The sequence below is a fragment of the Pteronotus mesoamericanus genome, unplaced genomic scaffold (genome assembly GCF_021234165.1).
Source record: "Pteronotus mesoamericanus isolate MK-2021 breed Mesoamerican mustached bat unplaced genomic scaffold, CSHL_Meso_final contig_41, whole genome shotgun sequence".
Classification (NCBI taxonomy): domain Eukaryota; kingdom Metazoa; phylum Chordata; class Mammalia; order Chiroptera; family Mormoopidae; genus Pteronotus; species Pteronotus mesoamericanus.
The window spans coordinates 4,636,182-4,708,270 of NW_026555152.1; the positions used below are offsets into that span (position 1 = coordinate 4,636,182).

Below are 72,089 nucleotides of genomic sequence, written 5' to 3' on the forward strand. Positions count from 1 at the left end.
TGGAATCCACACAGTGCTGCCTCCTCCTAGCTGGTCAGTAATTGCATGTTCATTGGCAGGAATCCCTAAATTTCCCTATTTCTCCAGAGTTGTAAATCCACGTCAGTATTTCCAGGCAAAATCTGTTTACATAAGTAAGCCTTGTAGTTGACACTGTTCTTCTAATTTAAGTAGAGAATGCCAGTAAGAAATGGCAGAAAATACTTCACAAATTTAACTCATTAATCCTCAGCTGAACATAAGCATGCTCAAAGGAAATAATGCTTTACAATATATAAAGTAAGAAACATCATTTTCTTAATAGGGGTGCTTTCCCACTTTATAAGGTATTTGGCTCTGCTGCCTGCTCTGCTCCAATCAGCCCCCTCCACTGATTTTGTCAGCACTCTCAGATTTGGATGCCCCTTAGTTCACCTTCCGCTCCACAGAGCTCCGCCCTCAAGGCGGGGCCCCCAGGGCTCCCACTGGACTGAGCTCCTAGACTGGAAATGCTGTCTTGATCACAACATTAAGCACAAGGCTTTGCATAAAGCAGGTTCTCAATAAATGTGACTTGAAATCATGAAAATCACTATTGTGGACACCTGCTTTGTTCAAGCAGCCCCTGCTTTCAAGAATGGGGAAAGGGCTATCTCTGACCATTTGACAGCAAAACCCAGAATATAGATACACACCACTGCACTCATAAGCGATATGAAAGTAACGTAATGAACTTCTTAACTTCTCTAATCGTTCATCTTAGCAAATAGCTTTGAGGATCCTGTTTTGTACCAGACACTCTAACAGGTTCTATGGAGTTAAGAATGAGATCCCACCCTAATGATGCTCATTTTCTACTGGGCAGAGTACATTTTTTTCTAATATAAGCAAATTATTACTCTGGACGCTGAAAACTGTTCTGTTATTGCAAACTCATCATTGCAAAAATTAGTGCCCTACCTAACTTAATGGGGTTTGGAAAATAATCATCTTGGGTTGCTGTTTTTGCTATATCACATCTTTCTTATTGAGAGTCAAAGCAGTTTAAGACTAGGTAAGTCTTTCAAAATGTTTCACCTTTTGGAGACAGATGAAATGGTAAGAGTAAATTGTTAATCATACAAATATCTTTGCATCATAAATTTGAATTGGCAAATTTGCCTAACGAGAAATTGAAATTACAACACATACAATGGGGGAAAAGCTATCGGAGCCTCCAATTCATGACTTAGCCATTATCTTGTCTTCCCTATTTGCTGTTTTGTTTACTGCCACTTTCCGCAGCTATTTATTTTAATCCATTTCCCCAAACAGATATTAGAACTTCCGTGGAGCCCTGCACCTCAACACAAGGAAAACAAATTTATTTTCTTCTGTTAGAATTGATGTATTTTTCCATTATTCAATTCTGCTTTTCATGAGTCTCATGTGAAGCACAGAATGTTTGCAGGATGTACAATTGAGCCTTTGGATCCCGTCCATTTCTCCAGGACCACACTGATAGGCATGTTAATTAGATCGTTCTGCAGTTCTAGAGCACAATTACACTGAGCCTTGACCTGAGGAGGAGGAGTGACCAATGGGGATCTGGGGATTTCAAAACCAGAGGCTCTGATGCGGGCTGGGGAGAAGAGGGAGCAGGGCTGCCGTAGCTCCAACTCCCTCATGAGGATGGCGGTGATGGACACACTCAGAGGTAAGGCAAAACTTCCAGGTGAAAATGTACACACATTGGCCTCTCCACACCCACCAAGTTTTCAGTGCTTCAGGAGTTCTGCCCCTATCAGTAATGTTATGACACCCAGGGCTTCCACAGTCCCATCCTCCCCACTTCTGAGAGGAAGAAAGATAGGCTCCAGGCTCAGCTTCCTAAGGGCCTCCTTGGCGCCCAGTCAAGCCCAGATCCTCAGACCCTCTGCTGTACACAAAAATCTGACGACTTCCTGCCCTAACCACCTCCAGATAACTCCCAGCTCCCTCCTCTATTTCCGGGGCTAGGATCCCAGGACCTTTCTGGGTATTCCCCAAGCACTTGATCCTCGAAGTGACCCCACTGCCATAACGGAAAGCCAGGGAAAGAGTCAACAGACCCTGAGGTCCCTCTGAGACCAGGGAGCCAGGTCCTGTGCTAGACCAGTTCTGGGGCCAGAGAATAAAGGATGTTATTTGTGATGCTGAGGACAGGAAAAATACCATGTGGCGTGTTTGGGACCCCTGCAGGCTGTCTGTCCCTTTGGTACTGCCCTGTGACTCATCTTTGACCCCTCTGGTCCACAGTGTGCTCAGCTGGAACTCGATCATAGGCTGCCCTGGGACATCTCTTGTATTGTTCTTTTGCTCTCGCATTATGATTTATCTTTTTCCCAGGGGATGTTTGATCTCAGCTCCTTGAATGCAGAGTGCCCCTGGCACTGGGCGGCAATCTGGACATGCTGTGGGCGTAACCATAAGTAGGAGGATCAGTTGTTCTCATGTCCACAGTTAATGTATGGTAGGAAGCAGGAATGGACAATGATAGAACTCCTTTTATTCTGAGGGTACGCAAATGAGCAAAGAGAATCGGGCACTTTTAAAAAGAAATGGAATCTAAAATAACATTTTTTCTTAAATATTTGCACACTCCTTTAGACACAAATTATCTAATTTTCTAAATGCGTCATGCCATTGTGCATAGGTAGATGATCCCCAACTATGAGGAAGAGTGGTGTTGCCATTACAGGTCTGGACAGAGGTGTCCTGGGAAGGAAGGACAATGGTCTGCAATGGCTATAAGCTGCAATGTGTCACTTTCTGTCACTTCTAATAAAGAACTTTTGTCAGAATGTCTTTGTCCTTGTTCTGCAGAAGTGATAAGTTGTGATAATCTCCTATTATTGACCCTTGGCACCAATAAATAATACATTCGTGATTTATTCATCAAATATTTACTGAAAACCTATCACTCCATGTGCAAGCACTGGACTAGAAGCTTGCGATACAAAGTTATAAAAAAGCAGTTACTGCCCTTGGTCAGTGCTCCTTCCAAAGGAAGTGACAAATTGCTACATGACATGGTTGGGCTACAACACAAATGCAGTGAAAACAGAGGAACTCAGAGAAGGCATCTCAGAAGCTGAATGCAGCATGTGACTTGGGTCTTGGAAGATGTTAGCCACTCCTAAGCTGGAGAAGAGGGAAAAATATTCAAGGCAGAGGGAATAGTTCATGCCAAGGCAGGGAGCTATGAAAAAGAGCATTGTGTATACTGAGAAAGGCAGACCGTTCTACTGGAATGGAGTGGTGTGTGTGTGAGGGAGTGCATTTGGCAGAAGGTGATGATGAGGCTGGAGAGGTGGCAAATAATCTTGATGCCATCCCTCCTTTATAGTTTATCCACTAAACAAGGGGAACTCAGCTGAGGTTTTTCAATCATAGAAATAATATGATTAGGGTTGGTTTTAGTAAGGTTGTTCTGGTGTGAAGAATTAGACAGCTGTCATTCCCGAAGGCAAGAAACCAGAGTCTTGCTTATACTGGTAGAGGCCTGATTTAAGGCACAGTGATGCTTTAGAGAAAAATAGAGAAAACTGACAGATTGGATACCCTATTGAATATGAGGGTCAGGGAGACAGAGAGGGAAGGAGAATTTTTAGGCAATTCCTGGATGGTAGAGTGCACTTACTAACATAAATACTGGGAAAAGGTTTTTTTGTTTGTTTGTTTTTTCAATAAGAGTAGGGGGATGAACTTCCATTTGTACCAATAATAATGCTATTCATGTTTGTAATTTTTAGCATCAGTGCACAGTGAAAATCACATGATGTCAATGTTTTGCCTGAGGCAAAGTGCCCTAATTAAAGACATCCTAAAGTTATTCAAATTTCTTTCCTCCTCCACATATTTTTCTTTCTCCCACAACAGAGTCCCTCCACTTAAACCCCTCCCGACAGAGAGACACCAATCAGAGTTCAGGCTGAGGGCAAGCATGGAGCGGTTCTGGGCTCTGGTGCAAGTATGATTTCTATAAAAAGATATTTAAGAAACAAGGCGAAATGTTGCCATTTTGCCTTTAATGGAAAAGTGGCAAGGAGTTACAATAAAAAAAAAGTTTAATTGAAAAAGAAAAACAATTCTAACTTCTAGGCAATTGCTGAATTTTCAGAAATACACATACCCTTGCAAACCAATAGTTTGTATAAAAATAAACTCTGAAGGTGTGATTAAAAAGGGAGACCCCCAGTCTTCTCCGCTGCACCAATGCACAATAAAAAGAAGGCAGTCTGTCTAAGGTGGGTTTACCCAAGCATGGGCGGGGCTTTGACTTTGGAAGACAGAGCCTGCTTGAAGCGCCTCTTCAGGTCTTGCATATTGGGAGAACGTGGCCGAGGAATGATGGAGGCCCTTCTCCTCTCCCCGCTGAGGCTGTGCAGCTTGCTCACTTCTTTGCAGAGATGCTGAAACACATCACAGACGTCTTCATAGTTTTCGCTGGTGGAAATTTCAAGGAACAGGCTGCCCAGCTCGTTGGCTAGTTGAACCCCATCATCAGTCTGCACCTGCCGGGCGTGCAGCAGGTCCCGCTTGTTGCCCACGATGATGATAGGGGCCTTTGAGTCAGGGTGGACCTTCCGGATGTGCTGGAAAAGGGGGCGAATAGACTGGTAGCTGTCGTAGTCTGTGATGGAATAGACCAGCAGAAAGCCCTCTGCCCACTGCACCCATTTGTACAGGGAGTCAACCACCGGCACGATGTTGTCTTGGACCTGAGGAGATCAAAGGGCGACTGATCAAGGAAGCCCTCGGTGGGAGGCGACTCAAAATAACATCAAAGTAACCCTTGAACAATGGTTGAAAAAGAAATCACTAGATACAGTTTTCAGATTCTGCCCAGCTCCTGCAGAGGAGGTTTTGGATGCAGAAAGAGCAGATTCTCAGGCAAGTTTCCTCTCTGGGTCATTTTATTAGCTGTTACCAATGCATTGTTTTTAACCCTCCGCCCCGCCCCCGCGCGTCGCCCCTACCCCCGCCGCTTGGCAGGTAGTCAGTCTGTGGTGAATCCAGGCTGACTGAAGAATGACATCAATGAGAACTTTCAAATCAGAATGTCGCAATTTTTAGGGAACTAACTCAGAAAAAAACATTGAAAATAAGCCAAGATAAATATCTATTCCCAAAACCCATAAAAATATTTTTAGCATGTCCTTCCTGAGAGTGTTCCAGAATTAAATTCTTTCTTTCTGTTCTTCCACAAGACCTCTCCTCCCTGGAAGGGAGAGCAATTAGTAACTTGTTAATCAAGTTACATTCCTGACAGGGTGCCAAGGCGCTCTGACTGCAGTTACTGACTTGAGGAAACAGCTAGAAATGGAAGCTCTTTGGTAGTCCTTGCTAGGGGAGAAGATCCTCTCCGGAATCCCACCCAGACTGTTTTGTTAACGGTTCCATGGTCGAGCTCTGAAAGTGAGGCCGATCCCAGTAGCGATGCCCTAACATCTTTGCAAAGAGAAGTTAAGCGACTCTCCCCACTCTCCGAGGTAGCTCAAGAGAGGAAGCTGCCCCAAACCGTCCAGTCCACCTCCCCTTGCAGGGTTTCTGACACCCCACTGACCAGCCCCTCCTGAGTCTGCCCAGTGCTCCATCTAAGTGCACAACAGGCCTGGTGAGACATCTTGCTCACGCTCCGGAGCGACCTCGGTGTGGGAAGGGATGTCCGCCGTCCTTACCTGGATTCCTCCGGGGGTGTCCTGGATCTGCAGAGACAACTGGTCTCCCTCGACACAGACAAGCCGTGAGTACAACTTGCCTGGAGAATGAAGGAGAGTCTGCTTTAAATTCTTACACTCTCATCAGGACAAAGAAAGTCGGAGCATGCAGCCACAAAGGCAGGGGCGCGTAATTATTCTAACCTGTGTTTGGTTCATAATCGCCAATGAATCTCTTGGTCAAGAAGCGCACAATCATTGCTGAAAATGAAACAGTAAAATCAGCTGGAGGACTTGGACAAGACCGTCAAACCCCGACACACTCGGGGAGAAGGAGGGACGGATGAGCTGCGGACTCCGCAAAACCCTGCGGCGGCCGCCGTGGTCTTTGGTGGCGGGAGGACGGCAGAGCAGGTGCTCGACCTGCTGAGCCAGCCCACGTTCTCCAACAGGTGCCAAACCGGTGAGAGCCTTTGAGTGGATGCTCCGGGAAGCCGCGCGGAAACCAGGCGGGGGAGGGGGGTGGGGCGGAGACGTCGGCTTCCTCCCCGGGTCCTGTCCACCCCGCCGCGAGTCCCTGCTCTTCCCCAGCCCCCGGTGGTCCGGCCCGGCCCAGGGTGGCGGCCGTGCGGCCGCCTAGGCACTCACCGCTCTTGCCCACGCGGCCGGCGCCCAACACGGCCAGTTTGATGTCCCTGGGAAGGAGGTAGTCGGAGGACGACTCTGGGATGGGCGCGAGCAGAAAGTGCCCGGACATGCTGGGCGGGCGCATGGACAGAGTCCCACCACCGAGAGCCGCCGAGAGCACAAGCCTATCCAGCGGGGCCGCGGCCACAGCCCGAGCGGCTGTCGAGCGGGGAGCCGGAGCGGGAGGACTGGGGCTGGGGAACCAGGCAGACCACGGAGCTGTCAACGCTATAGGCTCTTAAAGGGCTCCGCGGTGGAGGGCGGGGGAGGGCGAGGGGCGGAGGTGCCGCGGCCACAGCCTCTAGCTCCTCCTCTTTCCCCCACCCTCCCCCGCAGGAGGAGCAGGAAAAACGGGACTGTCACCGCGGACCAGACCTGCACTCCGCCTCTGCGCCTGACGCGCTTTGCTCGTGGCCGCCGGACCCTGGAAATATAGCCACTATCCCAAGAGCGCAGGCGAGGCCTCTCCCCGGCTGCCCCGCAGAGCCCCAGGAGCCCCTCTACTAGTCACCACTCTACACTAGTGGGTGAACTGAGGAGCTGGGGGCGAATGAAGGGGGAAAAGTGCAATCAGTCTAATGTCCCGCAACAGTGGGAAGGAAAAATCCTGTTGAACGATGCCTTTTATTTACAAAAGGTGATAAGGGGTGGCGTTAATAGGGAGAGGGGGAGGGAGGGGGCAAGAGCCCCCTCAGTAGTGCTAAAAAGGAGTTGTAGTCACTGTGGCCCGGCTCCAGATCTGTGAAGGCCCCTGGGGGCACTAACTTCTTTGCACCTCAGCTGGCGCTGGTTGCATTGACTCATTAGAGAAAGCTCAGTAAGCATTCCCTTCCCTGGGAGCTTTGGCTCAGGACACATGCACTTGAGTCATGCATGTGCTTTGCTATTCAAGTACTGACTTCCAGGTGTAAAGTGGAGTGTGGGGGTGGGGGTGGGGAAGGAGTGGGAGGAAGAGGACACCGAAGAGGCCTGGTTCTGTGTTTCAAGGCCCATGCTGGCAACGCAGAGCCTGGGGGTTTATTCTTGCAGGTTAGAATGCTTCTGGCCTCCTGCGCTCCAGCCTCCTGTGTCCAATTCCTTTTAGACAGCCCCACCTTTCCTCACCCCTCCCTCTACCCTGGTTGCATTAGTTAGCTTTTGCTGCATGAAAAACTGCACAAAACCAATTGGCTTAAAACAGTAATCCTTCATAGTTGCTCACAAGTGTGAAGGGCAGTGGGGTGGTGATCCTGCCCTAGGCCAGGCTAAGCTGATCTTGGTTGGCTTATTCACACATCTGCAGAGAGCTGGCAGGGGCTGAGGAACTAGCATCATCCTGCAGCTGGCTGTCAGTTATGATGAAAGAGGGACAGTGACTGAGCCACATGGCTCTCCTCATCCAGCAGGCTGGCCAGGGCTTGTTCTCATGGTACCTGAGAAGGGTTCCAAGAGAGTCGCTTGGGCTCACAGATGGAACGCATCACCTGTGCTGCTTTCTGTAGGCCAAAGCAAGTCACAATGCCAGCTCAAATAGAAAGGGTAGGGAAATACACTTTACTCCTTGATGGAGGGAGCTGCCGAGGTACATTGGGATGCAGAGAGGGGTTAAAAAGTGGGACCCATTTTTGCAATTGACCATACTGATTAATGTGCCTCCAATCACCCGGTAGTAGCCCAGTGACCTGTGTCATCCCTGACTCCCAGCATTCTTGCTTCCACACCCATTAGCTGCCAAATTCCATCATTTCTACTGCCTCCATTTCTTGTCTCCTCCTCTTCACCCCTACTGCTGTCTTCATTTCTCATTTGAAGAATCCTTAATAATCCTGAAGGAATAGATGGTGACTAGTTTACTTGTTCCTCCCTTGGGGAAGCTTCCTCTGAACACTGCCGCCATCCATACCCCTACTTCCCAGTTACTCTCAAGGCATCCCTGGCAGTACTCAAGTGTCACTGCTTTCTGGTGATATATTTGTTTCATGTCTTTCTCCAGGAGAGTAAGGACTCTTTGTGTCTTCAGTACCCAGCACAGAGCAGTACCTGGGACCTAAAAGGTCCTGAATATTCATTCAAGGACTGACCTCTAAATGAATAAAGGTTGTCTTCACTGTGTGAACTGGAAAAGGCAGAAATCATGTGTGTAACCATGACCCCAATACCTTAGTTTTGAAAGCAACATGCTCTCATGAACAAGTGTTCCAGGGAATATCCTGAGATGAATTGCTGTATTTCATTAACTTTTGGCTGTTCACAAGGCAATCCCCTTCTGTTAAACTTCAGTTCCACTGGGAAGACCTGAGCAGGGCACCCCCTTTCCTGAAAGGGGAAAAGGCACCATAAGACAGCTACTATTTACAGAACAATCTTGTAACTATTAGGTTCCTGTGGTCCTTAAGCAGCTCAGTGAGAAGGTTCTGGGTTGTTGTCTCAGGTTCTCTTGGCCTCTCCTTCTTGGACACAAAATGGCTCCTGCTTCACCAAACATCAAGTCCTCATTCAAGCAGGCAGGGAGGACCCCTCTTCCTTTGCCTTTTATTGTGAACTAATTTTCAGAAGAACCCAGACGACTTTCTTATGTCTCAATGGCCAGAACTGAGGAGCTGGGAAAGTTTATCCAAATATCTGGCAAAAAAGACTGGGATTGCTATGGCTAACTTGAACAAGCCTAGTTCCTCCCCAGGGGATAGACACAGTTGCTACCTCTTAAAAATCAAGGAATATAGGAGAGAATCTGTTGCGCAACTGTCAATGGGATCTGCCACAAACTTCACTTTCTTGGAGTCTAAATGCAGAACTTTCAAGGGAAAAACCCTTTCTGGGCTGAACCTTAGGCTTCTCCACCTCAGTCTTACACTCCCAGTCAGGAATAAGGCCATTTAAGGTTACGGTCGCCCAGTAAGGAAGATACCTAAGACTGCTCCCAGCCCTGGTAATAATTACATTCATTTTACATTCACATCACACCTTTGTTCAATGAGCTCAAAACGTTATTCCATTCTACTTGGAAAATTCTTTGCATTTGTAAACACACAAGATAATAAATGACCTTTTAATGCAGACAATACATTAATGAACTGCAGAATTATAAATGGCCTTGAATAAATTGTTGCTGCTTGTGTTCTACTTCATTTGGATTTGTGTCCAGTTACATAAAATTGTGGTGTAGCTAACATTAACAGGCATGCTTAGGTCGTTTTAGAAAAATAGAAACGCGTAGGCAGATATGGATACACAAATCCGTGGGTGTTTAGAATGAGTGTGAAGGGCAGAATTTGGAATATGCAAACATCACCAGGCTTAGGAAGTTGATCCTAACTCTTTACCAGCTAAATAAGCTTGATTTCTAGCCCCAAGGCAAAACCTCACCAAAGGTTTGTCCCCAACTAGTTTGTCTCTCCCACCACCATCCAACACTAACATCCATGACCTTTCCTGTACAGCCTAAATCCTTATTACTACCTACTGAAGACTTCAGAGGCTGCCTTTTGATACTTTCCCCAGAATAGGATCTATGCTTTTGTCGTCTTACCAACTCATGATTTCGTCAAAATAATTGAAAATCTACTCTGAAAGTCTCAGTGCTGGTACAGAACACACAGAACAGCTAGGTTTCTATTATGAAACATTTACTGAGAGGACAACAAAGTGTAAGATACTCCTGCCTGCCTTCACAGGCATCCTCATAATGTTAAATAAAGGAATTATCATTCATAAATTACTGAATCAAAAAATTCTGTATCTTAATTCCTTAATCTTTGAAACTGGTAAAAGATCTTCTAAATTGAGGTTCAGACAAGCTTAGGAATTTATCCAAAGTCAGAGCCATTCAGAAGTTGCGATCAGCCAACCCCTCTGATCTCAAATCTTGGTGCTGTCCACCAATGAGGAAAGTGGGATGGAGAGTACTCTGGTCATGTAAATGGAATGACAAAACAGGTCAAACCTACTCTGAATCTCTCAAGAGCAAAAAATCCAAGCACATCCTCACTTTACCCAAGCCATCATTTCATTTTGTAGACAATAGGGTACTCCACTGTCATTTCTTTTCCAAGCCAAATGACTTCCATAAATTTCATCCTTGCAAGGCCAAGTGTGTAAGAAAGATTTTTTCCTGTCCCTTATCCCTTTGGGACTTTGTGAAAAGGCCTATTGCTCCTTGTCCCACACTTTCGCTGTTTGAAAAGTATCACAACAGAGAACACTGGCTAGCTGCTTATCCATTCCTTGACACATTTTCTGCCTCAGCAGAACAGCTGCAGGTGCTGCCTCATTGTTGTTATTCATAACCAAGCAATTTGTCTAACAGGTAAGGAGTTTTGAACAAAATTTGTTTCTCCTTTAAGTGGAGCTGGGATGAAAAACACTAGACACATACACACACTCATGTTTCAAACAAATCAAATTGTCTTGAATCTCGTGCTCAACATAAAAAAGATAAACCTATCGTATTTATATTTTAGCAATTTACTGCTAATTTCTATTATTTTTTGTTTTTTAGCACTTTTTCCATCCCAGTAGAGAAAATACTAACATACTAGTGGGAATGTAGGAGATACAAAAGGAGGGGGTTTTTTTGCCACAACTTTCAGACTTCAAAAAGAGTATGTTTCGTTTATTCAATCCTTGGGGTTGGGTTCAACTGAACAAAACAGAGGCCTTAAAAGACACCTGGCTAGATCAGAATCCAGAAAGTCCAAGCAGTCACACAACCCCTCTACAATCTTGACTCTAAGTAAGAACACAGTAAAAATTTCTGTTAGAATACTTTTCATTCTCAACAAGGGAATTGTAAAGAATTTATAAATATACAATCTGTGATGGTTACTCATTATTTAAAAGGACCTGCATTTCAAGAAAGGCACGTTTTTTCAGCGCATTACCCAAAGCTCAGGGATTTCAATATAATTCATGTAGTAAAACCTTCCAAACTGGTATATTTTACAGGACATCCAGATGGAGCTGCCCAAGAGGGAGCCATAAATATAGATCTAGATTTTCAGACAGTGAGCTCTGAAATCTAATTCTCAAGTGTATGAGAGAAAGGAAAGACAGAACAGTGGTTCTCCAGCTTTAAACACGTATCTTAATCACCCAGGGCTTAAGAGTGCTGCACCCCACTCCTACAATTTGACTCAAATTGTCCTTGGATAGGTCTGCCTTTTCATCAAGTTTCTAGCTGATGCAGCCAGCTGGAGAACTGGGAAAAAGTACCATAGCAGAAGCCTCTGGAAGAGAGAAAAAAGTCAAATATATTTAAGGAGACAGTCAAATTGAAAAGCCTCTAAATGTGTTGGTAAACTTTGAGTAGTTTCATTGGAGTGGTGAAGACAGAAGCCATATTTGCTGTGGGACTGGGAAATTTAAGCTACCAGAGGAAGGCACAGGAAAAGCTGCTCCTTTTATTTGTTGGTTTTTATAAGTCTGTAGGTTGAAGTCAAGGAAGCAGCAAGTGGAAAAGGGTCAAAGGCACAAAAGACCAGGAATAATCAATGAAGAGGACAGAAACGAGAGCACTTTTAGCACCAACTCTTGATACCTTATTTTGCCTTTATAATGGCTACAAAAAAATTCAGGAAACAGAATTTTGAAATATGCAAAGTGGGAGTTGAGTTTAAAATGACTCCAACTGGACACAGTGGCGCCATCAACTAAAACTGGAAAACACAGAACAGGAATGCCAGCTGAAGCAACTTAACATTTTTTTCTGGTTGCTTTCTGTGAAGAATTCTGTTAACCAATATAAGTATGACTAAACACATTTTTCTACCACTAGGTATGAACCTTTAGTGGCAGTTAACACGCACCATTTGTTATGTTATGCATTCACCAAGTTTCGAAAACAGGTTTGCTGGATTCCAAAGCAGACCCATTATTACGCTTCACTGGAGAAAACTGAAGGCCACTAACATTGGATTTACCCATTCACAACACCGACTGAAGTTATAAAAATGAATAGGTTCTTGCCCACTGGTGGGGAAGAGAATTATTCTAAGTGTCAAGTTTTCCATTTCAAATGAACTCATGTTACTGCTACAGGTGTCTCAGAATACTGAAGGCAGCTAGGATAGGATGTTATCAATTCTCTTCTGGATATGCTTGAGATGTTTTTGCTACATCCAAGTAGATCTCCAGGAAGCAACAGAATTAACACAAGTGTGCTCCAACTATACAAAGTAGCTTTAAAATGTTCCCATTAATATGAAGCAATATAAATAATACTAGCGATTAAGACCTGATGATGGAGCCAAACTGCCTGGATTTGAATCTGCCTAATGCTCTGCACCTGTAACCTAAGGCAAGTTAACTGTGTCTCAGCTTTCTTTTATGTAAAATGGGCTAAACATGTGAAGTGTTTAGAAGGCAACACATTAACTGTGACACAGATGTTTATCCTTGGTTGGGAGGGAAAAAAAAAATTCTTGTTCAAAATTATCAAACTTATTATTTTCCAAGCCATGTCCCATGAGAGGTTGAAGCAACACAGAACTATTAGGCAGCTCACAAAAAACAGGGTACTTGAAAACAATCTATTTTTTAAGTAGCAGGCCTCAAAGGTAAGGTTCTGATGTACAGCTACTTATTATCTAATTGTAAGTAATCAACTTTCCTTGAGCTTAACTATAATGCAAAAAGAGTGCTGTTTCCTAATCAATGGAGTACATTCTTTGTTGCAAATAAGTCACCCCTATCTTTTGGCCAGAAAAAAACACTAAGTTCGTAAAGGCATCACCCAATGAATTCAATGTTTTTATCAGTATAGAAGGTCTTTTATTTTTTTCACACTTATCATGCCATGAATTCATAGGGAATGGGTTCCAGCAGCTCAGGCTCCTTTCCATTAGTTCTCACAAAGTGTGCTTCTCTGGGCGGAGCAGGCTATAATTAAAAGAGAAAAAAGCGGGGATCAGGGGGAGGGAATGATTATGTGAAGTACTGTAACTCAATTTCAAAGTGTTCTCAGAAACAATGAAAACAAAGTACATACTCAATTCTTTTTTACTTTCACGTAAAGTATTACTGAGCAACAGTTTTACATTCCCATGATCAACCAAAAAACCCTTTGTCAAGTACTCACCTGACGCTTCAGTTGAACCCAGGTTCCCTTCTCTTTAGCTTCTTTCTTTTTCTGATCATTTTCCTTCACACGTTTCAGGAAGCTATCTCGACTCTTAGAGTGCTTAATATGCTCAATACGTACATTAATTCTCTTGGCAAGAATCTTGCCCCTGGAAAAAGCAAAATTCTTATAAATGTGTCATAAAAAAATAAAACCAAAAATCAAATAAACCATGAACCTTTTTACCCACAGATAGGATAACAGACCCTGAAACACTAAATAGTTTAACCAAAACCAGATCATTATCAAACTTTTTATACTCTGAAAACTAGAACTGCTTAATAACAAAGCCTATTAAGACTTTCCAGCATGTCTGTTTTGATTTGTTTCCTCTGACAGGATACAAGACAAACACCCAGTTTACTTGAGTTTTAAAAGGATAGTTCCTTTGCCCCATTTGAATGACCAATAAAGACATAAGTCCAATTGGCAAAGTGAAAAGGGGGTATGAGGGAATATGAATTAGCCACTAATAACTATGACGTTACTTACTTAACTTGTTTGTTTACAACAATGCCCACCGCATGCTGGGTGACATTATAGACTCTTCCAGTTTTGCCATGGTAACATTTGTGGGGCATTCCTTTTTGAACAGTGCCCATTCCCTGTTAAGAAAGGAGATAAATGTCATCCCAGCAAGTCCCCTCCTTCCTTTTAAACCGTGACTTTTATTGAAGTAACTAAGAGACTTCTTTTAAATGACAACTCAAGAGCTTTCAGAGCCGGTGAAATGCATTTTTCACATTGCTTTAAGCAATCAAAAAGACAATCATCATTAAGCTCTAGAATGCCAGGATACACTCAAATATTGGTCACAAAAGAACACAGCTTTTATTGGTTTTATTAATCACCATCAATAAATTTCATACTAAGGCATTCCTTGTCACCTCAACAAACTCTGATTATTCTCCTATATTTTCCCACTAGCTGTTAACAAGTAATGAGAAATTCCTTAGACTCAAGAACAGCACTTTAAAAACTGGATTTAAAAGTAAAATTAAATTAGCTATTCAGGGGCAATGCATTCCCCCCCCCCCCCATTAAGGATAAAAAGGAGCCAACAGGTGCAATAAACACTAATACTTGAATTCCTATTATATTAAATCCAACTTTTGTAACTTCTAATGTTATTTCCCCAATTTTATAATTTACCTTGATATCTACAATATCACCTTTCTTGTAGATTCGCATGTATGTAGCCAAAGGAACAACTCCTAAAAAAAGTGGTATCAAGATTTAAAAGTCAAGTGAAAGAAATATAACCCCATTAGCTTTTTGACACACACATTTGACAATTACATGCATTTTAAAAACTTGCTAGTTGACAATTTAAGAACTATTATATAAAATTCATGTTTTTTAAATTACAAAATAAGATTAGGTGCTAGGTAATTTCCATACATTAAGAATATATTATATGAACTGCCACACAAATATATTAATACAACAGAAACGTATGCCACGCTTGCTCTCCAAAGAGGGTAAATCTACTCACCATGTTTTCTAAAAGGCCTAGAAAACATATAACGGGTTCCTCTCCTCTTTCCCTTTGTGTTAGTCATTTTGGCGAATTACTGAAACCAGAAAGTATAAAATAGTCTCAAATAACAGCCAACAAATATTTCCTACAAATGGTAAGAACCATCATTTTAGCAAGTAAAATCTTTGACAAACCTAAATTCTATAACATTAAAATTCCTAAGTAGCAGAAATGGACTTTAGAAGCCAAACCAGTATTTTGCCTACTAGAATATAAAAATAAAACAGGACCCCCACCACACTATTACCTGTAAAATCCCAGCCTAGAATGTCAAGGGCACTGGAATTAGTAACTAGGCATTCCTTTAGAATAGAAGATAGAAGATAATTTACTGTTGGAAAGCATAATACAACTAAATCTTTCATTTTTACACGGTGAATTAAACCCCTTTTATTGTAAACCTAATTTTTTTGACAGTGTATGTATGTCTTGTATAAAAACTTAACTGTCAAAAATTTCCAACTCACTATTTAAGAATTCACATATAGGCATTTAGAAGAAACCTTTCATTTTGTTTCCCAAAAGGTTCCAGGTGTTTCAGGCCATCTGAGAACTACCTTTGCTGACAATTGCTACCACAAGGCAAAATATACCTAAGTCTGGCCTAACTTGTTCAGAGTTCTACGTAAATTGTTCTCTTAATCAACATTGCTTAATCGTAAAGAGTGACTCCACCAAAGTACCTTTTTCATATAACTTGTGAGGTAGAGAAGCACAAGAATGTCTCACCTAACCCACCCAAAGCCAAATCACTGTTAAAACAAATGCACCCTTTGCTTCTAAAAGCAACTAGGTATCTATTGAATGGCAGATACCCTATTTTCATCCTCAAAGTATTGGTTCATATAAACTTGTGTTAAGTTCATAAACAAGGAAAGATGTTCTGCAGGTCCAAGTACTTTATGTCAAAAAGTGGCAGAATCAGTAATGGAAGTCATTTCTTACTCCAGAGCCCAGACTCCGTGCACCAGGTCCGTCTTCTGGAGTAAGAAATTCATTTTACGTCAATACCCAGTATAGAAAATGTTTCTATTATTTCCAAAACTAAAACCCACTATGGGGTGCAAACTTCAATTTGGTCAACTCTAGTAGCTGGCGGCTACTATCCACAAACTAGACAAAAAGATAAGACACTACGATTACGTGGTTCTTCAATAACCTTTCGCCTAAACTTCTATTCGGGAATTCACTCAACACAATATGCCCCTGCATTAACAAATCAACGTCCGTGGCAAATAATTTTCCCTTTGTCCAATGCGATCCTGGGCGAAAAACAACATGATATCATTTCATACACCAAAGATCAGTGGTCTGGGGTTCTCTATCCAGTTGAACACAATGGGAACGTACTCCGTTTTCCGACCACGAGGCTTTCACACACAAACAGGCCTCACAGAAGATTAAAGGTGACTCCTAGTTTTAAACCCGTTCCTCCTACCCATAAGTCCTAATCTGACAGCATTACGAGTGTAGATTTTAAGTTAGGAGTAAAAATGCCACACAGATGTGTTTGAAAGGCATCACACCACGCGGCCCGGCCCCAGTTTGTCCAAGAGCCCGGATAACGGAGATAAGCCATGAGGTCACAGGTAAGACGAATTATCTCCCTGAATGACACGAGTCGCCTCACGCAGGTGATTCGACGTCGTTTTTCTCGAGCCTGGTCTCTGCTAAGCTACAGTATCGCATTCTGGTCCTCGGCTCCCGGCCCAAGGCCGTCACCGCCAGACGCACGCCATTCCGGTCTAGATAAACACATCTCCACTACCCAGACCGGAGGGGCCCAAACAATCTACCCAGGTTCTCTATGGCCCCAATGGGCTGCTCCAGCGGACTCAGGATTAGAACTCAAGACTGTAGAACGAAGTTCGCCGGGAGGAAGACGCACACACTACCTGGAAGATGGCGGTTCCGATCGAAAAGAAGGAGGCGGGGCTGAGGCGCGTGCCTTACAAGGGCCCCACGGCTGCCCGCGGCACTGCCTGAAAGAAACGCCAGCCGAAAGAGGCTCTTCTTGGATTAGGGACTCTTAGAGACGATTAGAGAATCATCTCTGAGACTAAAAAGAGGCTGTCAGAATATTTCCCTTTCTTATGAAAAAAGCAATCGACCAAAAGAAGCTTGGTACTTGGATCTTGCCAGACAGCCCGGAAAAGGGCTTTCAAGGGCGTCAAACAAAACGATGACGCCCCGAGCGTGCCAACGTCTGCTCTTGCATCAGAGGATTCGCCGCAAGGGGGTGTGTCTGTTTCCGGGCGCGAAGATGTGGCTGGTCCTTAGAACGCCGTATTTTAGGACTCGTAATTGGTGGTTATTTGTAGGAATGACTACATGGACGCAAAACGAGGCTATGGTTAAGGCGAGAACATTATCCAGTTTGTATGTCTCTTAAAAGTTTTTCTCCCAAATGCATCAGAGCCTACTACGCACTGGCTTATAAATATATCCATGTTACAACCTTTTAAGGCAGTTTGGCAAAATCTGGTGGAACTGCAAATGTCCAAATGCTAAGTCCCAGCATTCCATCCAATGTATCTTATAGAAACCTCGATATATAGACAGTGGTGTACATAACAACACTGTGAATAAAAGCAAATATTTGGAAACATCTGTCAAGAGAATAAATGCTTAATGGGATAGTCATGTAATGAAATATAATATCCCGTTAAGAATGAAAACAGGAATAGGACGAAGCGAAAGAGGATGATATAGAATATATGTAGTATGATAACTTACATGTATACAATTTTAAAACAAAATATTACTGCTTAGATACATATACATCTATAGTGAAAGTGAAGGGAATAAAAATCAAATTTAGAAAAAGACAAATTTAGAAAATTTAGGGGACTATAAAGAAAGAGGTATAAGGGAGGCTTTAACTCTTCACCATTTTAAAATTGGATATTAAATATACAGAAAACCATTGTTCATAGGTTATTGAGCCTTCCTTAACTTTTATAATATCCTTATTTTGTATTGTTTATTCTATTACACTTGTCCCAATTTTTTCCCTCTTGTCCTCCTCCACCCTTCCACACCTCTACCTCACAGTCAATCCCCTCTCCGTTGTCCATGTCCAGCGTCATTAGTACATGTTCTTGTCCAGCGTCATTAGTACATGTCCTTTGGCTAGTCCCTTCCCTTTTCTTCCACCATTCTCCCTCTCCCTGCTCCCCTCCTACAGCTATCAGTCTGTTCCATGTTTACATGTCTCTGGTATTTTTCCTGTTAGTTTATTTTGTTCATTAGATTAGATTATAAGTGCAGTTATATGGTTTTTGTCTTTCACTGACTGGCTTATTTCACTTAGCATAATGGTCTCTGGTTCCATCCATGCTGTCCCAAAAGGCAGGAGTTTCTTCTTTTTTTCCACCGTGCAGTATTCCATTGTGTGAATGAACCACCGTGTTCTAATCCATTCATCTACTAATGGACACTTGTGCTATTTCCAACATTTGGCTATTGTAAATAGCACTGCTATGAACATAGGGGTGCATAAATTCTTTTGAATTGGTGTTTCAGGATTCTTAGGGTATAATCCCAGCAGTAGAATCTCTGGGTAATAAAGCAGTTCCATTATTAATTTTTTGAGGAACTTCCAAACTGTTTTCCACAGTGGCTGCACCAGCCTGCATTCCCACCAACAGTGCACCAAGGCTCCCTTTTCTCCACATCCTTGCCAGCACTTGTTTTTTGTTGATTTATTAATGACCACCATTCTGACAGGCGTGAGGTGATACTTCATTGTGGTTTTAATTTGCATCTCTCTTATGTTGAGCATTTTTCCATATGTCTACGCGCCTTCTGTATGTCCTCCCTTTTTCTATTTTAGGATCCCATCGAGGATACCACATTCTAGGTAGTTATCATGTCTCCTTGGCAGTTTCTCAGACTTTCCATGTTTTTCATGAACTTGACAGTTTTGGAAGAGTACTGGTCAGTTATTTTGTAGGATGCCCCAATAATGGAATTTGTCTGATTTTTAAATAACTATATATTACTATTTTTTAACTTACTTGTATCATGATATTAGTTTCAGATGTACAAGATAATGATTAGGTATATATGACTTATGAAATGAGTACCACAATAATTCTGTACCCATCAAACACCATACACAGTTATTACAATATTATTGACTATATACCCTATGCTGTACTATACATGCTTGTGGCTATTTTTGTTAACTGCCAATTTGTACTTCTCAATCCCTTTTACCTTTTTCACTCATCCCTCCAACACCCTTCCCATTTGGTGACCATCAATTTGTTCTTTGTATTTGAGTTCATCTTTGCTTTGTTTGTTCATTAATTTATTTATTTTTGTCATTTTTCTTTTTTTCTTTTTTTTATTGTTGACACTATTGCGGATGTCCCCATTCCCCCACTTTGTCTTTCTCCTCCTAGCCTCTGCTTCCGCTTCCCTCTGTCCATCACCACACTGTTGTCTGTGTCCATGGGCTATACATATATATTCTTTGGCTAATCCCTTCATTTTCTTTCATCCAGTTCCCTCTTCCCCCATTCCCTCTGACAGCTGTCAGTCTGTTCCATGTATCCATGTCTCTGTTTCTATTTCTTTCATCAGGTTATTTTGTTTATTAGATGCCACATAGAAATGATATCATATAGTATTTGTCTTTCTCTGGCTGGCTTATTTCACTTAGCATAATAATCTTGAGATCCATGTTTGTTCATTTATTTTGTTTTTTAGATTCCACATAGAAGTAAAATCGTGGTATTTGCCTTTCTTGGTCTAACTTATTTCAGGTAGCATAATGTCTTCTAGATCTATCCATCTTGTTGCAAATGGAAATATTTCATTGTCTTTTATAATTGAGTAATATTCCATTGTATACATGTACCACATCTTCTTTATCCACTCACCTATTGATGGGCATTTAGGTTGCTTCCTGTCTTGGTGATTGTAAATAATGCTGCAATGAACAAAGGGGTGCATGTATCTTTTTAAATTAGTGTTTCAGATTTCTTTGGATAAATTCCCAGAAGTTGAATTACTGGGTCATATGGTAGTTCTTCTTTTAATTTTTGGTGGAAACTACATACTGTTTTCCGTAGTGGCTGCCCCAATTTACAATCCCACCAAGAGTGCACATGGGTTCCCTTTTCTTCACATCCTCACCAGCACTTGTTTGTTGATTTATTGATTATAACCTTTCTGACAGGTGTGAAGTGATACCTCATTGTGGTTTTAATTTGCATTAAACCTGATGGTTAGTGATGTTAAACATCTTTTCATATGTCTGTTGGCCAGCTGGATATCCTCTTTCGAGAAATGTCTATTCAGATTGTGCATGTTTTAATATGATTGTTTTATTGAAATTGAGCTGTATGAATTCTTTATATATTTTGGATATCAGTCCCCTATCAGATACATCATTTGCAAATATATCTTCTCCCATTCAGTTGGTTGCCTTTTTCTTTTGTTGATGGTTTCCTTTGTGATGCAAAAATTTTTAGTTTGATGTGGTCCCATTTGTTTATTTTGCTTTTGCTGTCTTTGCCCTAGTGGATGTCCACTACGTCCAATGCCAAAGAGTTTACTTCCTATGTTTTCTTCCTGGAGATTTATGGTTTCAGGTCTTACATTTAAGTCTCTAATCCACTTTGAGTTTATTTTTGGGTAGCTGTAAGAAAGTCTAGTTTCATTTTTTTCCATGTATCCATCCAGTTTTCCCAAAATCATTTATTGAAGAGACTGTATTTACCCCACTGTATGTTCTTGCCCCCTTTGTCATAGATTAATTTTCCATATAGGCATGGGTTTATTTTAGGGCTCTCTATTCTGTTCCATTGATCTCTATGTCTATTTTTATGCCAATACCATGCAGTTGATTACTATAGCCTCATAGTATAATTTAATATCAGGCAGCATGATGGTCTCCAATTTTGCTCTTCTATGTCAATATTTCTGTGGCCCTTCAGGGTCTTTTGTGTTTCCATATACACTTTAGCATTGTTCACTTTAGTTCTGTGAAAACTGCCACTGGTATTTTGATAGGGATTTCATCGAATCTGTAATTACTTTGGGTAATATGGACATTTTAACAATGTTAATTCTTCCTACCCATGAGCATGTTGTATCGTTCCATTTATTTGTGTCTTCTTCAATTTTTTATAGTTTTCTGAATATAGTCTTTTATAGTCTTTTACCTCTTCTGTTAAATTCATTCCTAAATATTTAACATCTTTTCATGCAATTGTAAATGGGATGGTTTTCTGAATTCCTCTTTCTGATAGTTTGTTGTTGATATATAAAAATGTAGCTAATTTCTGAATATTAATTTTGTATTCTGCTATTTTACCAAATTCACTTATTCTAATAGTTATTTCATGGAATCTTCAGGGTTCTTCCTAAAGATCAGATCATGTCATCTGCAAATAATGACAGTTTTACTTCCTTGGTTCCAACATGGATGCCTTTTATTTCTTTTGCCTGTCTGCTAGAACTTCCAATACTGTGTTGAATAAAAGTGATAAAAGTGAACATCCTTGTCTTATACCTGATCTTAAAAATCTTTCAGCTTTTTACCATTAAATATGGTGTTAGCTCTGGATTTATCATATATATGGTCTTTATTATGTTGAGGTATGTTCCCTTCATCCCTACTTTACTGAAAGGTTTTATCATAAATAAATGTTGGATTTCTCAAATGCTTTTGCTGCATCTATTGATATGATCATATGATTTTTAAACCCTCACCCAATGATTTTTTAAATTAATTTTAGAGAGAGAGAGGAAGATGGGGGAGAGAGAGAAAGAGAGAGAGGTGTGTGACAGAAACATCGACTGGTTGCCACTCCCCCTGGCCCCTGCTGCCCCTGCCACATGCCCCAACCAGGATTGAACCCACAACCCAGGTATGTGCCCTGACCAGGGAATCAAACCCACAAAACCTTTTGGTATATGGGACTATGTTCCAACCAACTGGGCCACCTGACCAGGGCATGATCATATGGTTTTTATCTCATTTTGTGCAGGTCTATCACAATAATTGATTTGTAGATATTGAATCAACCTGGCATTATGGAAATAAATCCCACTTGATCATGGTGTATGATCTTTTTAATGTATTGCTGAATTTGCTTTGCTAATTTGTTGAGGATTTCTACATCTATGTTCATCAAGGATATTGGTCTATAATATTTTTTTGTAGTGTCTTTGTCTGGCTTTGGTATAGGGTAATGCTGGCTTCATAATATGAGGGAGCCTTCCATCCTCTTCAGACTTTTGGAATAATTTGAGGGTAGATATCCTTTTTTGAACGTTTGGTCAAATTTACCTGTGATGCCATCTAGTCTAGGAATTTTGTTTGTTGGAAGTTTTCTTGTTTTTTTAATTACTGATACCATTTCTGTAGCAATTATTGATCTGTTCCAATTTTCTGTTTCTTTCTGATTCAGTCTTGGAAGATTGTAAATGTCTAGGAATTTATTTCTTACACGTTGTTCAATTTGTTGACACATAGTTGTTCATAGTATTTTCTTGTAATCCTTTGTATTCCTGTGGTGTCAGTTGTAACCTCTCTTTTATTCCTGATTTTTGTATTTGGGTCCTCTCTCTTTTTTTCTTGATGAGTTTGGTTAAAGGTTTATGTGTTTTGTTTATCTTTTCAAAGAACCAGATCTTGGTTTCACTGATTTTTTTCTGGATTTTTTTTTTTTAGTCTCTATTTAGATTATTTCTAGTCTTGCATTTATTTCGTTTCTTCTACTCTCTATGGGCTTTGTTTGTTCTTTTTGTAGTTTATTTAGGTTTAGGGGTAGATTGTTTATTTGAGATTTTTCTCGTTTCTAGAGGTGGGCCTGTATTACTTTGAATTTCCCTCTTAGAGCTGCTTTGGCTGTGTGCATTTACCATTATGAAATGCTCTCCTTTGTCTCTTATTACAGTCCTTGTTTTAAAGTCTTTTTTTTTTTTTCTGAGACAGGTATTGTTACTCTAGCTTTTCTGTTGTTTCCATTTGCATGAAATATCTTTTTTCATCCCTTTACTTTCAGTCTCTGTGTGTCCATTCAGCCTGCTTCAGTTGTTTACCTGCCTTTGCCTGTAGGCATTTGAGTTTTTAGCCCCTGCCATAAGTTCATGATCAACCATCCTCAAATGTATACTGAGTAGTGTTAGTATTCCCCACTGGAATTCCAGAGTAAGTGTGCTTACCTATGCATGTAAAGACTGTTTCACATTTTCCTTTGATTATCAAATCTTCTCTCTCTTCTGTTCACCTATCTTTTAGCTGATGACTGCTTCATTTTTATCAGTATATAAACACGCTCTAATGTTTCCATCTAAAGCCACCACCGTCTCCTTCCCAGCCCTAATTGACCTCATTTTCCCTATCATGTACTACACCATATTTTCTTCCATCAAGCTTTTAAAAAAATAATCATATAAAATTTCTGTTTTTGTACATCAAAAACTGTAAGATTTCAGCTGTGTGGTTTTACCTAATACATGAACACTGTTAACTCTTCCTCATCTCCCCTTCTGTTTTCAGTTTAATCTGACTTCTGCTCCAGTCATGCCACTACAACTGCTCTTGTCAAGATTATCAACTGCTTCCATTCCATGTTGCCAAAACTGAAAGACATTCCATATTCTTGTCTTTCTTAATCTCTTGGTAGCTTTGGACTCTTTGGTTACTCTTTCCTCCTTGAAACACTACCCTTTCTGAACACTCCACAGGCTGTTTTACTGGTTCCCCCTTATTTCCTTGTCCTCCAAGTAATACACTTCCTCAGGACTTGGAATCACAGTTATGCATCACTTAACAAAGGTGATAGATTCTGAGAAATGTCTAACAAGGCCTTTTCATCATTGTGAGAACATCATAAAGTACACTTACAGAAACTTAGGTGGTATAGCCTACTACTGTAATTGTACCCACTATACTTTTATACCACTGGCAACACAGTAGGTTACACCAAAAAGTCCAAACAAACATGAGTAATGCATTGCTCCCTGATGTTATGACAGCTATGACATCCTGGGCAATAGGAGTTTTTCAGCTCCATTATAATCTAACGGGACCATCATCATATATGCAGTTCATCGTTGACCAAAGTATTATGTGGTGTATGACTATTGTTCCTTTGCTCCTCTCTATGCTTTCTTCCTAGGATTTCCATTTACATCCAAAATTTTAAATTTCATCTCTATCATGCTTACTACAAGATCTATTTCTTTAATTTAGGCCTCTCCTCGAAACTTCTATTCAGTGTGACATCTATTCTTGGATACCCTTTAGCACCTCAAAGTTAACATGTCCAAATAAAACATTTGACTTTCACCCCAAAACCTGTTTTTGAGCCAGTTTTTTCCATGTCAATAAATGGCATAAACCATACATCTTGCTTTCATCTTTAAGTTTTCCCTTACCTTCTCCATATCCAATCCATCAGCAGATTTGTCCCAGTCCCATTTGCAAAGTATATCTCCAGATGGCCGACCTCTTTCCATCTCTACCTGAACTATTGGCGATCCCATTAAGGTCACTTTTCTCTCTCTTGCCTCTACTTTATCCACTTTCTACATACAAGTCAGAGTGATCTTTTAAAAATGTAAACCTGATTATATCACATCCTTGCTCAAAGCCACCCAAAGGCTTTCTGTTGCTCTTACAGGAAAATCAAAACTTATCTTAGTTTACAAGGTCCTGCATAGACCAGTTATTGCTTACCTTTTCTGATTCACTTGGTTCCTTAAGTTCCTTATAGCTCCCACTGTTCAGTTTCATTACCAAGCTCTTTCCAGCCCCAGAAGCTTGATGCATGCTGTTCCCTTTGCCTTTCAAATGGCTCATTCTTTCTCATCTTCATGTTTCCTAAATATATACATTGCTTAACCTATCTAAATAGCTAGAAATTTAATAAAATGTTTTAATTATAGAGCAAAACAAATATTTGTGACCAAAGTGTTTACAATTATTTCTATTTTAGTTAATTTTTTAAATTGTATTTTCTCCATTATGATTTAATCCCCTTATTTCCTCACCTCCACCCACCCCACTTCCCCCAATCACTACATTGTCATCCATACCCAGGAGTCCTTTTCCTTTTTTCATTCAATCCTTCCACCCCTTAACCATCTCCCCAGCACTGTCAGTCTGCTCTCTGTCTATGAGTTGGTCTCTATTTTGCTTGTTAGTTCAGTTTGTCATTAGAATCCACATATGAGTGAAATCATATGGTATTTGTCTTTGACTGGCTTATTTCACTTAGCATAATGTTCTCCAGGTCCACCCATGCTGACACAAAGGGTAAAATTTTATTTTTTACAGCTTAGTAGTATTCCATTGTATAAATATATCCCATAGTTGTTTTATCCACTCATCTACTGCTGCATACTTGGGCTGCTTCCAAATATTGGCTATTGTTAAGTAACACTTCAATGAACATAGGAGTTCTTATATTCTTCCAAATTAGAGTTTTGGGTTTCTGTGGATAGATTCCCAGAAGTGGAATCACTGGGACATGAGGCAGCTCCATTTCTGATGTTTTGAGGTAACTCCATATTGCTGTCCACAATGGCCACACCAATCTGCAGTCCCACCAACAGTGCAAAAGTGTCCCCTTTTCTCCACATCCTCCCATGTACTTGTTGTTTTTTGATTTATTGATAAAAGCTATTCTGACCAGTGTGAGGATCTCATTGTGATTTTAATTTGCATTTCTCTGATCATTAGTGATGTTGAGCATCTTTTCATACGTCTATTGGCCATCTTTATGTCCTCTTTGGAGAAGTGTCTAATCATGTCCTTTGCCCATTTTTTAATTGGATTATTTGTTTTTTTGGTGTTGAGTTTTATAAGTTCTTTATAAATTTTGAATATTAACTCCTTATCAGATGTATTGGCAAATATGTTCTCCCATTCTGCGGGTTGTCTTTATTTGGTTGATGATTTTCTTTGCTGTGCAAAAGCTTTTTAGTTTGGTGTAGTCCCATTTGTTAATTTTTTTTACTTTTGTTGCCTTTGCCTGTGGAGATATATCAGAAAAAATATTGCTACAAGTAATTCTGAAATTTCACTGCCTATATTTTCTTCTATGGTTTTTATGGTTTTGGGTCTAGCATTCAAATCTTTAATCCATTTTGAATTTATTCTTGTGTGTGGTGTAAGAAGGTGGTCTAGGTTCATTCTTCTGCATATATCTGTCCAATTTTCCCATCACCATTTATTGAATAAACTATCTTTAGCCTATTGTATGCACTTGCTTTCTCTGTCAAATATTAATTAACTATAAAGGTGTGGGTTTATTTCTGGGCTCTCTGTTCTGTTCCCTCGATCTATATGTTTTATGCCAGTATCATGCTGTTTTACTTACTATGGCCTTACAGTATAGTTTGGTATTAGGTAGCATGATTCCTCCAACTTTGTTCTTCTTTCTCGAGATCACTGTTGCCATTGGGGCCTTTTTTAGTTCCATATGAATTTTTGAAATATTTGTTCTAGTTCTGTCAAATATGTCATTAGTATCCTGATAAGAATTGTGTTGATTCCATAGATTGCTTTGGGTAGTATGGACATTTTAATGATGTTAATTCTTCCTATCTGTAAATATGGTATGTGCTTCCACTTATTTGTATCTTCTTTAATTTCTTTATGCAGTGTCTTACAATTTTTCAAGTACAGGTCTTTCGCATCCTTGGTTAGATTTATTCCTTGGTATATTATTCTTTTTGAAGCAATTGTGAATGGGATTGTTTTCTTAATTTCCCTTTCTGATAGTTCATTATTGGCATATAAAAATGCAACTGATTTCTGAATATTAATTTAGTATTCTGCTACTTTACTGAACTCATTATCAGTTCTAGTAGTTTCTTGGTGGAATCTTTAGGATATTATGTCACCTGCAAATATTGATAGTTTTACTTCTTCCATTCTAATTTGGATGACTTTTATTTCTTCTTCTTGTCTGATTGCTGTGGCTGGGATTTCCAGTACTATGTTGAATAAGAGAGATGAAAGCAGGCATCCCTGTCTTGTTCCTAATGTTAATGGAACACTTGGAGCTTTTGCCCACTCAGTGGATTTGTCATACATGGTCTTTATTACGATTAGGTATGTTCCCTCTAATCCTACTTTGCCAAGAGTTTTTATCATAAATGGGTTTTGGATTTTATACAATGCTCTTTCTGCATCTATTGATATGATCATGTGATTTTTATCCTTCATTTTATTTATGTGGTATATCACACCACATTTATCAATTTGCAAAAGTTGTACCAACTTTGCATCCCCAGAATAAATTCCATTTGATCATGGTGTATGATCTTTTTGATGGATTGCTGTATTCAGATTGCTAATATTTTTTTGAGGATTTTAGCATCTATGTTCACCAGGGAAATTGGCCTATAATTTTTTTTTGTAGTGTCTTTATCTGGTTTTGGAATTAGGATAATGCTGACCTTGTAAAATGAGTTTGGGAGTCTTCCTCCTCTTGAATTTTTTGAAATATTTTGAGAAGGAGAGCTCTTAGTTCTTCTTGAAATGTTTGGTAAAGTTCACCTATGAAGCCATCTGGTCCAGGGCTTTGGTTTGTTGGGAGTTTTTTGATTACCACTTCAATTTCACTAGATGTAATCTGTCTACTCAGATTCTCTGATTTTTCCTGATTTAGTTTTGGAAGAAGTATGTGTCTAGGAATTTATCCATGTTTTTGCTGATTATCCAGTTTGTTGGCATATAGTTATCCATAAAATCTTCTTACAATCCTTCTTGTTTCTTTGGTGTCTGTTCTTATTTCTTGTCTTTCATTTCTGATTTTATTTATTTGGGTCCTTTCTTTCTTTCTTTCTTTCTTTTTTTGATGAGTCTGGTTAAAGATTTGTCTCCTTGTTGATTTTCTGTCTGGAAAACCTATCTATTGAAATTAGTGGGGTGTTAAAATCCCCTAATATGACTGTATTTCTGTTGCTCTCCCCCTTTATGTCCATCAAGGTTTACTTTATGTATCTATGTACTCCGATATTGGGTGCATAAGCGTTTACTAGGGTTATATCCTTTTGTTGGATTGTTCCCTTTATCATGATGTAGTGTCCTTCTTTGTCTTTTATAACCTTGGTTTTAAAGTATATTTTGTTGGTTACAAGTATACATGAGGTTTTTTTCCTTTCCATTTGCATTAAATAATTTGTCTATTCCTTGACTTTTAGTGTGTGTGTGTGTGTGTGTGTGTGTGTGTGTGTGTGTCTTTCTTTTTGAGGTGGGTCACTTGGAGACAGCATATATATTATATGGGTCTTGTTTTCATATCCATTTAGCTACCCTATGTCATTTTATTGGAACATTTAAGCCATTTATATTTAAAGTGATTATTAATTGATATGTATTTATTCTCATTTTATTTTTTAACTATTTTTCCTCCTCCTCTTCCCTCCTCCCCTTCCTCCTCATCCTCCTCCTCACCTTCTTCAAGCAAGTGCTTTAACATTTGTTGCAATACTGGTTTGATGGTGACAAACCCTTTAGCTTTTTCTTGCCTAGGAAGCTCTTCATTTCTCCTTCAGTTTTAAATGATAGCCCTGCTGGGTAAATGAGCTTTGGTTGTAGGTCCTTGCTTTTCATCATCTTGACTATTTCATGCCAGTCCTGAAATGTTTTGTTGAGAAGTCATATGACAATCTAATTGGAGTTCCCTTGTAAATAATTAACTGGTTTTCTCTTGTGGCTTTTAAGATTCTCTCCTTGTCTTTAAATTTTGACATTTTAATTATGATGTGTCTTGCTGCGGGCCCTTTAAATCCAATTGTTTGGGACTTTCTGGGCTCTGGGCTTCCTGAACTTGTGTGTCTTTTTCCTTCACCAGGTTAGAGAAATTTTCAGTTATTATTTCTTCAAATAGATTTTCAATCCCTTGCCCACTCTCTTCTCCTTCTGGTATCCCCATGATGTGGATGTTGCTATGCTTCATGTCATCCCAAATGTTTTTAAAACTCTCCTCATTTTTTTAAAATTATTTTTTCTTATTGCTGCTCTGCTTGGGTGTTTTTTTCTACCTTGTCTTCTAAATCGCTGATTTGATCTGTTGCTTCATCTAACCTACTGTTCGCTCCTTCCAGTGTATTATTTATTTCACATATTACATTCTTTATTATTGACTGGTCCTTTTATATGTTTTCTATGTCTACATGCAGTTGAGTATCTTTATAATCATTATTCTAACCTCTATATCTGATAAATTTCTTGCCTCCATATTATTTTTTCTTCTGGAGAATTACTTGTTCTTTAATTTTGGGCCTGTCTCTTTGTCTTCCTGTTTTGGCTGCCTGTACAGCCCTATGTCATATGCTGCCTGTGACAGGCCCAGGGCAACCTGTTTGGAGCTATCAGCAACCCACAGCTTGTGGCTCCCTCTGCTGGGCCTGGTTGTTTGTGGGAAGGGTCAAGCTGCACACCAAAGCCATCTTTTGCCAGGACTAGGCCTGGAATACAGTCAGCTAAAGTCTCAAAGCTCCCAGAGATCCCCTTCTGCCTGCTAGCTTTCTGTTAGGCTTAATCACTGAAAATGCCTCCAGCTATACTCCTCAGCAGCCCAGCTTAAGCTCCACAGGATGGGGTGAGAGGGTTTCCTGTGGGTGGGGCTACTGCTTCTCCCAAGGCTGATGCCACTTGGAGGAGAGTTGTCTGTCTGAAATGGATGGTTTCTGCAGTATGGGGAATGACTGAGCACAAGGATCCTGGCAGCTGATCCTTCAGCCCTTTCCCAGAGGCACCAGTCCCAGAATCTCCTCACTAGTCTGTTCTGCCCTCCCTCTAATGGAGCCAAGGGTAAGTGGCTGCAAATGATATTTAGTGTGTTGGCCCTTTAAGAGGCTCTCTGCATCTCTAGCTTTCTCTCCTAGGTGGACAGAAACACTGCTACTTTTCACAGTTGGATGTTATTTAGGTTCCTTTCTTGGTTCTGGAGCTCTAGGCTGGGGAGCCTAGGTTGGGGTTTAGACCCTACTCTTCTCAGAGGGAAGCCCCCCATGTGCTGAAATATCCTTCCAGAAATTCAGCTGCTGCTTATGGGAGCCCAGCCAGCCCTCTTGCATTTCCTCACTTCCTACCAGTCTTGATGTGGTAATGTTGTTTTTCCCATAAGTCCTCAGTTATAAGGCTTCTCTCCAGCTAGTTGTTCAGTTCGTTATTCAGGATGATTTTTTCTGTAATTTAGTTGTAATTCCAGTTTGGTCCTGGGAGGAGGTTAGTGTAACTTCCACCTACTCTGCTTCCATCTTTATTTTAGTTAACTTTTTAAAAGTCTTCATCATAGGAAAAATTCAATCCTAAGTCAATTTTTCTGTTTTGTTAGCATATTCTGTTATTTATATGCTATCAGTTGATACAGGCTAAGTGTACCCAAATTATATTATTATTACCTTTATAAAAGCATAGTTAAGAAAATAAAAATAATAGTATACCAAAATGAATTCTAAAATTAAATATAGTTTTGCTGTGGCCTACCATTTTAAACATGGTACATCATTCTTGACTTATTGTGTGTATGTGTGCACACATACACAGAAAGAGAGAAATTGAGATAAATTTTTTAAATATATATATTAAAGTGCACAGGTCCTAAGTTGTGCAATTGGGTGACTTTTGACATATGTGTATATCTATATCTATATATTTGTATCTATATGTACATATAACCTTGTAACCAATATTTACAATCAAGATATAGAACATTGTCATCCCCATGGAAATTCCTGATGCTCCCCCCAAGATAATCCCCTTCCCCACCAGAACCATCCAATATTTTGATTTCTATAACCATAGATTAGTTTTACCCATTCTTAAATTTCATATAAACAGTACCATACCATACATATTCTTGTTGTCTGGCTCTTTTTGTTCAGCTTTATGTTTTTGAGATTCAGTCACTTTGTTGGATGTATCAATAGTTCAATTCCATTTTTATTGCTAAGTAGTAGTATACTATATGAATATACCACAATTTATACATTCTCCTGTTGATGAAAATTTGGATTTTTTACTATTTTTGCTACTATGAATAAAGTGGCCATAAATATTTTTATGAATGTGTTTTCATATTTTGGGTAAATGCCTAGGATTAGCATTGCTTGATTATAGGTAGGTATGTGACGGGAATTGGGAGGGCCTATAAGGAGGAACTTGCACACACTTTTTCAGTCTTGAAAGCCCTAGAGGAAGAACTCTATGTTTATAACAGAACTATATGATTGTAACAGCACCCCACCATTTCCTTTCCCTTCTATAAAAGAGCTTCTTCCTCTTTGTGTCACATTCTTCTTGCACATGGCTCACCATGGCTGCATGTAGAGTATTTCAATCCTTTCTTTATCCCAAATAAGTCATTTCTGCTGAAGAAATGCCCTGCCAAGTTTTTGTTTGTACTCAAAAATGTCTTACTTCATTAAAAATTGCAAAATGGCTTTCCAAAGTGAACCCCTTTTTAAAATTTATTTAGCATTTTCTTCTGAAGAGAGTAAGACATTTTTTTTTTAACTACAGCCTTTTTAAAATAGATTTGTGTATCTAGCTCCACCATACAGATCTGAAAACCAAAGTGGTTTCCTAAGTGGGAAAGGATTGAGAGAGGGAGGGAGGAGAAGGGGGCAGGGGAAAGTGGTGGCAGGAAGGTGGAGACAATGTATTTGAACAATAAAAAAAATAATATTTAAAAAAAGTGGTTTCCTAAGTCTCTATTGGTTGATTTTTTTCCACTTTGAGATCATTAAGATAAAGAGAATAAGAAAAACATTGAAACTTTAAAATAAATGTGAAGTAAATTAAATATAGAAAGTAGTAAAACTCAAAATTCATTCAATGTTTATTAACATCTAGATTAGGTCAGATACTGTACTGAAACTATAAAAATCAATAAAACATGGTCCTTGCCCTGTTTTATTGACACCAAAAAGAGTCTGGTAGAAGAGAAAAGTGAGTATGTCAGAGTATTCTAAGTGGTGTAATAGAGGACACTGAATATGTGCAGTATGGGAGTTCCATGGGTCATGGCACTGCACCTACGTCAGAGGAAAGGAGTGGAGGAGAAAAGAACCCCTGGACAGAAAACCTCCACAGAGGACATTGAACTCCACGGAAGAGTAACTCTTTGGCCAGAGGAAAAATAATAAGAGTATTTTAGACAAAAAATATTTTAACTTATGTCAAGGTATAGCAATGGATAACAACCCTAAAAACTCAGAGAAACGAAAGTCACCAATAGCTTTAAATAATAAGGACAATAAGCGAATAGGAATGTGACTTATTTAAATGAAGCAAATTTATAATTTTGTGCCATGGTTGAGTAAAATACTAAATAAAATTCATAACTTTTGGTCATTAAAAGCTAAATTTACATCTCTCTTTCCATGTGTGTGTGTTTGTGTTGTCTCCTGTGAAGGAATTCTAACAAAGTATATATATTTTTTGGGCTTTCAGAAAACACTGGCAGTTTAACTCCAGCAAGACAAAATTTCCAAGTTAGGAGGAAACATGGATTTGTCCTCTATTTATGAGGCTCTAGTTGGGAATTCTGTTTGAGTATCAGTCAACTCTGTTTGATTTGCCTTTTGTCTTGGTAGATTGTCAGGAGAACAATTTTAAATAAGAATTAATTGGGATTTTCTAGTGTAGAAAGTATGTAACCAGAATACTTGAAAAAAAAGAATTGTTATTTCCAGGATAATGTTACTGTAATGATAACTAAAGTAATGAGGGCAGAAATATGTGGATAATTGAAAAACATAATGATGAATAATTATATAAAATAATATTTTCCATCAAAATTTTCACTTGAGATCCTGAAAAACAGGAAAAAGTCAACAAGATAAAAGCTGTATTTTAAATGAACAAGGCCAAGGTTGTACTCTTTCAGAATTTGATTCTCTACCTGAAAACAGTGAGGCATAAACAGGTTAGTGAACATGATTGGACATTCAAATTGAATCTCAACCTCCTAACACTTCATTTGTTGTCTACATCTAGATGTTTCTGTTCCCGAATCCTGCTTTTTGCTCTGGCTTCTAGAATATCTTCAACTGCCCTAAACTTTACAGCCAGTGTAACACAAGAAGAACCTGGTCAAATATCAGGGGTTTCAGACCGGAAGAGCATAAATTGAGAGTCAGGGAAGTCATTGCAGTGATTTATGGAGGCCTAATGATGTTTAGACAGCAAAGCATAATTTGAAAATGTGAAAACAGATACAATGTAGAGTTTTGTAGTAGGTAGGAAGCATCTAATAGGCTGTTAGACTTGTAATAAATTCAAGGAGACCAGCTAGTCCATTGAGATCAACTATTAAGGATTATTTAGTTTTTCTAGGTAATGCTGTCACTTGGAGCTATCCACATCTCTTTTTGGAAAACATTTTTGTATTTACAAAGAAGAAAGAAAGAGGTTCACCCACTTACCTCACACACTTGCTTTGAAAGGATTTAGATGAAACTGAGATATTTCAGCCTGTTGTTAGCCATGGTCGATTGATTGATTTATTGATTGGTTATGGCTAATTGCACCTGGATTGAGTAGTTTCTGAGGCCAGTTCCAGGCTGACTGAAAATAAGAGTATTAGTGCTTGATGGGCACTTACTGGGGAGAAGGAGACCTTCATGTACCATATTTTTGTCATCTCTGATTTAAGTAATTTCACTGATAGAGGCAATGGCCCACACAGGTATAGAAATAAGCTAGGAGATAGCATAGGGGACGTAGCATATCATGGGGTTAGGTACTCTCAAAGAGGGGTTCCTAAATCAAAGCGGACTATACTATACTGTACTGGTGGATGCAAAGCATGTCATCTCCCTTGCTCTTCTTTACAGCTTCTCTTCTCGTAGTCTGATGTTCTCAAATCTGGTCTGTGGACCCACGAGTGTGTAAGACTTTTGCAAGGGATGTATGCAGTCAAACTATTTTCACAATAATACTAAGACATTATTTTCCTTTTTCCCTGCATTGGCATTCCTCTGGTGGTGCAAAAGCAGTAATGGGAAAAACAACCCAGTGCCTTATCGTAGATCAAATCAGTGGCAACAAATTGTATCAGTCATTATTGTATTTTTCACCACCATGCACTCATAATTAAGGCCAGAAAAAAAAAAGAAGAAAAAGGAAAAAGAAAAACCAGTTAACATAAGAGTATGCTAGATAAGGGCAGTAAAAATATAATTTTACTTAATATCCATCCTTGAGTTTACAACTGTCAACTGTTAAGTAAATTGTGTGTGACAAAATGGGGAATATGAATAAGATATGTGCTAAATAACCAATATGATGGTTGTCGGGAGGAAAAGCACTTGTTCTATTGTTTGAGTTGAAAGAGACTAACTATGAACTTTCCCACTGAATACAGTTTTTACTTGAAAGCATAACAGACAGACAAACTATGGTTATTCAGAGTTGACTATTTGACTATTTCTGAAAAATGAACTAAACCAGACTACTGCTTCTACAAGGAAAACAACTGGCAGTGTTAGTAGCCAATGATAATTCGAGCTTTTAAATGTAAAAATTAGAATTTTGGAAAACTTGTACAAGGTCTGTCTGGAAAAAGTCCAACCATCATTAATATAATGAGAACAGTTTTTGGAACATCAGTGTAACCTGGCAGCCAAGGAAAGTGGACTGGAACTAGCAAGAATAGTGATGACTTCACTGTACTGGTCAGAAGAGTCAGTAGACGCTGCTGAGTGAGTATGTATCCTGTGTGGCTGTTGCATTCAAAATGACTGCATGAGCAGAACAACAAATCTGCATCAAATTTTGCATTAAGTTAGAGCATTCCTCTGCGAAAACTATTCGGATGATTCAGAAGGCCACAGCTATGGGCAACAGGTGATTGGCAGCTTCATCACAATAACACACCCACTCATACATCACATCTCATGCAGAGTGTTTTGGCAAAACATCCAATCACCCAGATTGCCCTGGCTGGTGTGGCTCAATGGATTGAGTGTTGACCTGCGACCCAAATGGTCACCGGTTTGATTCCCAGTCATGGCACAGCCTGGTTTGTGGGCCAGGTCCCCAGCAGAGGGCATGTGAGAGGCAACCACACACTGATGTATCTCTCCCTCTCTCCCTTCTCCTCTCTCTAAAAATAAATAAATAAAATCTTAAAAAAAAAATCACCCAGGTGACCCAGCTCCCTACAGCCCAGATTTGGCACCCTGCGACTTCCAGCTTTTCCCAAAACTAAAATCACCTTTGGAAGGGAAGAGATTTCAGACCATTGATGAGATTCAAGAAAATATACCAGGGAAGCTGATAGCAATTGGGAAAACTGTGTGAGGTCCCAACGTACTTACTTTGAAGAGGACTGAGGCATCATTGTCCTAAGTACAGAGTTTCTTGTATCTTTTAAAAAAAATTTTGTATTGTTCCAATACATTTGTCTCCTGTTCTTCAATAAATGTCTGTATTTTTCTTAGCATGTGACTGGATACTTTCTGGACAGACCTTATTCACCTCTGAGCATCACAGCTTTCTACAACTTAGATAATTTACTGATGAGATAATTGGTGATATGAGCCAATGTGGTTTGTTTTATATTGTATAATTAAATGTGCCAACATCTGGATTATCTTAATGAGTGGGTGAATCATATTTTCAAGCAAATAACATATAATGTTACAAAATACAGAATGGGAAAAGAGAGAGAAGATGGTGATGAATAAGGTGAGAGCTTGCTCATGCCCACTTGCTAATGCACCCAACTGGGTCACTTAGCTGATCTTCTGAAAAACAAAGTGAATGGCCAACAGAATCTTAGCTGACATTAAGTTTGGAAGCCAGTGTGCAGAGGATGCTTCAAAATGGGTGAGAAAGACAGTAAGACCTGGAGTTGAGAGAAAACCAGAGACAGATCCAGAAAGAAGTCTGAAGGCAAACATCAGCTGCTGAGACATATTTCACCTTGCTCTTCATTAGAACATGCATTTTTTTTATTTCTCTTATTTTTGTTTTCTTTTAGTTAGTTTTTTGTTTTTCCCCATTTATTGCATTTTAATTTTTTTCTTTCACTTCACTCATATTCTAAATAACTCACTATTCTTAGTCTTCTACTTTTATTATTTTTATTCAGACTAAATATATATTTTTATCATATTATTCCACATCCCACACAGCACCCTTCCCTGGCCTTAATCCATTTTGCCATCTTCCTGAGCTTTATTACTGCTGTTATAAACTTTATTTTCTCTCACACTACACCATGTTCCTATGCCTTACAATCACTATTTCTTCTCCCTCTAACCTCTCATAAATACTCTTCTTTCTTAAGTCAGCTCACATACTTTCTCCCCTCTCATAACAGTCTTCTTTTCCACTTTTTATAAACAATGGATAGTTGGGTAAAATACCATGGTTACTGCTGTACTTCTCCAATGGAACTCCTATTTGCCCACTATTTGTTTGTACTTTAAATCCCATAGAATGCATCTCCCGTCTTACTCCATTTCACCTTCTCCTTGCCCCTAATCAGTTGGGTGAGGAATTTTATTTCATTTCTTTCTTTTTCCCCCTCTCTCAATCTGGGCTTTACTCCTTACACTTACTAGTTTGCTTCCTCCATCCTCTCAAAATCATTTTTCTTTACAGTAGACATCTCATACTCACTTTTGCACAATATTTTCATTCCCATTCCACCTTTATTAAACTTCAGTCAGCTGTCATTGCTATCAATCCTGCTGTGGTTTTTCTACAATTTTGATCCCGTTATACATTTTCAATTTTGCTCCAAACCTCATAGTATACTCTTCCCTTTTCTTACCCCATTGTTCCCATTGCCCTTTCATGTTTTACTTACATTTTGAATTTTGTTCTCTCCCTTTCTTTGTACAAGTAGGTATATACCTACTCTTCTCAATTCTCCTCCCTCTTACCACTCAATAACATTTTCCCCTCTTTTAGTCATTTCATATTCCCCTTGTCATAGCTTATAATATCTATAATCTTTCTTCACCTTTATTAATCTTTGCTCAATTGTGGTTGAGATTGCTGATGTGGTAGGGGGTTCTTTTTGCTGATGTAGATTTCGTTGTCTGTTAATACTGCTATGCAAACAAACACCTGTACAACAGCATACAAGACAAGGTTGGAGTTGTGACTACAAGTAAGCCTGCTGGAGGGAAGAACCCACCAACCAGTAAAACCAAAGTACAATAAAAGAGCCCACACAAACAGAAGAAAGGACAACCCTAGAGCAACTGGTCAAGGAGATCAAAAAGACTGTACCACTGAGTCTCATAGAGCTCCTACCACAGAAGTATGACCCATGAAGACAGGAAGGGAAAGCAGAGCACCCTGAAACACAGAAACAAACAAAAAGTATCACCTAAAATTGGGAGACAAATAAAGAACCTCCAGTTGAAAGGAATGGAAGAATCCCTAGTAAAAGAGCTAAATGAAATTGAGGCAAGCAATCTATCAGACATAGAATTTTAAAAAATGGTTATAAGGATGCTCAAGGAACTCAGTGACAACCACAAGGACCTGAGTGGGAACTACAACAGCATGAAAAAATAAATAGAAACTATAAAAAAGAACCAGGAAGAAATGAAGAATACAATACCTGAAATAAAAAATACACTTGAAGGAATTACAGGCAAGCTGGATGAAACAGAGGACCAGATTAGTGAACTGGAAGGTAAGGTAGAAAGTAATACCCAGGTAGAGCAGTAGCATGAAAAAGGGTTCACAAAATATAAGGATAGCTTAAGGGAACTTCAGGACAACATGAAATGCAACAACATTCAAATCATAGGAACATCAGAAGGAAAAGAAAAGGAGCAAGGGATAAAAAGCCTGTTTGAAAAAATAATGACCAAAAACTTCCCTAACTGGGAGAGGGGAAAAGCCATGCAAGTTCAAGAAGCACAGAGAGTCCCAATTAAGATGAATCCGAGAGACCTACTCCAAGACACATCATAATTAATATGTCAAAATTTAAAAGAATGAATCTTAAAAGCAGTAAGGGAAAAACAGATAGTAACATAGAAGGGAGCTCTGATAAGGCTAGCAGGTGATTTCTTGACAAAAACAATACAACCTAGAAGGGAACATCAAGAAATATTTCAAGTAATGAAAAGCAAACACCTGCAACCAAGACTACTCTACCCAGCAAAGCTGTCATTTAAAATGGAAGGTGAAATCAGGAGTTTCCCAGACAAAAGAAGGTTAAAAGAAAACACCTCTGCCAAACCAGCCTTACAAGATATGCTAAAGGAACTGCTTTAAGAACATGAAGGTATAGAGTGAGAGAGAGGAACACAGGCAGAGAAGAAAAAATGTGAATGAACAAGTACCTTTCAGTAGTAACATTAAATGTAAATGGATTAAATGTTCCAATCAAAAGACATAGGGTAGCTGAATGGATAAGAAAATAGGACCCCCATATATGCTATATACAGGAGACCCAACTGAGAACAAAAGACCTACACAGACTGAAAGTTAAGGGTTGGAAAAATATTCCAAGCAAATGGACAGGAAAAAAAAAGCCAGAGTAGCAATACTTATATCAGACAAAACAGATTTCAAAACAAAGGCAATAAAAAAGAGACACAGAAGGACACTTCATAATACTCAAGGGAAGAATCCATCAAGAAAACATAAAACATTGTAAACATATGTTCACCCAACGTAGAAGCACCCAAATATATAAGAAAAATCTTGGAGGACTTCAAGAAAGATATAGACAGCAACACACTGAGTGTAGGAGATTTTAACACCTCACTGTCAACAATGGATAGGTCTTCCAAATAAAATATCAACAAGGATACTGTGGCACTGAATCATGTGCTAGATCAAATGGACTTAACTGATATATATATATATAGATATAGATATACATATATAGATATAGATATATATCTCCTTTCATCCCAAAGAAGCAAAATACATATTCTTTTCAAATGCACATGGAACATTTTCAGAGATAGACCACATGATAGGACACAAAAAAGCCTCAACAAATTCAAGAAAACTGAAGTAATATCAAGCATTTTCTCAGACCACGAGGGCTTGAAACTAGAAACCAAACTCAAGGAAAAAACTCAAAAACATTCAAAGTCATGGAGACTGAATAGCATGCTATTAAACAATGAATGGGTTAATAATGAGATCAAGGGAGAAATCAAAAAGTTTCTGGAAACAAATGAAAATGAACACACAACAGTTCAAAACCTATGGGACACAGCAAAGGCAGTACTGAGAGGGAAGTGCATAGCAATACAGGCCTACATAAAAAAGATAGAAACATTCCAGATAACAACCTAATTCTACATCTACAAGAAATGTAGGAACAACAACAAACAAAGCCCAGAGTGAGTAGAAGGCAGGAAATAATCAAAATCAGGGCAGAATTAAACGACGGAGAGACTAAAAGAATAATTCAAAGGATTGATAAATCCAAGAGTTGGTTCTTTGAAAAGATAGACAAAATTGACAAGCCTTTAAGCAGGTTCATCAAGAAAAAAAGGGAGAGGACCCAAATAAGCAATATCAGAAATGAAAGAGGAGAAATTACAACTGATACCACAGAACTACAAAGGATTGGAAGAAAGTATTACAAACAACTATATGCCAAGAAATTTGAAAGCCTGAGTGAAATGGACAAATTTCCAGAAACATATAATCTTCCAAAACTGAATCAAGAAGAAGTAGAAAGCCTGAACAGACCAGTAACAGCTAGAGAAATTGAAGCAGTAATAAAAAAAACTCTTGCCCTGTCTGGTATGGCTCAGTGGATTGAGCTCCAGCCTGTGAACCAAAAAAACCTCTTGGTATACAAAAGCAATCAGCCAGGTGGTTTCACAGGAGAATTTTACCAAACACTTGAGGAAGAGCTACCCCCTATCTTTCTCAGACTATTCCAAAAAAATCCAAGAAGAGGGAAGACATCCAATCTCTTTATGAGGCCAGCATCATTCTAATCCTAAAAGCAGATAAAGACACAATAAAGAAAGAATACTACAGGCCAATATTGCTGATGAACCATAGATGCTAAAATCCTTAACAAACCACATCCAGCAATACATTTAAAAAAATCATACACCATGATCAAGTGGAATTCATCCCAGGGATGCAAGAATGGTAGAATATTCGCAAATCACTATATGTAATACATCATATAAACAAAATGAAAGACAAAAATCACATGATCGTATGAATAGATGCAGAAAAAGCATTTGATAAAGTACAGCACACATTTATGATAAAAACACTCAGCAAAGTAGTAGAGGGAGCATACCTCAACATAATAAAGGCCATATATGAGAAACATGCAGCCAACATCATACTCAATGGGCAAAAACCAAAAGCTGTCCCACTAAGATCAGGAACAAGACAAGGTTGTCTGCTTTCACCACTTCTATTCAACATAGTATTGAAAGTTCTAGCCATAGCAGTGAGACAAGAGAAAAAAATAAAAGGCATCCAAATTGGAAAGGAGGAAGTAAAGCCGCCACTGTTTGCAGATGATGTGGTAGTGTACATAGAAAACCTGTAGATTCCACCAAAAAACTACTCAACCTAATAAATGAATTTGGCAAAAAAGCTGAATACAAAGTCAATATTCAGAAATCAAAGCCACTTTTATACACCAACAATGAAATAGCAGAAACAGAATTAGGCAAAAAATCCCATTTTCTGTAGCAACAAGAAAAGTAAAGTACCTAAGAATAAACTTAACCAGGAGGTAAAAGATCTGCATTCAGTAAACTACAGAACACTGAAGAAAGGAAGACAGAAATAAATGGAAGCATATATCATGTTCATGGATAGGAAGAATTAACATCATCAAAATGTCCATACTACCCAAAGCAATCTATAGGTTCCATGCAATCTCTATTAAAATGCCAATGACATATCTCACAGATATAGAACAAACATTTCAAAAATTTATATGGAAACATAAATGACCCCAAATAGCCTCAGCAATTTTGAGAATGAAGAACAAAGCAGGAGGAATCACAATACCTCATATCAAACTATATTACAAAACCCCTGTAATCAAAACAGTCTGGCACCGACACAAGAACAGACACATAGATGAATGGAACAGAATAAAAAGCCCAGAAATAAACCCATGTCTCTATGGTCAATTAATATTTGACAAAGGGGAAAAGAGCATAAAGTGGAGTAAAAATCCCCTCTTCAACAAATGTTAGGAGATCTGGACAGCTACATGAAAAAAAATGAAACTCAACTGCCAACTTACACCATACACAGAAATAAACTCCAGATGGATAATAGACTTAAATATAAGTTGCGACACCATATAAGTCCTAGAGGAGAACATAGGCAGGAAAATTTCACATATTCCACACAGCAGTATTTTCACCAATGTTCCTTAGAGCGAGGGATGTAAAGGAAAAAATAAACAAATGGGGCTACATCAAATTTAAAAGCTTCTGCATGGTTAAAGAAACCATTAGCAAAATGAAAAGGGAACCAATGATACCTTGGACAAGGGTTTGATCTCCAAAATATATAAAGAGCTCACATGACTGCATACCAGGAAGACAAACAATCCAATTAAAAAATGGGCCCAAGACCTGAACAGACACTTCTCCAAGGAGGACATACAGAGGACCCAGAGACATATGAAAGGATGCTCAGTATCACTAACCATCAGAGAGATGCAAATTAAAACCACAGTGAGATACCACTTCACACTGGTCAGAATGGCCATCATAAAAGAATCAACAAATAGCAAGTGTTAAGAGGTTGTGGAGAAAAGGGAACCCTAGTACACTGTTGGTGAAAATGTAGACTGGTGCAGCCACTGTGGAAAACAGTATGGAATTTCCTCAAAAAAACTAAAAATGGAACTGTCATTTGATCTGGAAATTCTACTGCTGGGATTATACCATAAGAATCTTGAAATACCAATTCAAAAGAACCTATGCACCCCAATGTTTATAGCAGCATTATTTACAATAGCCAAGTGCTGGAAACAGACTAAGTGCCCATCAGTAAATGAGTGGATCAAAAAACTGTGGTACATTTACACGATGGAATACTACACAGCAGAAAGAAAGAAGGAGCTTCTACCCTTCATGACAGCATGGATGGATCTGGAGATCATTGTGCTAAGTGAAATAAGCCAGGCAGTGAATGACAAATACCATATGATCTCACTTAGAAGTGGAACCTAACAAACAAAACAAACAAGCAAGCAAAATAGAACCAGAGACATGGAAATAAGAACAAATCGACAGGGACCAGAGGGGAGGGGGACAGCGGGGGAAAGAAGGGGATGATCAAGTCAAGGAACTTGTATGAAGGACTCATGGACAAAGACAATGGGAGGGAGGATTGAATGTGGAAGGTGGGGGGGAGAATAATCAGGGGGAAATGGGGACCACTGTAACTGAACAACAATAAAAAAAAGAAAAAAAGTAAGTCCCCTCCTAAAATGGGAAAAGAACATTTGAAGTGAAAGATAGACCAATGAATTTTATTGTAACAGTGTGAATACTTCACTGATAGCATTTCATATTTCACATTGCAACTGTTCTTTTAAAAAATCTGCCACTTATTGAATGTTGGTGTAGTATCAACCAAGAATAGACATAATTACCTGAAAAGGTTATAAAAATACTCCTTCCTTTTATAACACATTGGTATGTCTGGATTTTCTTCATATACTTCAATCAAATAGCACATGCAGTGGATTCAATGCAGAAAGAGATGTGGGTAACTAGCTGCCTTTGAGCTAGACATAAAGAACAGTACAAAATTGTGAAACAGTGCCACACTTCCTACCATTTTCAGGGAGATATAGTTCTTTGTCATTAAAAAGATGACTTATGTTAACATGTAGTGGGGCTTTTATAATTTTATATAAATTTATAAACATATCTAAAAATTATTCTCATTTCTAATATGGTAAATATTGATAAATAAAAGCCACAAAAACAAAAGTTCTGATTGGTCCCCAGTAATTTTTAAGAGGTAAAGGGATTGATTCTGAGACCAAAGAGTTTAAGAACACAGTCCTAGTTTCCTACTTCTACTGCTGGGTGTGCTTTGACTCTCAGGAGAGCCAGGGGGTTCCTGAAGTATTCTCTATTTGTCGTGACCTTCGACTATAACGCAATTTGGGTGAATCCCAGCTCAAAATATGCAGGTTTCCATGGTGGTTTTTACTTCTGCAAAGTTATTCATGGAGATAACTTTGGACACTTGGGGTTATTTCCATTTTGCTTTGTGAATTCTGGGCAAGTCTCAGTACAGCTCTTCTGTATTGCTTTGAACTGAAGGTCTTCAATTTTTAATTTACCCTGTGATTAGGCTGATTTTGCCACATTTTTATTCTCCTATGTCCTTTGATTCCTGGTGAAGCTGCTTATTTGTCAAACAGCTCAAATTTTGTGGGTAAATCAAATAGGAAACTAGTACTTGGTTATTATGCTTGTTAAAATTTATCTGGGAGCCCTAACCGTAGTGGCTCAGTTGGTTAGGCTTCGCTCTGCGAACGGAATGGTTGTGGTTTTGATTCCTGGTCAGGGCACATGCCTGGGTTGTAAGTTAGGTCCCTGCTAGGGGTGTGTACAAGAAGCAACCAATCGATGTTTCTCTCTCACATCAATGTTTCTCTCCCTCTCTTTCTTCCTCTTGCCCCCTCTCTCTAAAACTAAGTAAATAAAATCGTTTTAAAAATTTATCTCGGAGACACTTTTTAAAAAATTCACAAAAGTTTTCTCAGAACAGTCCTTTCTGGTTGTCAAATGAAATAGGTGAACAATTAGACTTATGTCCTATGAGTAGATTCAGAATTTTCTGCTGCCTAGCACAGTGTCCTTTCTCTACTTCTGTGCTCTCATTCAGGTATTTGGCTGTACTCTGATGAAATAAGAAGACTTTGTGGTTGAAATATTTTAACCACAGTACTTGCTAACAAAAGACTAAAACCTTTTTAGCCATTAGAAAATTACCTTGGCTACAGTTTCATATATACCAGGAATTACTAAAATAGGCTCTTTTTTTTTGTAAAATTGGAAATAATTTTAACCATGATGATGAACCGCAATGTCATCAAAATATTCCTGCAAAATAATTGACACAAAATGTTTTTCAAGTTTCAGCTTGGGATTTACAGCTAAAGCATAAAATGTTATGTGAAGAACCTTTATCTGACATTAGTTTAACACTGCTAATTTGCACTAAGCTTTCAAATTTTATAAACGCATTTCCACTGCCAAATATTTTCTTCAAACCTCTTCAAATATCTGTGAGGCTTAAAACTTGGTTCCTGCAGGATTTTAAAACTGACTTATCTGCATGAAAATAGTAAGGTTCAATTTAAAACATTTTCTAGAATTCTACTTAATGTTAGTTGATCTAGGAGAAAATAGTTGAAACAGAGCAATAAACTGGATAGGGAACTTCTAGGGATAATGGTTTGATTAATTTTGCACAGTGAATTTCAGAAAGTTATAATGTAAGTTTCATTAAGGTAAGGGCTTTTTCACTGTAGGTGTATTACTTTATATTCAGTGCTTAGCATATAGCAAATGCTCAAAAAATATTTGGAAACAGAGAAGGAAAAAATGGAAATGGAAGAGAGAAACAAGCTGGCCCAACTGGATCAATGTTATTATTAGTAACTTTAATAGCACTAATGGAATTCTAAGAAAATGATTCTTCACAGTTGCAGAGTCTTATGTTAACAGATTAACAGATTGAATCTGTATTTAGAGTCCACTTAAATACATTGATTGACAATGACTCCAATTTAGTCTGCTGCTGAGCTGACTGGCTTCTTCGGGCTGTGCTCAGAAGATTCATTCCTTCATGGAGTGTACATTTAGTAAGCACCTACCAAGTGACAGACAGTGATCTAGTGCTGGAGATATAGGGGAATAAAACAGACAAAATCCCTGTGCTCTGAAGTTTACATTCTAGTGGAGAAAGACAAATAATACATTATTTGCATTGTTATGTTACAATTTATACATTTTGACCAGTGCGAGGGAGAAAAAAAATCAAGGGGGAATGAAGAGACATTACAATTTAAGCTAGGTGATCAGATAATACCTCACTGAGCAGGGTATTTGAGCAAAGGTCTGAAAAAAGTGAGGAAGGGAGTCATGTAGACATTTGAGAGAAGAGCACTTCAGGCAGAGAGAACTGCAAGTGTAAAGGTACCATGGACAAAGAGTGCCGGGCACATTTAAGGAATGTTGGGGGTGAGGTGTTGGCAATAAACTGGATGAAAGAGGAAGAGAAGCTGGAGGATGGTGTGGAATACAGTACGAGGTAATGGGGAACATATTTTGTTGGACCTTCAGGCATTGCATGCACTTTGGTTTGTATTACAAATGAGGTGGGAAGGCATTAGAGGATTTTGAAAAGGAGTGACGTCACTTATTTTTGTAAAAGATCACTCTGAGGTTAGTGTTAATATTAAACAGAAACTAATTGAAGAGATAAATTAAAAAATTTCAAAAATGATGATTGAAGACATCAATACCACATCTGGATAGAACAACCAGCCAGAAAGTTAGCAAGAATATGGAACACTTGAACAATACTATCAACCAAATAGACCTATGTCATCTATGGAAAAACAATAGCAGAACAGATATCTTCTCATATGCACATGGAACATTCTCTAGGATAGACCATGTGCCAGGCCACAAAACAAGTCTCAAAACATTTAAAATAATTGAATTTATACAAAGTATGTTCTCAGACCACAATGGAAACATTTTAGAAGTCATAAATGTGGAGAAATTAAATGAAACAATGTAAGTTACCAATGCATATAAGAAGAAATCTTAATAGAAATTAGAAAATAGCCCTGACTTATGTGACTCAGTTGGTTACAGCATCGTACCATAAACCCTAATGTCACAGGTTTGATTCCCAGTCAGGGTACATGCCCTGGGTTGTGGGTTTGGTGCTTGGTTGGGGCACATGCAGAAGGCAACCAATAGATATTTCTCTCTCATGTTGATGTTTCTCTCCCTCTTTCCTTTCCTTCTCCCCTCTCTAAAATCAATAAGCAAGTCCTCAGGTGAAGATAAAAAGAAATTAGAAAATACTTTGAGATGATTGAAGATGAAATATACAAATATTAGGAGATGCAGTGAAAGCAGTGTTTACAGGGAAATTTATAGCTATCAGTTCTTTTTTACTAAGGTATACTTGACATATAACGGTATATTGGTTTCAGGTATACAACATAATGATTGATGTTTATATATTGCAAAATGATCACCACAATAAATGTCATTATCATTTGTCACCATATATCATTACAGTTTTTTTGTTGTGATGAAAACTTTTAAAATCTACTCCTTAGCAACTTGCAAATATGTACTACCTTATAATTAACTATAGTCACCATGCTGTACATTAAATCCCCATGACTTATTTTATAACTGGAAGTTTGTACATTTTGACTTTTTTTATCCATTTTTTGCCCACCCCCACCCCCTGTAATCTTATATTAGAAAAAAGATCTTAAATAAGTAACCTAACTTTACACCCTTAGCATGTAGAAAAAGAAGTACGAACAAAACACAAAGTAAGCAGAAGGAAAAAAAAAGCAATCAAGACTAGAGAGGAAACAAGTGAAAAAGAAACCAGAAAAACAACAGAGGCCATAAATGAAACCAAAAGTTGTCTTTTTAAAAAGATCAACGAAATTAATAAAGTTAACTCCAGTGACCATGATATAAAAGTGAAAACTCAAATTATTAAAACCAGTAATTAAAGAGGGGGCATCACTACTGACTACAAAAATTACAAGGATTACAAAGGAATGCAATGAGCAACTGTATGCCAACAAATTAGATAACTTACATTAAATGGACAAATTGCTAGAGACACACAGACTACTAAAGCTGACTCAAAAAGAAATGAAGTGGGAGAGACGGTGGCAAAGTAGGTGGAAGTTACACTCACCTCCTCCCAGGACCAAACTGGAATTACAATTAAAATATAGAATAATCTACCTGAATAACAAATTGAAGACTGGCTGAAGTCTTATAACCAACGGTTGACAGAAGAAGCTACATAGAGACTGGTAGCAAGGACAGAGAAGCGAAAAGAGCTGGCCCTGTACCCACGTGCTGCAGCTGAGAACCTGGAAGGATATCTCATCTGCAGATGTCCCCCATGAGGAGTGTGGGGTCTCAACCCAATGCTGGGTTTCCAGTTTGGAGCATCAGAGCCAGGAAGAGGAGCCCACATAACATATGACTGTGAAAATCAAGGGGAATTTGTCCACCACGGAGAGACAGGAGTGTGCTAAAAACCCTGGCATCCTCTTAAAGGGCCAGTGCACAAAATCTTGTCTGCAGCCCCTTGCCTAGGCTCCGGAAGAGGAAGGGCAGCTCGGAGCTGCTAGAGTTGTGGGAGGAGAGATTGGGTTGTGTAGCTCCTGGGAGAGAGGTGAAGAGACAGCTACCAGGGTCCCTGTGTTGAGTCCCTCTCCACTCCACCCATAGATACCATCTTTCTTGGATCAAGCACTGCCCTCCTTATGGTATCAATATGGAATGCAATAGCCCCATCCTCTTGACTTCCTGTCACCCTTCCCTGTGGAGCTCATACCCTGTGGAGGAGTCAGCTGTCTGGGTTCATGGTGTAGATGTTCACTCAGACTGGGAGACTGTCAGAGACTGAGTTATGTGCTCTGAGGGGGAGACCATTTCACCCACTTCCTGTGAGCCTGACTGGTGTTCCCTCCTGGAAAATCCACTAGACCAGCCTTCCCAACTCCCCAAGCAGCCTTGTCCTGCCAAGCTTGAGCTCTCTGGGAGATCTGGGCAGCACCTGGCTCAAGCTGAATGGGTGTGGCTCAAGGGCAAGGGGCTTTATTTCCTTGCACACTTGACCAGAGCTGAGTCCTACCGTCACACAGCCAATCTTGACCTCTTTGATAAACGCTGCTGGCCTCACCCAGACAACTTGAGACCCCACCCTACCTCAAAAGTCTATGGCCACATGCAGAGTGGAAGCCGGCCTGGGTGTACCCTGAGAATTTTTCTGAGTGGTATAAGACCCAGCACTGGCACCAAGATTAAATCTGTATCAATCCGGTGAACACCACTTGCCCCTATGTTGTGACTCACTGAGAACCTACCTAACACAACTTGAGTACCACCAGAGGATCTTTTGGTGACTGATCTAACAGGCAGCCACCAGACGGAGGCAGACCGACAGAGGCAGATCTCAGGAAGCCTTGGGCCTTTTGCTAATCTGCCCCCTGAGCTCAATGCTGATGGGAGCCAGGCTTGGTGCACACCTTGGCCCTTTCCACATATATCCACACCCAGCAGAAGCAGCCACTGATTTTGGACTGTTTTGGAGCTTCAGACAGTTTGCTCAGCATCACAGGCAGTGTCTGACACTGATCTACACTGGTGACCCTCTCAAGAGGCTCCAGAAATAACACACTTCAGACAACATCAGGAGAGGACTCAATTGGCTCCACAGCAGCACATATATAGGGACATCTTGGCAAGCACCAGAACCTGCTGAGGTGAATTATGCTTTCACCCAGCAGCTTGTACACTGTGGTTGAGGTCAGTCATAACAGTCACCCAGCCTGAAGGTAACAACTCACATGCTGACAGCAATCAGGACTCAATCACAACAGGAGGGTTCAAATAACCCACACAAGGGACATGCCTGGAGCACCCAGCTCAGGTGATCAGGGAGACTATACCCCTGGGTCCAATAGGACACTTACAACACAAGGCCACCTACAAAGACTGGGAGAAATAGAAGTTCTACTTAGTATACAGGAACAAACACAGAGAGGCAGCCAAAATGGGGAGACAAAGAAATATACTCCAAATTAAAAGAACAGGAGACATCTTTAAAACAAAACAAAACAAAACAAAACAAAAACCACTAAATGAAATGGAGGCAAGCAATCACCAGATAAAGAGTTCAAAGCAATGGTTATACAGATGATCAAGGAGCTAAGTGAGAACTTCAACAGAATAAAAAAATACTTTGAAACCATAACAAAGAACCAGTCAAAAATGAAGAATACAATATCTAAAATGAAAAATACATTGAAAGGAATCAACAGTAGGTAAGATGAAGCTGAAAATCGAGTGATTTGGAAGACAAAGTAGCAGAAAATAGCCAATCAGAGCAGCAAAGAAAATAATTCTTTTAATGAGGATAGTTTAAGGAAGGGGTCCCCAACTCCTGGGCCAGTACTGGTCCGTGACCTGTTAGGAACTGGGCCACACAGCAGGAGATGAGTGGCAGGTGAGCAAGTGAAGGTTCATCTGTATTTATAGCCCCTCCCCATCGTTCTCATTATGGCCTGAGCTCCACCTCCTCCCAGATCAGCAGCAGCAATAGATTTCTCAAAGAAGCACGAACCCTACAGTGAATTACACGTGTGAGGGACCTAGACTGCGCACTCCTTATGAGATTCTAATGCCTGATGATCTGACATGGACCTGAGGCAGTGATGCTAGAGCTGGGGAGCAGCTGCAAATACAGATTACCATTAGCAGAGGGGTGTGGCTGCACAGAGACCATAATAAATCAATTGCTTGCAGGCTCATATCAAAACTCTATCAGTGAGTGGCAATGACAATTAAGCTGCATCTGGTGACAGGCTATAAAGTCTGGTGACACCCTCCCCAGTCCATGGAAAAGCTGTTTTCCACAAAACTGGTCCCTGGTGCAAAAAAACATCAGGGACTGCTGATTTAAGGGGCCTCTGGAACAACATGAAGCATAACAACACCCACATCATAGGGGTACCAGAAAGAGAAGAGAGAAAGCAGGGGATCTAGTACTTATTTGAAAAAAATAATGGTGGTAAACTTTCCTAACCTGGTGAAGGAAAAGGACATGCCTGTCCAGTAAGCACAGAGACCCCCAATCTAGACAAACCCAAAAAGGCTCACATCAAGACACATCATAATTAAAATGACAAAGGTTAAAGACAAAGAGAGACTCTTAAGAGCAGCAAGAGAAATACAGTTAGTTAACAACAGGGGAGCTCTCGTAAAACTGTAACCAAGACTACTCCATCCAGCAAGGCTATCATTTAAAATGAAAGGAGAAAGGAAGAGCCTCCCAGACAAGAAAAAGCTAAAGGAATTCATTACCACCCAACCAGTATTACTAGAAATGTTAAAGAGACTTTTTTTAAAAGAAGAAAGGGAAAAATATTTAAAGAATAAAATGGCAATAAATACGTACCTAGTAATAATCACTTTAAATATAAAGGATTAAACACACCAATCAAGAGATATAGGGTAGCTGAATGGATAAGGAAATAAGACCCATATATATGTTTTCTACAACAGGGGTCCTCAACCTCCAGGCCACGGACTGTTACTGGGCCTCACAGCAGGAAGTGAGCTTGAATGTAATGTGCTTGAATCATCCCGAAACCATTCTCCCAACCCTAGTCTGTGGAAAAATTGTGTTCCACAAAATCAGTCCCTGATGCCAAAAAGATGGGGACCATTGGTCTACAAGAGTTCCACCTCAGAATAAAAGACATACAAACTGAAAGTAAAGGGATGGAAAAAGATATTTAATGAAAATAGGCATGAAAAAAACAAAACTTGGGATAACAATACTTATAGCAGACAAAAAGACTTTAAAACAAAGGCTATGATAAGAGACAGAGAGGGACATTACATAATGATAAAAAAAGGAGAAAAATCCAACAAGAGGCAATAACCCTTGTATACATTTATGCACCCACCACAAGAACAACTAAATACATAAAGCAAATCATAATGGATATAGAGGGAGAGACCTACAAGAATACGGTTACAGTAGGGGATTTTCACACTCCTTTGGCAACAATGGATAGAACTTCCAGACAGAAAATCAACAAGGAAATTGAGGCCTTCAATGACACAATAGACCAAATGGAATGCGTTAGTATTCTCTGTGCATTTCACCCCAAAGCAACAGACTATGTATTCTTTTCAAGTGCACATGGAACATTTTCCAGGATGGACCACAAGTTAGGACACAAAACAAGTCTCAATAAATTTAAGAAGATTGAAATCATATCAAGCATCTTCTCTGACCACAACAGTATAAAACTAGGATCAGTTACAAGAAAAAACTGAAGAATGGACACAGAGGCAAAATAATAGGTTTCTAAACAACAAATGGGTTAACAATGAGATCAAGAAAGAAATCAAAAGATAGCTTGAGACAAATATATATGAAAGCAGAACAACACCAAAACTGTGGGAGACAGTAACAAGCATTCCTAAGAGGGAAATTTACAGCATTACAGGGCTTACCTCAAGGAGCAAGAAAAATCTCAAATAAACAATCTAACATTATACTCAAAGGAACTAGAAAAAGAACAACAAACAAAGCCCAAAGTGAGTAGAAGAAAGGAAATATCCTCTTAATTAATTACATCTGTGATAACCTTAAGTACAAATAAATTTGGTCACATTCTGAGGTATTGGGAGGGTTAAGATTTCAATGTAAGAATTGGAGATGGAGAACAACACAATTCAACTTGTAATACTCATAATGATAGAAAGGGGTATAAAAGTGGACAGATGGCTTTTGAGATGAACTGATTGATGAATGCCTTGAATCAGCAAAGGCAGGAGCAGAAATGAGATTGGTAGAACAGGGTCAATGCTTACTGTGGGGAGCATTGAGAAAGGAAGAGTAATAAGGTTGGGTGGGTTCAGTGTGGGGCAGAACGGTCTTCCAAGAATCTTTCCCCCTAAAGGGTGGGGCAGGTACCTAAGGATTATGAGAGCAGAATAAGCTTGCAGGCTTTCTGAGAGCTTTGTCTCTCACTCTGTTACTCCAAATAGCAAAATTAATCACATAAAATGAAGGGTGAATCTGTTTCTATTCAAAAGATATTTAAAGTCATCCATAAACACCATCCAGGATAAAAGAAGTGAGAGACCCTTCCTCAAAGAAGGAGGAAGGGAAGGGAAGTCATTACAGTAAATGAAGAAGATGCTCTCAATGTCCCACATCCCCTTGGCTCACCTCTGATTCCAGCCTTTGCCAAGGTGAGCTCAGGGGAACAGTGTCCCACCTCAAGTGCAAGTGGGTGACTTTCTCTGCCTTGAAACCTTCGGTCGACATGGGGAACTGGAAAAAGTGGATAAATGTTGCATCTGTTGTCTTCAGGATGGAAATTCTGGGATGCATTCTGTCTTTTTCAAAGGAATTACTGCAAAATAAACTCCCCACCATTGCTTATAGCAGAGGCCTTGATAATTCTCACTCATGTTTCTTTTCCTCCTTTTCTCTCTCATGATCACCTCTCTCTCACACTACTTCTTGGGATCACCTCCAAAATATATCACCTGCCCCCAAGTCCTTACATCAGGTTCTGATTTTGGGAAAATCTAAGCTAAAACAGTAAAGAATGACACTGAGGTCAGCTTTAGGGATCTTAGCACTTAAAAGTTACCTGCTGTGGCTGAGTGCTTGCTCCTAGAGGACTGAATTCAGTAAATGGTTTGGGTGTTGGCCATATGCGAGATCCTTGCAGGATGCTGAGAGTAGAAAACGGAGAAAGAGATGGTCTCTGCCCTCAGGAAGTTTAAATTCTGGGGGAAAAAAAGGATTTACATTTACATTTAAGGTGATTATTGATAGGTACTATACTATAAGGCCATAGTAATCAAAACAGCATGATACTAACATAAAAACAGACACATAGATTAATGGAACAGAATAAAGAGTCCAGAAATAAACCCACACCTTATAGTTAATTAATATTTGACAGAGGAAGCAAGCACATACAGTGGGCTAAGCATAGTTTATTCAACAAATGGTGTTGGGATAATTGGACAGATACACGCAGAAAAATGAAACTAGAATACCTTCTTATACCACGCACAAAAATAAATTCAAAATGGGTTAAAGACTTAAATGTTAGACCCAAAACCATAAAAATCATAGAAGAAAGCATAGGCATTGGACAAATCTTGGACATTGCTCCTAGCAATATTTTATCAGATATATCTCCCCAGGCAAGGGAAACAAAAGAAAAAATTAAAAAATAGGGCTACATCAAATTAAATGTTTTTGCACAGCAAAGGAAACCATCAACAAAATAAAAAGACAGCCCACAGAATGGGATAACATATTTGCCAATACATCTGATAAGGGATTAATATCCAAAATTTATAAAGAACTTGTAAAATTCAACACCAAAAAAACCCCAAACAATCCAATTAAAAAATGGGCAAAGGACCTGAATAGACACTTCTCCAAGGAGGACATAACACATGGCCAATAGACGTAAGAAAAGATGCTCAACATCACTAATCACCAAAGAAATGCAAATTAAAACCACAATGAGATGTCACCTCATACCTGTCAGAGTAATATTATCAATAAATCAACAAACAACAAGTGCGGGTGAGGATGTGGAGAAAAGGGAACCAACCCTTTGCACTGCTGGTGGGAATGCAGACTGGTGCAACCAATGTGGAAAGCAGTATGGAGATACCTCAAAAAAAAAAAAAATGAATCTGCCCTTTGACCCAGCAATTCCACTTCTGGGAACATATCAAAAGAAAACCAAAACACTAATTCGAAAGAACACAAGCACCCCTATGTTCATGGCAGCATTATTTACAGTAGCCACGATATGGAAGCAGCCTAAGTGTCCCTCAGTAGATGAGTGGATGAAACAACTATGGGACATTTACACAGTGGAATACTACTCAGCTGTACAAAAGAAGAAAATTTTACTCTTTGTGGCTGCATGGATAGACCTGGAGAACATTTTGCTAAGTAAATAAGCCAGTCAGAGAAAGACAAATACCATATGATTTAATTTATATATGGAATCTAATGAACAAACTGAACCAACATGCAAAATAGAGACAGACTCATAGACAGGGAGCAGGATGACAGCTAAGGCAGGGGGAGGTTTGGAGGTTAGGGACTGAGCAAAAAGGAAAAAGGACTCATGGACACAGACAACAGTGTGGTGACAGCATCAGGGAGGGGGTATAAGAGGGTTAAATGGTAATGGGAAAAATACAATACAAATACAAAAAAAACCTCCTCAGTGTTATTACCTATGTGTCATTCATATAATAATCTAATGGAAGTCTCTGAAACAAAGGGGCTGTCTCTGTTCCATAAAAGTCATTCAGAAACCTAAAATGTACTGTTTTCTAATTTCTTTTTTTTACCACTTTGTTTCTAATTGTTCAATTTGTATTAACTTTACACAATATAGAAACATGTATCTGCCAAAAAAAAAAAAGTAATTTTGATGGAAATAGTAACAGTACCTACCCCAGAATTGTGAAGATTAAGTAAGTTAATATATTTCTATTGGTGAGAATATGAGGTCTGTCCGGAAAGAAGTCCAGCCATTGTTAATATGATAATGGTTTGCGTGGCATCAAGGTAACCTGGCAGCCAAGGAGAGTGGACTGGAATGTGCATGTGTGAACAATGATGACTTCACTGTACTAGTCAGTGGGGGCAGTAGGTGCTGTTGGGTGAGCATATCTACTGTGTAGCTATCACATTGAAAACAATGAAGCAGAACAACAAATCTGCATCATATTTTGTATTAAGCTTGAACATTCCTCCACAGAAACTATTCTGATGATTCAGAAGGCTTTCGGGGATGATGCAATGAGTACAGCACAAATAAAAGTGTGGCTTTTATTTCGAACATTTCAAAGATGGTCAAGAATCTATTGAAAGCAGTCTATGTTCTGGAACAGGCAGAACACTTGAGAATGTGGAACATATACAGGCTGTAATCAACAAAGATCAGTGACTGACAGTGAGAGAACTAGAAGCTGATGTGGGGATTCCAAAAACTACCGTGTCCAAGATTTTGACACAGGATTTTGGCATGAAATGTGTTGTGGCAAAATTCATTCTGTGGCTTTTGCTACCAGAACAGAAGGAACATCATGCTGCCATTGCTAATGATGCTGTGAGAACTGTGTGAGGTCCCAAGGTGCCTACTTTGAAGGACACTGAGATGTCATTGTCCTATGTACAATGCATCTTGTATCTTCTTCAATAAATGTCTCTATTTTTATAGCACATGGCTGGATATTTTCTGGACAGACCTCGCAATGTCTTGGTAAGCATATTATCAGATTTGGTCATCATTATTATTGTCCATAATTTTCCAGTTTTGATCACTTTTATGGTTAAAGCAGAATTCTTTATTCTTCTTCTTTTTAATATATATTTTATTGATTATGCTATTACAGTTGTCCCATTTTTTTCTCCCTTTTATTCCCCTCCACCCTGCACTGCCCCATCCTCCAACATCCCCCACCCCCTGTTAGTTCATATCCATGGGTTGTACATATAAGTTCTTTGGCTTCTCAGTTTCCTATACTATTCTTAACCTCCCCCTGCCTATTTTGTATCTACCATTTCTGCTGTTTACTCTCTGTATCTTTTCCCCCATTCTTCCCTCTCTCCCTCCTCTCTGTTTTATTGTTCATAGTTTTTGATCTTCTTCTTTTTCTTAGGCAAGTCCCTTTAACATTTCATATAATAAGGGCTTGGTGATGATGAACTACTTTAAATTGACCTTATCTGGGAAGCACTTTATCTGCCTTTCTATTCTAAATGATAGCTTTGCTGGATAGAGTAATCTTGGATGTAGGTCCTTCCTTTTCATGACTGAAAACTTCTTGCCAGCCCCTTCTTGCCTGCAAGGTTTATTTTCAGAAATCAGCTGATAGTCCCATGGGAATTCCTTTCTATGTAACTGTCTCCTTTTCTCTTGCTGCTTTTAAGATTCTCTCCTTATCTTTAATCTTGGGTAACTTAATCATGATGTGCCTTGGTGTGTGTTTACTTGGGTGAAACTTCTTTGGAACTCTCTGAGCTTCCTGAATCTCCTGGAAGTCTATTTCCTTCACCGGATTGGGGAAGTTCTCTTTCATTATTTATTCAAATAAGTTTTCAATTTCTTGCTCTTCCTCTTCTCCTTCTGGAACCCCTATGATTTGGATGTTGGAACATTTAAAGCTGTCCCAGAGGTTCCTAAGCCTCTCCTCATTTTTTTGAATTCTCGTTTGTTCATTCTGTTCTGGTTGAACGTTTATCTCTTCCTTCTGCTCCAAATCATTGATTTGAGTCCCAGTTTCTTTCTCTTCACTGTTGGTTCCCAGTATATTTTTCTTTATTTCACTTTGCGTAGCCCTTGTTTTTTCCTCCATTTTGCTACCATACTCAACCAATTCAGTGAACATCCAGATTACCAGTGTTTTGAACTGTGCATCCGATAGATTCGCTATCTGTTCATTACTTAGTTTGATTTTTGGAGCTTTGATCTGTTCTTTCATTTGGGCCATATTTCTTTGTCTCAGCACACCTGTTATGTTGGAAGGGGCGGAGCCTTAGGTATTCGCCAGGGCAGGGCAATCCAGTTCCCTCAATTGTGGTGCTGTATGTGGGGGAGGGTTCCAAGAGGGAACCACGCCTCTTGCTCGGCTCTTGGCCAGCTTTCAGTCACCTCCCCTGCTACCCACAAGCAAATTGGTCACTTCTAGTGCTGATTCCCCAGTGGGTAGGTTTGTGTACGTTCTAGGACCCTGTGGGTCTCTCCAGTAGACTCTCCTGTGAGGCCGAGGGTTTCTCCTGCCGCCGCAAAATCCACAGGTTTTTACCTCCAGAGGTTTTGAGGCTTTCTCCTCCCTCACTGGAACCCTGGATTGTGCGGTCTGTCTTACTCCCCAGCTGTTCCTCTGGTTTATCTGCAGGCAAATGTGGGACCACCTGGTGTGCCAGCTGCTGCCTTGCCACGGCGGCCTCTCAACCCTGGTTGCCCAACTCCACCCCTCCTACTGGTCTGGATGAATGTTTCCTCTTTAACTCCTTGGTTGTTGGACTTCCATACAGTTTGATTTTCTGGCAGTTCTGGTTATTTTTTGTTTTTAAATTTGTTGTTGTCCTTCTTTTGGTTGTGCAAGGAGGCAAAGTGTATCTACCTATGCCTCCATTTTGACTGCAAGTGTTTTCTCATTTCTTTCACCTTACATGTTTTCATTATTTTCTTAGTGATTATCCTAGGGATTACAATTAATGCTTTTTTAAAAAAACACTCTAGTTTGAATTTATACCATTTTAATGGTATACAAAACTTTATTCCTATATAACTCCATATATGTTGTTATGTCCTCCCTTTTATGTTGTTATTGTCACAAATTTAATCTTTCTACATTGTGTGCTGATTAGCATAGATACATAGTTTTGTTTATAAATTTGTCTTTTAAATCATATAGAAAAAAAATCAAGGAATTCCAAATCAAAATTGCAATAATGCTTGCTTTTGTATTTACCTATGTAATTACTTTTACTGGTGTTCTTTACTTCTTCATGCAAAAAGGACTTAGAGACAGAAGATTTTGCAAGTGAATGTACTAGAAAACATAACAAGAAATTAAGACTTCAGAAAGACTCACTCCCCAAATAGAGAACTGGCCTAGTATTTGAGCAAATAAACCATAAAGTTAACTAGATTTCTAAGTTGATATTAGTATACAATGGTTGCAGTAGACAACTTCCTCACATGATTATGGTCATAAAAACCAAGACATATTCTCAGATATCAACATAGCAAAATCAGAAATAAAATTGATTTTATACAGAATTCCAGGTTTATAGGTTATTTGATATTTTAGTGTCTTGGCGACCCAAAGCAGTTAGGGTGACCCTGTTATTTTTGGTTATCTCAGAGGGCAAGTTACTTTTACTTTTTCCCCAACTGCTTCTGGGAAGTGCTCAGTCATTTTGGAAATAGAGCAGTGTGTCAGTGTTAGCTTCCTCTGTGGCCTCCTTTGGTCAAGTTCCTGCCACTGAGATGTGGATTTGACTACAGAGCTGGTTTGTAGCTGTTGTTATGGTTTAAAATTCAGTATCATTAAATCGTGTTTTGTGTTATTTGACTTATAGGAATAGCTAGAATTGTTTTCATAGAAAGTCCTTTTAATGGTTACAAAAAAAATGCAGTCACATAATATGGAGGATGAAAGTAGGGTTTTGCGGGTATTTTATTCAACCCTTAGGGTTATAATTTCCTTTTATGTTCAGAAGTATTTTACTGCCCTTATAAGATCTTTGGAATTGAGACTGAGAAACTAATTTACTGTAGCAGGTTGGGCTGAAGTAACTATGACTGTAAGGGTCCCATGTTTGTACTCTCCTTGGCCTACAAGTAAGTGACAAACTCAAAATATGTGTAAGAGGAAGGTTTCATAAGCCATAAAGAATACATGAGGCAAGTTTTCCTGGAAGGAATATGTGGGTATCATTGATTTGATTCTCAGCCCTTACAAGTGGACTTATAATACTTAATTCCAGAAGGATTAAACATTTCAATGTACAAGAGTAAGACCTTTAAGCCTTTATAAATTGGAGACTATCTTTTTTATTTTGTTAATATATTATATTAACTATGCTATTACAGTTGTCCCAACTTTTACCTCTTTGTCCCCTTCCACCTGGTACACCCCAGTCCCTCTAGCAATCCCCCCCACCTTCGTTCATGTCCATGGGGCATGCATGTAAGTTCTTTGGTTACTCCATTTCCTATATTGTTTTTAACATCCTCTTGTCTATTCCGTACCTACCAATTTGTATTTCTTACTCCCTGCACCTTTTTCCTTATTCTCCCCTTCTCCCTCCCACCTGATAACCCCTCAAATGATCTCTATATCTGATTCTATTCCTGTTCTGCTTGTTTGCTTAGTTTGTTTTTTAGCTTCAATTGTTGATAGTTGTGAATTTGCCATTTTAGTGTTCATGGTTTTCATCTTCTTCTTTTTCTTAAATAAGTCCCTTTAAATTTCATGTAATAATGGCTTGGTGATGAACTCCTTTAGCTTTACCTTATCTGGTAAGCACTTTATCTGTCTTTCAATTCTAAGTGATAACTTTGCTGGGTAGAACAATCTTAACTGTAGGTCCTTGTTTTCTATCACTTTGAATTTTTCTCTCCAGTCCCTTCTAGCCTGCGAAGTTTCTTTTGAGAAATCAGATGACAGGCTTATGGGAACTTCTTTTAGGTAACTATCTGCTTTTCTCTTGCTGCTTTTAAGATTCTCTCTTTATTTTTAACCTTTGACATTTTAATTATGATGTGTCTTGGAGTGGGCCTCTTTGCATCCATCTTGTTTGGGACTCTTTGTGCTTCCTGGACTTGTATGTCTATTTTCTTCACCTAATTAGAGATGTTTTCTTTTATTATTTTTTCAAATAGATTTCCAATTACTTGCTCTTTCTCTTCTCCTTCTGGCACCCTCATGATTTTAATGTTACATTTGAAATTGTCCCAGAGGCTCCTTACCCTATCTTCATTTTTTGGATTCTTTTTTCTTCTTACTGTTCTGATTTAATTTTTTTTCTTCTTTATGTTCCAAATCATTGATTTGATCCACAGCTTCATCCACTCCTATTGATTCCCTGTAAATTTTTCTTTTATTCACTAGTGTAACCTGAATTCCTGCCTGGGTCTTTTTTTTAATGCCATTGAAGTACCCAGTGAGTTCCTTGAGCATCCTAATAACCAATGTTTTGAACTCTGCATCTGATAGATTGCTTATCTCCATTTTGTTTAGTTCCTTTCCCGGAGTTTTTTTCTGTTCTTTCATTTGGGCTGTATTTCTTTGTCTCCCCATTTTGGCAGCCTCCCTGTGTTTGTTTCTATGTGGTAGGAGAGCTGCTTTGACTCCCTGTTTTAGTAGCGTGGCCTATTGTAGAAAAGCGCATCCATAAATTGGATGGGGCAGAGCCTTTGGTAATCACTAGGGTGTGGCAAACCATTTGAACCAGGTTGATGGAGTCTCAGATATGGTGTTGCTGCTTTGTGGCTCTATGTGGAGGAGGGCTCAGAAGAAGGATAATGGTTGCTGCCTGGCTTCTGGAGTTTTGTCAGGGAGGAGGCTGTCCCCCAGCACTTGCCCTGATGCCAGATACTTCAGTTTCTCCCTGTATGGCACTGGAGCCCTTCCAGCTGCTTCCCTGATGCTGGAGCCCAGAGGGAGTGAGTCTGCCTAAGTTCTAAGTCTGTTGTGGGCCATTTAAGAGGAGACACCTGAGAGTCCCGCAGTTTTTTCCACCACCCCAACCCCCACTGGTTTTTACAGCTGGAACTTATGGGCACTTATCTTTCTGGCACTGGAATCCTGGACTGGGGGGCCTGGTGTGGGGCTGGGATCCCTGGCTCCTGAGGTATCCTTCCCGATTTTTATCTATCACACACAGGTATAGAACTTTCCATTCTGCATCTCTGTGTCTCCACCCCACTTACCCATTTGGATGAATGTGATTCTTTAATTCCTTGGTTGTTGGACTTCCATACAGCTTGATTTTCTGATGATTCTGGGTGATAATTGTTTTGTAGTTTAGTTGTAAATTTTGCTGTGGTTGTGTGAGGAGACAACCATGTTTACCTATGCTTCCATCTTTCTTCTCCTTACAGACTATCTTTTTTTACATCTCTCCATAAGGAAGAAGGACTTAAACCAGACACAAAAAGCTCTAATCAGAAAGACTGATAAATCTGACTACGTTAAAATTAAGAACTTTTGTTTTTAAGAGACACCAACAAGAAGATGCAAAAACAATCTATACAACTGAGAGAAGATATTTATAACACATATAGCTGACAAAGAAAGTAGTATTCAGATTATGCCTATAAAAAAGAAGCAGAAAAAGACAAATAGCCAATGGAAATACTTCCCCAATACATGAAAACATATTTCACAGGTAGCAAAACATAAATAGTGAATAAACATGAAAAATTACTCAACTTCATTAGTAATTAAGGGAATGCAAGTTAAGACTGTAATGAAATACCATATAAAATCCACCAAATTAGCTCAAATTAAAATTTTTAATCTCAAGTCTCGAAGATCAATAGCAACTGCTGCGGGACAATAAATATGTATAGCCAATTTGAACTCAATTTGGTTATGCCTTAATAATTGAACATTCACATACCTTATAACCCAGCAATTCCATTAGAAGTTACCCTTAGAACAACTTTTGCACATGTGTGTAAGGAGACACTCATAAGAACATTCATAGCAAGATTAAAACTTCACTTTTCTACCATTTTTCTGAAAGCATTGGACAGATTTGTCAGCTGACGGTTGTTGGTGCCAATTCAATGTCAACAGCTCAATTGTAATATAGCCCAGCTGTGGCAACACCATGGCTGTGGAACAGCTCAATAATATTACATCTCAATTACGAGACAGCGTGTGGTGGAACAGCATTGTTGTGAGGTGGACCTGGGACGAAGTGGCCTTGGGGTGAGGCAGCCCTGGGGCAAGGCTCCACTCTGGTCCACTCTGCCTGCCTTCTCTGCTTTAGTTCACTCTTCTCTGGTCAGGTGAGACATCCTTGGTGGTTCATATCCAGCTGTGGAAATGCAGTTTCATTGTTCAGTGGAAAGAGAAAGTCCACTCTCTGAGCCAGAGGGAAGCTGACTTATAGATAGAGAAGTCCCCACTCCTGTTCCCTGGTGCTTCCTGATTGCAAATGAGAAGTCCAAATCCCCACAGTTTGAATGGTCCAAAAAGCACTGTCCTGATTGGTTGGAATCTGGCTATTCTGCTTGGTCAATGAAGATGCTAATGAGGTTAGCTCCAATTGTATGGGGAAAGCCTCAGTCCTATTGGCTGAAATAGGATTCCAGAAACTCCTTAATAAGGGTTGGTTCAGATGGCAGGAACATAGTGCAGGCAGGCAGCTCAGTACAGGCTTCTCCCTGAAGTGTGGTTTGAGAGAGAGGTCCCTGATCAGAAATGGCTGTTAGGCTCTGAAATTTTTATAATCTTTAAGGTAAATATATATTTGAACAGTATAATTCAACTAGGCTAATTATTTTAATAGTCTCCCAAAAGAACATTTATAATTGATATTCTAATTTGGCTTAAATGAATACTCAGTTTTATCTTTTGAAGTGTTTTCCAAACAGGACTTTGCTCAATGATGTCAGCTTTAGTTGTTATCACTTTGTAGCAAATGCTATCTATGTGTGGTTTGAAAGTGATTTTTAGCTATAGTGCACATAAAAATAGTAGCATTTACTACTGGAAGTATCTGCAAGTTACTACCGAGGAATCTCTGCTGTAATCCTGAACATTAAGATTCCATTTCTCAGGCCCATGGAGGGCAGCAGAAAGAACCAAAAAACTATTTTGGTGAGTGTTAATAAATGTCCAGTTCTGGCCAGAAGTATTTCTTTGGCTGACATAAAACATTCTTTAGCATATTCAATAAAAACTTAACTCCAAAAAGAGAAAATATGATCTATCCATTTTCCACTGAATCTGAATACAGAACCTGTGGCTTCAGTTTTCTTTGAAAGATAGTTGCAGGTTTACAACTCTTTAAGAGATGAGCTATGGTGGTTGTCCATTTTACTTTTTCTTTTCCAATATTTTCAGACATCTTTCTGTCTTTGGATCAACCCAGCTTCTAAAGGTGCCACAGTCTGATCAGCAGGTCTTTGGTGTCAGCTCATCTGTTCCCAAGCTCCCAGAACCTCCCATAAACAGCAAGAAGCTTCTTGGTACTTATCTTCTTTCTCCAAAGGTCTATATCTCTGGTCCATTGCTGAAGTCAGTGAGAATTTTAGCTTTGTGCATAATTCCTCAGGTAAGTGCTTAAAACAAATGAAGAAGATTTTCATAAAACTACCCATTCTTTTTTTTTCTTTATCTTGGATAATTTTAACATATTATCTGACTGGCAAGTCATTGCTAATAAAATATAAACTGAAAATATGTTTTTTCTTCCTTGTCTAGACTACTTAACTTTGTTCTCCTTTGCTATTGTCTAGTTCCAAAAGAAGAAGCCCAGTGTGAAATTCGTGGGAAGGATGTTTGTTATTCAGAGTTTAATTGCATTATGTATCAATAGAAATGCAGTGAAAATCCAACAGAAAGAATGTAGATATTTCTAGAATATACTAAAAGCTCTTTGAAAAATGAAGAATTTAGAGACATGGTTTCTCTAAAATAGAACATTCAATCATTAGAGTTGGAAATTTAGAAAGTGAATGATTGAATGAGTAGTTGATTCAAAATGCATCATTAATGAATTAGAAATAGTTATGTCATTTTGTTCTAAAAATATTCCTCTAAGGAATCTTTGACATTCTATGAAAAACTTTTAAAAAATGATACCCACCCTCAGCCTCTTCAGTGAAGCCTTCAGAGGCCTACAGTACCACCTGCCTCTTGACTACATTATAAAAGGAGACCTTGAGCCATAGTTGTCTAATTGAGCCACTCTCAAATTCCTTAACTACAGAAATTGTGAGATAATAAATGTTTATTGTTTTAAGCACTAAAAAGATGATGCCCAAGCCCCAGTTAAATTAAATCAGAATCACTAGAAGACAGACTTAGCCGCTATATTTCTTTAAAAACTCCAGGTGATTCTAAACTGTAACAGGTTTGTGAACCACAGTGCTATGCCTTGTACTGAAACTGGGGTCCATGGACGACATCACCTGGGAGGTTGTTAGAATTCAGAATCTCAGCTCTCATCCAGACCTACTGAATTAGAAAGCAAAGTTTAACAAAGATTCCAGGTGATATGTAACACAATTGAAGTTTGAGAAGCTTTGGGCAGTCAGAATTACTTTCCATCCTGCATGGCATTTTGCTATATCTTGGATCAGGAGCTTGGAAACAGGTCTTACTTTTTAAGATTCTTATTCCCATTTTAACCTGGAAGTAGCTCAATCACCACTTTGATAAATCCAGTCATAAAGAAACAATCAATTACACAGGTACAGGAAAAGGTGCTCAACATCACTAATCATCTGGGAAATGTAGGTCAAAACCAAAATGAGATATCACCTCACATCTATTAGAATAGCTTTCTTTTTCTTTCTTTCTTTTTTTTAAAAAAAGTAAGTTGGTGAAGTCTTGGAGAAAAGGGAACTCTTGTGCACTTTTGGTGGGAATGTAAATTTGACGCAGCCACTGTGGAAAACAGTATTGAGGATTCCTCAAAAAATTAAAATGGAGCTATTATGTAATCCTGCACTTCCACTTCTGCGTATTTATCCAAAGGATATGGAAACACTAAAAAAGGTATCTATACCCCATGTTCATTGCAGCTTATTCACAATAGCCAAGACATGGAAAAAACCTATGTGTCCACTGATGAATGAATGGATAAAGAAAATGGGGTGTATATATAAAATGATATATTATTCATCCATAAAAAGAAGGAAATTCTGCCATTTATGAAAATATGAATAGATTTTGATGGCATTGTGTTAAATTAAATAGGACAGACAAATACTATATGATTGCCCTTATATGTGGAATCTTAAAAAATAAAAATAAAAAATACTTATAGATACAGAGAACAGATTGATGGTTGCCAGAAGTGAGGGATCAGAGTGGGAGAAATGGATGAAGGGGGTCAAAAGGTACAAACTGCTAGTTAGAAAAATAAATCATGAGAATGTAATGTACATCATGCTGACCCTAGTAGTAATACTGTGTTGTATATTTAAAATTGCTAAAAGAGTAATTCTTAAACGTCCTCATTGCAAGAAAAAAATGTATAACTGTGTGGTATGGATGTTAACTAGACTTATTGTGGTGACCATTTTGCAATACACACATACACACACACACACATACACACACACATCAAATCATTATGTCGTACTCCTGAAACTAATATATATTAATATCTCAATTTGAAAAAGAATCAACATTCCCCCTCTCAATGGAAAAAGCCTTTATCTCCAATCTAACTCTGATCAAAAGTGTGAAGTAGCGATCATCCTGACCCTCTGTTCTGACAACCTTACCACTATCCCGAGAAGACTCCTTTGAACCCCTCTTCAAGCTCTAGTGCTCTATACTTTTACATGCCTGCTAAAGATTTTTAAAAAATTTTTATTTTAGAAAACTTCAAACATGGAAAAAGACTAGTATAATGAACCATCGTGTGCTAGTGACCCAATATCAATAATTACCAACTCATGGCTAAACTTACTTCATCCATGCCAATATCCACTTCCTCCTCTTCTAAATTATTCTGAAACAAATCTCAGTCATCAAGGCATTTCATCTCTAAATATTCAATGTGCATCTCTAAAAGACATAACTTAAGTACCATTTTGACAATTTAAAATTAACAACAATCCCTTAATATCACATCACATTTTCCCAGTTGTCTTAAAATATTTTTGTCTTATAATTTTTAAATAGTTTGAATCAAAGCCTGGCTTGGTGAGGCTCAGTGGATTGAGTGCCATCCTGTGAACCAAAGGCTTGCCAGTTCGATTCCCAGTCAGGGCACATGCCTGGGTTGCAAGCAAGGTCCCCACTTGGGGGTGAATGAGAGACAACCCCACATTGATATTTCTCTCTCTCTCTCTCTTTCTCCTTCCCTTCCCCTTTCTCTAAAAATAAATATATAAAATCCTTTTTAAAATAAATAAATAATTTGAATCAAGATTCAATAGTAGTTTTGATATATCTCTTAGATTTCTTTTAATCTTTAGATTTCTTCAAAATCCTTTGTTCCCCCCTTTGTGGAATAAAATGGTGTGTCTGATAGAGTGCTCTGTAGTTTGAATTTTGTTATTGAACTGTTCCTTTGGTCTCTCAATTTCCTGTAGCTTGTTAGATTTATAAACATTAATAACCTTATTAAATGTTAATAACAGTCGGTTAGATTTCACTTCTTTGGTAAACCAATTAGAGTGGTGTTTCTTTTAAGAAGGGTTTAGTCTATTGCAGTTCCCCAGTTCTGGCTTGAACTAGAATAAACAGTAGGGGGAGATAAAAGCTGTGGGGCAAGATAGTGCAGAAAAAAACTTTCAGAATGGAAAAGAAGTTGCTCTTTGCCTTATCTCCTTACAGCTTCTATTCCCAATATTCCTTTCCTCTCCTAGAGTGTCTCTGGACTCCCTGTTCTTTAGTCACATCATGCTGGAGACATTTTTGGCACCTGGGAGAAATCAAAGAGCCTCCTAGTTTGTGCGGGTGTAAAAAGGAGATATGCCTGATTTTCCACTCATCTATTAAGTGAGTGGAAAAGTCATTATCTCCAGCTCAAATCTTTCATCTGGGGAGTGGTGTTCAAGGCTCCCCTCCTCCAACCTGAAGTCTAAAATGTTAGTCATTGCCAGTAACCTTCATCTAAAGTATGGGGAGGGGAGTGGTTAGGAGAAAGAGGGAGGGTGGGGAACAATTAAAGTAATCAACATAAAACATAACTGCATAACTGCTACCAAACTTGTTTCTGTAGCAAGTCACAAAGCCCAAACTGATAACCACAATTTTCTTTTTCCACCACCCATTCTACGTTTGTCTCAACTCCTGCCAGGCTGAGTGGGGTTTGGCTACTTGGTAGGGTAGACCAAACCGTCATTTTTGTAGGCTCTCAGACCTTGGTGTGCCTATCTTTTTGGATTGCCACCATTTTCCATTGACTACTAGAATAAGAGGTTCCTCAGTGAGCCACAGATAGTTGAGGGTCAGATTCAGTTTCAACTTCCAGTTTGAATGGAACTATGTGTTCCCTGACTGAAACATTCCTCCTAGGTCACTAAGACCAAGGTCAAACAGGAAGCAGCTTCTCTCAGAGGTTATGTGGTGTCATAGTGAGAGGGGCCACTCTTACTTCTACCCCTTCGTTCCCAGACCAGTGCAGCCTGATTATGGAGGAGATGCTGGCTGCTGGTTTGAGGAATTCACCTTGCCAGGTATTATGCCCCCCAGCTGCCACTATATCTGTGTCTTCCGCAGCCATTCCATAATCTTGTCAGTGATTTCTTTCTAGGGAATGAAGCATGTGATAAAACCAGTGAATTCTGTAGTCAAGAGCCCACTGTCACATTACCATCTCTGAAAAGTGTGGATCCTTTTGAGAGGAGATGTTGAGTTGTAACAGCATAATGACATAACAACATTCTTTAAGTCTGTGAATGTTGGTGCTGGCAAAAGTGCTGGGGGCAAGGAAGGCAAACCCACAGTTGGAGCAAATACTAATCTGAGATTAATTTTGAGCCTTTCCTGATAGAAAGCATCCAGTGTTATCTACCTGCAACCAAGACTCTGGCTGTTCCCCTTGGGGAACGGTGCCATTTCAGGGTCTCAGTGTTGATCGGCTGCCAGCAGATCGGACATTCAGCTCTGGCAGGAGCCAGATCAGCCTTGGTGAGAGAAAAAATATGTTACTGAGCCTATGTGTAGCTTCCATCCCTGCCTCACGCATACTGTGTACATAGATAGCCCTTGGTGGTGAGGGAAAGAGACAGACAAATGTGCATGGGATGGATCATCTTGACTATCTGATTATTGTTATGGGCTGAATTGTGTCCCCAAAAATTCATATGCTGAAACCCTCTACCCCAAGATTTCTGTACTTAGAGATAGAGTGTTAAGGAGGCAATTAAGGGTAAATGAAGTGATAATGTAGGGGCTCTAATCCAACAGGTTGTCCTTATAAGAAGAGAGAGGTTATGTAGCAATAATATCTCAATAAAGCTGGGGAAAATTTTTTAAATAAATAAATAAAAATGAGGAATGATGAGAAAAGACAAAAGAGGAAAAGACATCAGAGAGCTCTGTACATGCATATAGGAAAGGACATGTGAGGACACAGAGAGAGGGCAGCCTTCTACAGGTCAGGAAGAAGAGAGGTCTCACCAAAACCAACCCTGATGGCAATGTGATCTTGGACTTCCAGCCTCCACAACTGTGAGAAAATAAATGTCTATTGTTTAAGTCGCCCAGTTTGTGGAATTTTATTATGGCAGCCCAAGCTGACTAATATGATAATTGAGAGCCTCCTTCACAGTGGATGCCCTAGTGGGCATTTACATGAGGTATAAATATCTTCATGTTCTACACACATCCCGAAAGTCCATCCATATACCTCTCTCCCAGCCCTCCTTGTCACCAAACATTCACTTTATTTTTTCTAAGTCCCTGAACAACCTGGTGAGCCTCTTAACCACTGCCTATGAATTAGGTGGTCATGCCTCAGACCACCTTCCCTTGGCATAAAGGAAACCAGCCATCACACCTGAAGCTGCACACACTGGGAGGACTGTCTTTCACTCCTTTCCAACAGGCCATCCCTGATTGGGGCTCTAGGTGAGCAGCTCATTGCTTCTGTCTGGCTTCATCATACCATGTACATCCACTTTTCCTTCCCTATATGTGGCTGTAGGGAACTCCCCAAAAGGCCAGTGAAGTGTGGTGAAAGAGAATTATGAAGCAATGGGAAGAGGTACCATGGGAGCCTACACCACCTGACCCTAAAGTTGATTTGTGGTTTCCAGGTCTGCAGAGCTTGGTCTCAGACATATTATTTACACTTTCCAATGAATGCCGCTGAGTGTGCTCAGGTCATGATAGGCAATCCAAATCACATAGTCATTTGTGATCCCAGGTCAGATGTTCAATCTCTGTTGGGGCTCTCAAACAGTGAAGGAGCTTCTTTTCAAGTAAAAAATGTTGTCAGATACTGACTTTATTTGGGTTTCATTGGATCTTTCCAGGGCCCCATAACGCATCTGTCTGCCACAGATTCTTTCACCCTATTGGGTCTGCTGGTCAGACTGCCTATAATACAGCCTGGATTTGTTTCAGACCCCCTTCATAATCTGTGCCCACTCACCCTGGGTTGCCTTGTAAGTCACCCAGTAATTAGGTTTGAGCAGTACACCAGAGTATGGTTGAAGTTGCTTCTAAAATCCAAAGAAACTCACGAAGTGTAGTGTTTCCTATGGGGCATGAGGGGCAAGATGCAACAACTGTGTCTTATATGTGCAAGGAGATATCCCAGCATGCCCAGGACCACTGGACCCCAGAAACTTTACTGACATAGCAGCCCTTAAACATCTGAGGGATTATCCCTCAAATCCTTGGCATGTGTGTGTGTGACCAATGCACTTAAGAAGCCTGCCACCTGTGTACCCTCATCCAGTTAGCATAATGCCATCAGTGTAATGGCCCAGGGTGATACTCTGTAGAATATCAAGACAAACAAGGCCCCTCCAGATATTATGACAGTGGGATTTAATTTAGCTCTGAGGCAGGGCAATTAAGATATAATACTGCCCTTGACACATGAAAGCAAAATACATTTAATTATTTTTGCTGATGGAGGAGAGGGTAGTGAGAGCATTTTCTAGGTCATTAGCTGCATTCTAGGTGCCAGAAAGTATTGCCTTTGGAGCAGCCAACTCACAGCAACCCTGCTGAGAGAAAGCCAGGGTAATAAATATGCCAACCGCACTCCCACACTCCCATCTCTTGCTGGTGCCCCCAGCTAGCCAAATCCAGTGGAAAGCCAGTCCTGCAAGTCAGCCTGTGGGACACAAATCAGAGTGGAGAATTTGGAGACAGGGTCTGAAGATGCAAAGGGAAGCTATCTGCCACACTGGCACATGACATAGTGTTTGCCTGGCGAATGAATGAATAAATGGCTCCTGCACCTATGTTAAGGGAAGCTTCTTTTCTCAGGCATAGATTTTAGTTAGGAGTCATGTCACTGTGCAGGAAGCTTTCTGAACCAAATTGATTAAAGTTTTACTGCCAGTACATTATGCACTTTCTGACTATTTAATGTACAATGGAGACAGTGATCATGTATGCTAGTAAGTGCAGGATTTGAGATTTTGAAAATTCTAGTGTCCTCTGCTAATTCATCATCATTTGGTAGTTCTTCCTAACATGGAGTTTTATCACAACTTAATTCCTTCCCTTTCCAGCTCAGCCTGGGGCACATTATTACTTTTGAGATTATTAGGAGGTAGAGAATATTAAAAAGGTATTAGCGCCTATAGACAAAGCTTTGAGGACATGCTCAGTGAAATAAGTCATTCACAATAAGGCAAATAGATGGCTCCAATGATACAAGGTCCCTAGAATGGTGAAGCTCAGAGAGACAGAAAGGAGAAGGGTGGTTGTCATGTGTTGAAGGGCGAGGAAATGGGGAGCTGCTTTATAACAGGTATAGAGTTTCAGTTTTGCAAGATGAAAAGAGATCTGGAGATGGATGGCAGTAATAATTGCACAAGAATATGAATGTACTTAATGCCACTGACCTGTGGCACTCAAATGGTTAATATGATAAATTTTATTATCACATACATACGGAAAAGATACTGGCACCTAAATTTGAAAAGCACTTGGGCTTTAGAGATGCCCCAGCTGATTAAAATTCCAGTATTAGCACTTACTAGGTAGTTATGTGGCCTTGGGTAAATTACTTAACCACTTGGAGCCTTGATTTCTTGACTTCTAAAATGGTATTGATACTGGCTATCTCACTGAATAACTGAATTAGGGAGAAAATATACATAAACATTTCCAGCAGAAGCTCCTTATAAATGCTGATTCCCTTTCTCTTTAGAAACAAAAACATGGGACAAGGAACATCTTAAGTGAGCAGGGTGGGCAGCTATCAAGAGTCAGCCTGTTTGAGCCCATCCTGAGAGGCATATGGATGTTTTCAACCCTTTATGCAGCTGGCCACTCTCACCTGCACAGATTATACATTTCACATGCTGTTCTTTTAAGGTGGAAGGCTTTTTTTCTCTCTTCTTTCTATTCTGGGCATACATTTCCTCTTGCACCAACATAATCCCTGTTCAGTCTTCAGATTCCAGTTTAGAAAATTTACTGACTTGCTTTCTTTTTTAGGCCTTTTATTACCCATAAATCTGGAAAGGGAGTCCCTCCTGAACACTTATTGTGTTAATGGCAGAGTTACCTGTTAAACTTTAAGTGCTTATTTACTGCTCAAGAACATAACTCCACACAAGAGGGGACTGTATCTGTCTTCTTCTCAGTTTTAAGCCCAGAGCCAAGCAGATCTCAATGAAATGGGAAAGACTATAGATGGGAAGCCTTGAAAATAAGAAAGCACCATCCATGGGCAAGACATTGTGAAAGATTGATAGAAAGTAGATGGACTCATTGCAGGACAAAATGGTATCTGCAGGTCACCGTGGACATAGTAGCTGTTTTTCCTGTCAGAGCTCTGGAGAAATTCCAAGACTTGGAGTCAGCAATTTTAGAGAAAAGGAGTGATAAATTGAAGGACCACCTACAGAATGACTGTCACTTAGTTCCTCCTCCTCCATTACATATTTGGAGCAGCACCCTCAGCCCTCGCTGCAGTCCCATGAACCCCCTCCTCCAACAAAGTCAAAGCTATGTCTGGGGAAATGCCTCAGTGAAGATATGCCTCAGGGAGGCAGAGCAGGCACTGAGAGACTCAGGTTCCCCACAAGAAGCCACAAGCAAAGGACTCCACTTTCAGAGATTTTTATTTATTCTGGCAATTCTGAGAACCCTGCCTGGGGGAGGACATACTCATTGACACAGTGGACTTCTCACATCCTATTCTGATGGGGGTAGAGAGTGAGAGTGGGGTAAGGCAGAGGACTTCTGGGTAAATAAGCCTACCCATTTGTAAGGGAAACTCAGGTAATTTTGTAAAAATCAATATATTCCATCATTCATAAGCTATGTCAGTTAAAATCATAAGGCATTTAAAAGAAAGTAATGCTGTGAAAGGCCGATCTGAAAAACAGAACACATTGCTTCAAAGAGCAGGAGACAGATAGTGCAAGAAATAGAACTTAAAACACAACTTTTTAATCTAAGCTCCAAAAGATATACTATTTATCTATTGAGGGGAAAAAAATAGAAGCACGCAGCCATGAAGAAAAAAAAGCGCACTCAGAAAATTAAAAATTTTCAAAAGTTAAAAAGATGATTACTAACATGAAATCTCAAAATAGGACTGAATGTGTTAGTGGCAAATGACACTAGATGTTAGTTCTCAGTCCTTGAGTACTGGGTAAGAAAGAATTCAGAGGCAAGACTCAAATACAAGTCAAACTCTATTTAGAAAGTCACAACAGAAGAAGTGAACCATAGGAGGGCAGCAACTTGGCTGCATGGACTCATGAATTATGTTACAGAAGTGAAAAAGGGCCCTTGGAGCTTAAGAGAAAGAAAGGCACAGAAAGTGTTCCTGGGGAAAGGAAAGGGGAAAAGGCATGGGTGGGTGGGTGTGTGTGTGAGAGCGAGAGTTCTGTGTCCTTCATTTTAAGGGCTTTTATCTGCAGGTCTCAGGGGAAGA

General features: G+C 39.3%; 2 protein-coding genes, 2 non-coding genes and 1 pseudogene across 6 annotated transcripts; all 5 read right to left on the reverse strand.

Annotated features, from left to right (window-relative positions):
- Positions 1-3,887: 3,887 nt before the first annotated feature.
- On the reverse strand, positions 3,888-6,537 carry RASL11A (RAS like family 11 member A). 2 transcript variants are annotated; one of them, XM_054577139.1, is made up of 4 exons: positions 6,309-6,537; positions 5,865-5,921; positions 5,682-5,761; positions 3,888-4,595 (listed from the first exon to the last, which is right to left on the reverse strand). In XM_054577139.1, exons 1-4 carry the CDS (start codon positions 6,430-6,432, stop codon positions 4,254-4,256), a joined length of 603 nt encoding a protein of 200 aa, XP_054433114.1. In that variant the 5' UTR covers positions 6,433-6,537; the 3' UTR covers positions 3,888-4,253. The 2 variants fall into 2 exon arrangements, with proteins under 2 accessions (XP_054433114.1, XP_054433113.1); XM_054577138.1 differs by having other exon boundaries at positions 3,888-4,721.
- A 6,542-nt stretch (positions 6,538-13,079) lies between these two features.
- Positions 13,080-16,975, reverse strand: RPL21 (ribosomal protein L21). 2 transcript variants are annotated; one of them, XM_054577140.1, is made up of 6 exons: positions 16,879-16,975; positions 14,939-15,017; positions 14,596-14,657; positions 13,936-14,048; positions 13,402-13,552; positions 13,080-13,202 (listed from the first exon to the last, which is right to left on the reverse strand). In XM_054577140.1, exons 2-6 carry the CDS (start codon positions 15,003-15,005, stop codon positions 13,113-13,115), a joined length of 483 nt encoding a protein of 160 aa, XP_054433115.1. In that variant the 5' UTR covers positions 15,006-15,017; positions 16,879-16,975; the 3' UTR covers positions 13,080-13,112. The 2 variants fall into 2 exon arrangements, with proteins under 2 accessions (XP_054433115.1, XP_054433116.1); XM_054577141.1 differs by lacking the exon at positions 16,879-16,975 and adding an exon at positions 16,780-16,804.
- On the reverse strand, positions 13,765-13,891 carry LOC129073539 (small nucleolar RNA SNORA27). The gene has a single exon (XR_008529447.1). It is a non-coding gene; the product is annotated as a small nucleolar RNA SNORA27 (small nucleolar RNA).
- Positions 14,155-14,225, reverse strand: LOC129073542 (small nucleolar RNA SNORD102). Its single transcript, XR_008529450.1, has one exon. It is a non-coding gene; the product is annotated as a small nucleolar RNA SNORD102 (small nucleolar RNA).
- Positions 16,976-61,825: 44,850 nt separating the features above from the next.
- Positions 61,826-62,393, reverse strand: LOC129073465 (protein SPO16 homolog; annotated as a pseudogene).
- Between the last annotated feature and the right edge of the window lie 9,696 nt (positions 62,394-72,089).

Bases quoted from the DNA above. Each gene is read 5' to 3' on its own strand.
- RASL11A (XM_054577138.1), bottom strand. From the start codon at position 6,432: ATGCGCCCGCCCAGCATGTCCGGGCACTTTCTGCTCGCGCCCATCCCA. The intron at 5,922-6,308 runs GTGAGTGCCTAG...TTTCATTTTCAG, and splicing joins CGGCCGCGTGGGCAAGAGCG to CAATGATTGTGCGCTTCTTG. The intron at 4,722-5,681 runs GTAAGGACGGCG...TGATCTCCTCAG, and splicing joins ACACCCCCGGAGGAATCCAG to GTCCAAGACAACATCGTGCC.
- RPL21 (XM_054577140.1), bottom strand. From the start codon at position 15,005: ATGACTAACACAAAGGGAAAGAGGAGAGGAACCCGTTATATGTTTTCT. The intron at 14,658-14,938 runs GTGAGTAGATTT...CACTTTTTTTAG, and splicing joins TAGGCCTTTTAGAAAACATG to GAGTTGTTCCTTTGGCTACA. The intron at 13,553-13,935 runs GTAAGTAACGTC...TGCTTTTTCCAG, and splicing joins GTTGTAAACAAACAAGTTAA to GGGCAAGATTCTTGCCAAGA.